Here is a 72,089-nt window from a genome sequence, read left to right on the forward strand (position 1 = left end):
TGCTGCAGGTGAGATGGATGCACCTGCGCGGCATCTGCAATCACGCCTCGTCAGTGTAAAAGGCTGAGCTGTTGTCATTACTCGTTGTTGTGGATGTGTTGGCTGGGACACTGAAGCCGTTCATGTGTGTATTCAGCAGCCGTGTGCCTTAATAAAGCATTGCTGCAAAGTACAAATGTGTCATTGGGTCTGCTGTGGTGGTTTACATCCAGATTATTCCAAACAAAGTGTAAAATAAGAGCAACATTTCATTGAAGCTGTGGCTTCATTTATCACAGTGTCACAAAGAGTTTCCTGTTTCTGTTTTCAGCCTGTCAGCTCTCACAGTGTTATATTGCACATGTGCTGTGAGTAATAATATAAATAATAATAATAGAAATGAATAAATAAAGAGATAAACAGCACCAACAGGAGCCTGTAGAGAGTTTCTGGTCTTGCAAAGACAAACATGTTTGTTCCAACAGAACATTCAGATCATAATTCAGATGTGAAAAGCTGTCAGACAGGACAGGTTATATAAACACAGTGTTTAGTTTGTGAGTGCAGGTAAAGGCAAAGAACCAGGAATGAACTGTGGGGAACCTGATTGGACGCTTTGGATTTCCTGATCTCACAGTGTTTTTGTCCTGTTTCAGTAGATTTTGATGGCTTTGGTTCCATGAAATGTTCGGGCTGATGAGTGTTTGCCTCTGCTCGCATCCTTTGTGTGCTTTGAGCTTTTAAAGGAAGAGTTTGTGACAAAGTCCAAACCTTCATGTCAGCAGACCTGCTGCCCCCAGAGGAAAAACCATCATTAATAAAGTGAAAGAGCAAAGCGAGCGTGACACAGTGAGAGTTTGATCTGCTCAGAGTGTCGTCCTCACAGCTCAGAGACACAAAGTCTCCTTCAAACAGCTGCTGGACTCAGAGGAAGACGAGCTGTGAGGCTGGAGTGAAACCTGCTGACTGAACTCGTTCACAAACATGTGGATGAATAAAAGTGCTCCACAGCACAGAAGCTCCAGCACATTCGGTCACAGCTTTCCTCACAGCTCGCTGGAGCCACAGTCCACATGTTCACCTGTGAAAATGCCTCTGAAAATAACACCGCTCCCTTTTTTCTTCTTCTTTCAGCTGCTCCTTTAGGGGGCGCCACAGCACATCATCTGCCTCCATCTCCTCCTATCCCAGCATCCTCCTCTGTCACACCAGCCCTCTGCATGTCCTCCTTCATCCATCAGCCTCTTGTAGTCCTGGTTATATGAATAGGTCGTTTATTTTGATGGTTGAATTCAAATGTTCTGTGTGTAAGAATGTAAACAAATGCCTGTAAGCTATGTGATGTGTGTCAGACGCACAGCCTGTTTATTTGCATTGGTGTAGGTCATTATTTTCTGTATGTTACTGGTATGTACAACAGCTCCAGCCAACCCTGAAGTAGTCTGAGGTTGGGGGGGTGGGAGTAAGGGGGGAGCTGGGTGCACTCCACGGGAAGAGAGAGAGGAGAGATGAGCAACCGTGTTGTGTGGACGCAGAGTTCATAGTCAGGCAACAAACTTTTATTTTCAGGTTGACGTTCAGTTAACTGAAGGGGGAAAGCTGTTGTACCCACTGTGGGGAGGAGACAGATGTCTTGCTGGCACGTCAGACGTCCCTTCTGCTGCTGTGTTGAACCTAAGTGTTAATGTGGGAATACGTGGACACGGCAACCACGAGTGCTGCTGCTGCGCCCTGCTGGGGGCCAGTTTCCCCCCAACTGTCCCCTTGAACCGCCTGGAGGTGTGAGTGCTGTTGTTAGGCGTTAGTCATTAATGTTACTTATTTTCTTTTGTGTTTTGGGAACTAATCATTACTAAAGTGAGGTTAACTTTATCATTGACCTGCTTGCGTTCGGTTTATTTCCATATAGTCTAGTTTGATGCACGTTCCATGTCACAGGCATCAAAACGTTTGTCACACTGGGAGTGAACTATGACCCTAAAGCTAAATGCACCTTTCATTGAACATGAGCTCACTGCACAACAATGACTGCAGCTACACACACACACACACACACACACACACACACACACACACACACACACAGGCTGTGTGTTGAGGTGAATAACAGACTTTTAATTTGCTTGTTAGGAATAAAAATGCTTCCCAAATATTTAATATTAATAAAAATGTAGAAACATTTGGAGCACAGATGTGTAAAGATGCTGTGATATTCAAATCAGAGTCAAAATGAGGAAAGAGGAACAGATGGTTTTCAGATCAGCACACATGAAGCCACCTGCTTAGAAACAAGCTCACATCTGAAAAAGCACCGTTCACATGTGGAGAGGATTTAAGTGATAAAATTAACAATGATCTGATTTCTCACAGTTTTAAGACTGAAGAGTATCACAAGCTGAGCTGTTTTCCTGTAAGTGAACCTCTGGCCAGGAGGGAGGAGCTGATGCTAGCCCTGGGTGCTGCTTTGTAGCCATGACTCAAAGCCGTCATAATCAGACCAGGACTGGGCAGACTGGTTGGCTGAAATACCGCAGGTGCTGTGCTGACATTCAGTTCAGCTCATGAAGCTGAGGATGGAAGCTGAGAGAAGTGTGGCGAGAACATGAGGAACAGGTCAGCATCTTTAGGGCTTCACTTCTGCTTCCAGTTTAAGTTAAAGTGGCACCAACACACACAACCGGTGGTGTTTTGTGGGGTTCTTGGATGAAAATCTCCCACACTGAGGACAAACTGAGAACTGAGAAGATGGATAAAGCCTCCAGTGACTCCTACAGTCCCATCTTAATGCCTCCAGTCCAGCTTAAATACTGTGACAATAACAAAGATTATTATGGCTGTCTTCTCCCAGAACCAAACATGGCAATCTGCTGTGAATCTTCCACGTTCAGTTCGACATTGCCTGGTTTCTGTTCCTTCTTCTGTAAGAGGCAGAAAAGAAAAATATCTCCCTCCCAAGCAATGTTCCCTCTAATTTTTCATGTGTCTGAGCGAACACACAAACTCCCTGAGCGGTCCCGTGGACCACTGTGAGCGACATCAGACGTGTGCACTGTGGTCACGCCAGCATCGAATCCATCCAAGTTACATGGTTTATTAAAATAATCAAATTACAGCATTTACATTTATGTTAGACTACTTTTAATTAACTGCTTTAGCCCACTTACAATGAAAATTTTAAAAAAAAATCTTGTTCATGACCTGTGTAGTATGTTAACACTATTGGAAGTAAAAATAACTTGAACTCCAATTTTGAAAACACAACTTTCTTTTTTTTTTTTTTTCTATAAAGCTCTGACTTGTATTATGAGTCTGTGGTCTGGGAGAGAGTCCTGTAACTCTGTCTGCAAAATACAGTATATAATGACCAATGTTGGGCAATTAATTATATAGTTACTTCTTCAAAAAAGTAACTGAGTTTTGCAAACAACAGTGTTTTGCAGCTGTTTACCTAAAAGTGCAGCCAAGGCGTTTTTTTTTTTAAATAAACATTTCAAACTATTTACAGAACAATCAGGTGTTCTGCGTCAAATTTGATGTCATACAAATTATTTGTGCCGCTCCAAAAAGTAATTTCTGTCCACTATGAGATAAAGGAGAACAGCCTGATACCTGCAGGCCTGACAACAGGAGATGTATCACTGCTGTAACACATATATTTTTTTATCATAACTCTGGTTTAACGTGGCCTATCAACACAATTTAAAAACTCCACACTTTTTCTGTCAATTGTTCCGTCTGTCCTACTCACATCTCCAATGGTTGTACACGTTGTCATTAACGTGGCTTCACTCCACATCAGCCACGCCGCTTTGCTAGCTAAAACACCGGTGTCGGCACATATTTACTTTAATTTCAATTCAGGTTAGAATTCTTTTTGTGTGCGCAACACAGATTTTCTCTGCGCAGAGACTGTGCCAACAGTGCGCAATTGCGCACGTGCGCAGCTTAGAGGGAACATTGCTCCCAAGCCTTAACCAGCACTTTAATGACGTTAGATAGTGTTTTCCAAAGTGATTTTAAGAAAATGAATGAACATGTGTAGGTTGAGTCCAAACAGTTCTCATGTTTTCTCATTTTTCCCATATCGTCATTTAGGAACGTGTTGTGTGCCCAAAAGCATAAAATGTCAACGATTTGTCACTTAACATGAAATATTACGCTTAGGAAGTGAGAACGTGCTGGTACAGGTCAACGTCCATGTGTAGGTTTTAAACACACACTTTATCAGAGTGTATTTTAAAAATGTGGATTCAATTCAGAACATTTTACAGTGACATTGTGCCTGATCATTTCTTTATGATCGAGCACGTTTATTTTGAAGTTACTCCTGAGTAAATAATGGTTATTGATTAAACTATGATTATTTATCAATATTATTACAGATTTACAGTTATTAAGCCATGCACAAAACTTTTAGGGCTGACATATGTCTTTGTGGTGTTGCGAATCTTTTAGGTGTGACCTTTATCACAGATTGTCTAACACGGCTGTCTGATGGCAGGAACACTGATGGGACATTGTTTTTCATTCTAGAACAGCAGTTGTTTAGACACATCACAAAGTATTTGCTTCTCTGAGAGAAATTTGCATGTCTTAAAACAGAGAATTTTTTAGTGGGCAGCATTTACAACAAGGCCAGGGATCCTCTAGTAAAGTCAGTCAGGCTCTTTGTATCTATATGCAGGCCAAAAAGGTGAAGCAGTGTGTGAAAAATAAGTCCAACCTTACTGCTTTCATAGGACTTACAAGGCTAAGTAGCAGAGCTGTGTATTAGATTCAACCGTCCAACCAAGTATCAACTGTCTGTGTTTGATGGTTTGCTGTTCTGGAGTATTCAGGTTTGTGTTAACACAATGCTGATCAGGGATGAAAGCCCATCAAACTGTTAAGGTTAATAAGCCATGTCCAGGCCCCTCTTCTGTGGAACCAGCTTCCAGTTTGTAGTCAGGACACAGACACTATAGAGAGGGATATTATACCTCTTATGTCAAACTGAGTGATTTATGGCCCCAATAAATTATTCATGAGCATAGGAAGTAATAAAGGAATTAATAAAAATATGATATTAATAAAATTATGATATTCATCCAAATATGGTAGTTCATAGCTCATTATTTTTCCCCCAAAAAATAAATTACTTGAATATTAAAAAAGTTTTTATATCAAATAGCATTCTTTTATTTTTAAGCCATTAAAAAAGTTTTTACTTTTTATGCTTAAAAAACGCCATCTGGTGGTGGGTTAGTGCGTGTGTGCGCGCGCCCGAGCCTGTGTGTCTGTGCGCGCTCATGCGCGCGCCTGTGTCTGGGCCCGTGCTTGTGTCTCTGGGTCCGTGCTTGTGTGTGTGTGTGAAAATGTGTTAAACCAGAGTAAAAGTGCTTAGTTAAACTTGTGCTTTTGTAACGTTCAGTATGGCGAGACATACAGGTTGCATGCCTCGTTGGAAAACTTTATTTCAATTTATTTGCATTAGTTTAATCCGAACAAGGAGATTTAGAATCAAAGTCAGAGTCGCAAAAAACTCTCGCGATCCCCCAAGCATAAGCGCACCGCGGCTCCCACCAAAAACCTCCTGAAAAACCCTCCGTCTTTCTCCAAAAAACGCACAACAACAACAAAAACCCCTAGAATAACTCGATAAAACTCTCGCGGCTCCCACCCAACCCTTAGGCAAACAAGCAGGAAACCTCGTGAAAAAACCCTCCGTATTTTTATCCAAATACGCGCAACAAAAAAAACCCTAGAATAACTTGTTAGGGACCCCTCTATTCCCAAAACCTTATATTCGAAAACAGGGAATACTCCTGAAAAAAATCGTTAGTCTTTTTTTCTCAAACCAGCCCTCTGACTAACTCCGTCTCAAATTCAGCGCACAGCCTAAATTGTGCTTCTTGCTCGCGCCGTCTCACATCCAGCGCACAGAGAAAAGCGTCTGTCCTACTCCCCGTCTCAGCTCCCGAATGCTGCTTACCTCTTTCAAACTTTGCGCCCGAGACCAACTCCGCCTCCGAGGCGTGCCTTACTTCGCCCCGCTGCCAATCACACATCAAATGGGCGGCTCCCGAGGCACCCCGGTTAGCCAATCGGCTACAGGTCCAATTTTACGATCTCAGGCAGAGGTTCAGACTAGGACGGGGCTCCCACAAGACTCCTGTCTCCAGAAATATACAAGTCCATACCAACTGCTCTGCAACCCAGTGTTTCTGGTTCTCTCACCAACATCGATTTTTTGAGATATTTTTTTATGAACCACCAAGAGAGCCATTTTACCCCCCAGTACAGAAGACTGCATTTGGATCTGAGGGCAGCAGCGGGGACAAGTGATTGTAATGAAGCAACGGACATTTCATGGCTGGTCTTAGATAATCGTGAGTTATTGTGTCTTATGGTGAAAAGTACATAGTTTTGCAAGAGGCATACAAGCACTGTGGAAAAAGTAATCGTGTGTAAGTCCTCTAAAACTGTTTTTGTGAACACTTTGCTCCCTACATTATGCTTTGAAATTGTGATACATGTAATGTGATCATCAAAGAACATGAGTTTTTAAAAACGTTTATTCTTACGCTTTTAAAGTATGTCAGATTATCATAAAACACTTATTTGTATAATGTTTTTCTTACACCGTGTGTAATTTTTATAGAAATCTTTTTTTTATTGCATCAATGTGTAATTATCTATCTTTGATAAATAAAATATTTAATCTTGTATTTGTGTACTTTGTGGTTATTAAAAAACAAGATTGTGACATATTGCACTGATAAACACAGATGGCTGAAAGAAATGTTTGATGGAAAAAGGGAAACAGGTGTTTTGCTGTTAAACTTTGAGGTTCTAAGTTTAAATAAGAAAATGCATAGAGGAAACTAGCAGCCCCGAATCTGTATGTAAAACATGGAAACTTCACAGCAGTGATACTTGTTCATACATAGTTGCACTTATTCTTTGTTATGATACTTTACTGCTCCAATGAAACAACAAGATCTCATTTTAAAGTACATTTTTTGCCATCCTGCCATCTCATTTGCCATGTTCTCTTAATATCTTAGAGCTATTTCCAGGGGCAAGAATGTTGATGTTAGATTCTGTTTTAAATCAGCTTGTGATCTTAAAGTCACTCTCATAGCACTGATTTTAGAGTAATGTGCAACAGTTGTAATCTCATTTAAATTTCCAAACTGTCCTTTTCTCCAGTCAGGGTTATGGTGAAATTTAACTTGCTCTTTTGTGTAATTGCACATGGCCCATCACAGGACCCCTTAGTAAGCTGTACAGCAGAAGTTTCAATTCACTTTCATCTATGCATCAGTCACCTGGTAGTGAGACTGTTAGTCACACAAATGGTGGACAAAAAGTAATTTTCCAATGTAGAATAAATCAAATGATTCAATTAACATTTATGGTTTTATTTATTATTATTATTACACATTTTTTCAGTCCTCTTACATATATGGCAAAGTGTGTATGGACTTTATGGGCGGGGACTGTACCTTAACTGTGAAGCTCACATTTTTAACACAATCTTTGTGTGCATTCCTTACATAATACCAGTATGGCAACGAGTTTATGACTTATCTGTTTTTCTTTTCTCAAAGAAAAGACAGAAAACTTCACAATATGTGAAGTTACAGCACAGTTTCTCCAAATGTGTGCTTCTTTTTTCAGTCAGGGGGCTTTTCAGAGCATCTACATTAGCTCAGGTAATAAAAGTACAATCAGTAAGTGTACTTTAACATTTGAGGTTCCGATCGAGTCTTGCTTAGATGATGTGAACTATTTCATGGACCTGTTTTTTTTCTTCTTTTTTTTTTACATTATGCATCAAACTTATGCAAATCAGTTGTAATTTATTTGAACAAATGAAGGGACAAGCAACTCCTGTTTACCTTCTGTGATGCATTTACTTCTTACACATTAAACTAGATGTTAGTGTTCTCAGAGGTAACATGTCTCATGTTACCATCTTGTATTTCTAAAACCCAGCCTCAGTGTTCATCCTGTAGACTCTCGGATGGAATCACCATTGATCTAGATATTCAATAATTTCATCACGACATCTTTAACGTGTTACGTTTTTGTTGTTTTTATGTTTTACATAAAAAACTTCAAATTTCTATATTTTCAAATAAAAGCACAGTGACATGGAAAGTGTGGGATTAAAGAAATTATTTTACGGTTACTGTTCATAACCATCATCTTTATCATTGCATTAATTATCATTTCATCAAAGCATTTATTGAAGCTGTTGGCATGATGTTATAATTTTTATTACAGGTGCAGTTATAACCACTTTAAATCGTTGAGTTAAATCTATAATCTTAAAAGCTTATATGCTGATGATATGGTTACAGTAAAAATAGTACCTGAGCAAAGGCCTGAATGTGTTCAGCAACATGTTGCACTAGAGTTTACTTGACAACAGGTGACAGGAGAAGAGGACAAGTCCATGGGGACCTCAAAGGCCTGAGATCATCACCTTATTTGGAAGAAGATGTCAGAAAGGGGAACTTCTGTGTCTGCATTTATCTCTTAAAATTGATCATTGTCTGTAAAAGAGGCAAATAATGTTCTTAAGATGCAAATTATGTGCTTGTAAACGCAAGAGGGGGCGTTATAATACCCTGATGTTATAAAAGCAATCTGAAGTGTATTTTTGGGCGGACATCTACAGCTGATGTTTTCCAGTGTACATCTCTCCACGCTGCGTGTGTTTCATTAAAATCAATTGTTTGACCAACCTCTTCTGAACCATCGTTGTTTTACTCCCGTCCTCAATATCGGACCCTTAACAAAAGGTATCTTTCTTTAATGATGTTGCTGCAGCGTTCTCAAATACTAATTATTCTGGGGTTTTTATGGTCAAACTATGTGATTTTCCAAATGTGTGTAGAGTAAAATGACCTTCTTCTTATGATGTTGTTGTGAATCATTCAGGATTAACAACACAAATTGATAGCAGAAACAGTCTGTCTTATAGTTCTCAGACGTTACCGCTAGTTTTACAAACACAGTCTTCTTCAGCTCTGTTTTTGTAGCTTTTATGAAACTGATTTTCCATAGTACAAGTAGCATTTAATTTTTCTTTGCTCTCCAGTATAAATGCAAGAATTTGCAGGCTTTATTGAAACTGTCACAAATGTAACACTCAATGCCAAAAACAGGGTTGATCAGTGTTTCTATGAACACTGCTTCGTATATAAATCCCAACAAAACTGGCAATTACCTTGTAGAGGAATTTCTTTCATTTATGTATTGATCACATTGTTTATTGGTAATGCTTTTAGGTCACTGTTTTAGCATGTCTGCCTCATACTCCATTCAAACAGTTAGATGGTGGGGGTCTGGTAAGGAAGTTGGGGGTAGCAGACAACTCCACAGGAAGAGTCTTTTTGTCTTTTCTCCACTGTAAGAGATAGCAAGGGAGTGTGAAACTTTCTTTGGGGGAAAGACCAAAGGTGTGAACACAGCTGTGTACTGCCTTTTGTTCCTGTAGGTATTTAACTGAGAGCCATGCTAGGCTCAGTGAGAGACTCTGCTCATCGTCTGCCCCAGCAATGGCAGCTCACCGCTTGTCTGCAGGCTTTATTAAATGCAAAACTTCCACAACAACCTCTAAACAGTGGTTTATGGCTTTTTATCATCTGCAACACCACGTAACACTTGGATGTTAGATTCTTTTACCAGTCAGTGTTGTTAGCCCCAACCCCCAGGCTCCAGGTGTCTGAGCTCTAACCCTGGCTGCCAAATGTCCCCCTGAGGCCTTTGTGCCTTTTACCACCAGACTAAGTTTGTAGTCCAATCTACTAATATTATTTTATTTTTTTATTATAGCACAAGGTTCAGTTAGGTTACTACTTTGACTTTCTCACTTTGAGCACATTTCTGAGTGATATTTTATCAAACCTTTACTCGAGTGTTTTTGACACTAGCAGCTGTACTTCTACTTAAGTAAAAATTGCCTGCACTTTTGCCACCTTAGTTGCCACTTTTCTGGAGTTTGTACAGTTTTTATATTTCAACATTTTACGTGTTATCCTTGATCACAGTTCTAAACAAATTAACTTTCTTGACATCAAAGTAACCCAAAAAAGCAACTATATGTCCAGTTCTCTTTACTCCAAACCTGGTTTAAGGCTATGCTGTTGTTGTGATATGGCCATACAAATAATATTAAGTTGAACTAATCTTAAGAAAAATATGGTTGCTTCATGGCTACCTGTTCAGAGAATTTGCAGGCTTGTATGGAAACTGTCACAATGTAACACTCACACTGTCAAAACAGGGTTGATCCATGTTTCTATGAACACTGATTCATATATCAACAGCTCTGAAAATCCTTTTTTATTTTTTTTTAAAGTAATGCAGAACAGGATCTCTGTGCCTCTAAAAAACCCAACCAAACTGGCAATCACCTCTAAACAAATGAAAGTAGTTTATGGATCTTTATCACCTGCAACACCATGTAACACCTAGATGTTAGACTCTTTTACCACTCAGTGTTGTTAGCCCCCCCCCCCCACAACTCTCAGGCTCCAGGTGTCTGAGCTCTAACCCTGGCTGCCAAATGTCCCCCTGAGGCCTTTGTGCCTTTTACCACCAGACTAAGTTTGTAGTCCTATCTACTAATATTATTTTATTTTTTATTATAGCACAAGGTTCAGTTAGGTTACTACTTTGACTTTCTCACTTTGAGCACATTTCTGACCCGATACTTTATCAAACCTTTTACTCAAGTGTTTTTGACACTAACAGCTGTACCTCTACTTAAGTAAAAAATTGCCTGCACTTTTGCCACCTCAGTTGCCACTTTTCTGGAGTTTGTACATTTTTTTACATTCACATTTTCAAGGGTTTATGTGTTATCCTTGATCACAGTTCTAAACAAGTTAACTTTCTTGACATAAAAGTTGCCCAAAAAAGACAAATATATGTCCAGTTCAGAGCGTGTCAGGCTACATTTCACTGTGTGTTATACTTGTATAACTATGCATGTGACAAATAAAGAACCTTGAACCTTGAGACCCCTGCTTTGCAGCTATAGTTGTCTTTTTTGCCAGTTTCCTACATTGCATGTCAATTTACATCCTAAAATAACCAGGCCTAGCAGAATTACACCACATTGTGCCACCTTACTTGACAATATTTTCACCAACAATATGGAAAACAACATTGTGAGCGGATTATTAATTAATGACATCAGTGATCACCTACCAGTTTTTGCAGTTTATAACACTAATTATAAGAGAAATCAGCATGAAGAACAACTGAGATACAGACGAGTAAGGACAGAAGAAACTATGAATGCACTTAAGAACGATCTATTAAATCAGGACTGGGACAACGTGTACAAAGAAACTGATATTGATATTGCATATGGCATATTTTTAAGAATATTCATGGAATTGTACGATAAAAACTGTCCAACAATAAAATACAACAGAAAGCACAAATATTCAGATAGACCATGGATCACTAAGGGTTTACAAAATGCATGTAAAAAGAAAAATACACTCTATAGGGAATTCCTAAAACAAAGAACAAAAGATGCTGAAAATAAATATAAAAAATACAAAAATAAGTTGACTAATATTATACGTGTATGTAGAAAGGAGTATTATAGTAAAACATTGAACAACAATAAACATAGTATGAAGGTGTAACCTGGACGTGTGTCCCTCTATCTATAAAGAGATGATCTATACAGCTCGCCCAAGTGCAATGTCTACAATATCTGAATCTAGGTTTGGGAAGGAGATTGGCGGTAGCAACTCTGTAAGAGCAATAAGACTTCCAACCCACATAACACGCACGACAACAGGTTTGTGAAACAAAGTTTGCTTTATATATATATTTTCTTTGGATCAGTTCCCTTTGCTCATTCTCAATATAGGGATACCTTCAAATGTAGTAACCATCTCAAATGCATTACAAAATAATTGAAACAATCAAAACAGATGTAAGACAGGAAAGAAAACACAATATTTCAACACCCCAAAGAAAAGGAAAAAGAAAAGAAAATGTGGTACCACTAGACTTTTACTGGTTGTCAACAGTTAGTTTTTATGATGTCAGTTTCATTTAGTTACCAGTTTATTTGGGTTTGAGAACAAAAAACAACCTGAGTTCCAGGCGAAGAAAAAAAAGTAGCAAAAGAAAATGATAAAGTGTCTCTCAGGTGGACTTACTTTTGTTTTGTTTTTTTCCTACCCCCCTCCTGGTACGGCAGGCATCAACGAGTCGCGTCCTGACACACAGAAGGCCTCCACAGCAGTAACAGTGTCTTAGATCTGCAATGGCAGCTCCTTGTGCAGCACACATGGAATTGTTCCTCAACAAAAAACCAGTCTGCACACAAACATGCAGAATGTTAGATGTCCACATTCCTTAAAAGTCCTTATTCCTAATGTCCTTGGTTCTTTTTAAATATTAAAATAAATTGCATCTTGTGACAGATTAAAAGTAAATACACTGGCATTACTGTGCATCACCCGCAGTTACAGCTACAGCACAGCTATTGCACGTGAACTGCGCATAACCACTTAGCTGGCCGCGCGGAACTAGCAGGCCCAAGAACGTAAAAAACACTAAACACTCATAATAAACAAAACTGTCACAACATCGCAATACTATGAAAACACATCTTAAACATCATTAAACACATTTACTACTATTCTGACTGGTTAGTTATTTTTTTAGTGCATTGAACTGCAATAGCGGTGCTAAGTGAGCTAGGCTAACTCACCAGAATAGTTCAAAAAGTTCGAAGAAACACTCCGACTCCTTCGAGGTAGGTACCCGTCTGTGGTTCACCGCTAACGGCAGCTCTCTCACAAATGTTAATGGAACCTCTTTTTCCTCTTTCAACTGGAAAACCGTGCTTCGCGGCAGCATGGAGTTTTTTCCTTGCCGTCTTTGTTCCTCTACACCACACCTTCACGCGCACCGAGCTGCAGGTGATGCCTTCAGGGCAAGCCCGGAAATTAAACTATCAGACGAGAAGTACGATGCATTCAAAGAACCCTGTACTTCTGATTGCTGTAAATCTTACCAGGGTTACAAAGGGAATATGGGATGTTTTAAACGGTATCATTAAAAATAATTCTGGACAACAAAGTTATCCTCAATATTTTATTAACAATGGCAATATTATGGAAAACAATGCTGATGTGGTCAACAGCTTTAATCATTATTTTGTAAATATTGGACCAAATCTGGCAGAACAAATTCCTGACTCACTGCCATCAGTAGACTGTAGTGAATGCCTGATTGATAGGAACCCTAACTCAATGTTCCTCACAGCAGTGGAGGAAAAAGAAATAATTGACACTGTACACAGGTGTAAATATAAAACATCTACTGATTGTAATGATATTGACATGATAATCATCAAGAAGGTCATTGAAGGAATTGTAGGACCTCTAACATATATTTGCAACTTATCATTTCAGACTGGAAAAGTTCCAAACAAAATGAAAATAGCTAAAGTTGTGCCGCTGTATAAAACTGGGGATAGACACCACTTCACAAATTACAGGCCGGTTTCTTTACTACCCCAATTCTCCAAAATCCTAGAAAACCTGTTTAATAAACGATTAGACAAATTCTTAGATAAATATAAATTACTCTCTGACAGTCAATATGGATTCAGATCAAAAAGATCAACATCTCTGGCATTAATCGAAACAATTGAGGAGATTACAAATGCTATAGACTAGAGCTGGGCGATATGACCCAAAATTCATATCTCGATATTTTTTAGCTGGATGGCGATATAAGATATATATCTCGATATTTTTTTTAAAGCCATAAAGTAAGAACAAAAAGAGAGTTTTTAGTCAAAGCTGTGTCCCAGATGTCACACAGGCACTTTTTATTAACATACAGCATAGATGTGAAAAAAACTACTCAAAAATAAATTATGAGCATTTATTAAATAATGATGCTCTATAAATAAAAGAAAACTATGTTGTTTTGTGCATAACAAAGAGCTCACAATTGTGCAGTCAAAATATAAACTAACAGACGCTGAGCATAATAACATAGACAGATTTCACAGCTGCTCTGTTCCCAACTTCTACTGCGTGACTGACAGCCTGGAGTTTGAAATCCGCTTCGTAACCATGTCTCTGGACAGGTGCCATTTATGGTCCTTATACACACACAATACGGTAATATTACGTTGAAGCACAGTACGTATCACTCCGCGAGGCTCCTCGGTAGCCGTAATGCTCCGACAATCCATCAAGCGGTGCAGCTCCGTAGCTTAGCAAAGTCGAACTAAAACATTTATTGACAGATTGCTGAGCGCTGTGTATCACATAAAATCGGTTCGCGGTCATCAAGCACAAACAGAATTCATACAAAAGGAGCGCAGTCAACTTTTGAGAAAATGAAAGGATTTCAGGCCATGCATGGCATTAGCGTGGCTAGCTCATTAGCATGGTTAGCTCGTTAACACCGTCCAGCCCCACGCACGGGGCAATGCGCAGTAACTCATTAACGGAGATTTGCCGTGTCCATCTTGTCGCTGCCTGCAGGTGAAGCGATGGGGGAGGAGGGGGAGTTGTGTTCAGTGAAGGAGAGGCGAGGTCGAGTAACATTGCGTAAAGACAAAAGTGGACAAAAGAGAGGCAAACTTGCGGCTCCGCAACTATAATTATAACGTAACATAGACTATATCGATATTGTCACATCTTATATCTCGTATAAAAATATATCGATATTTTTAAAAAACTCGATATATCGCCCAGCACTACTATAGACCAGAAACAGTATGCAGCTGGACTATTTCTGGATCTCAAGAAAGCATTCGACACAATCAATCATGACATATTAATTAATAAACTAGAACGGTACGGGATCAGGGGGGTTGTACTGCACTGGGTGAAAAATTATTTAAGTGACAGGAAACAATTTGTGAAGCTGGGTGTCCATTCCTCACCATGCTTGGACATTGCTTGTGGTGTTCCACAAGGCTCTGTACTGGGTCCAAAATTATTTATTATTTATATAAATGATATTTGTAAGGTATCTGATATATTAAAATTAGTATTATTTGCAGATGACACAAATATTTTTTGTTCTGGGGGGAATCTAAAAGAACTGCTGGATACAGTTACTTCAGAAATGTGCAAAATTAAAAAATGGTTTAACAGGAACAAACTATTGCTAAATCTAAGTAAAACTAAAATAATCTTATTTGGGAATTCCCTTAGAAATGCACAAGCGCAGATTCATATAGATGGTGTGGAAATTGAAAGAGTACTTGAACATAAGTTTCTTGGTGTGATTATAGATGATAAATTAAACTGGAAGTCTCATATAAATCATATACATAACAAAATTTCAAGAAGTGTTTCAATCTTGAGTAAAGTAAAACACATTCTGGACCACAAATCACTCCACATTCTCTATTGTTCCCTGATTGCACCGTATTTGCATTACTGTGCAGAGGTTTGGGGCAATACTTACAAATGTTCGCCATCATCAATCTTTATATTACAAAAAAGGGCCATAAGGAGAATCCATAAAACTGGTTACAGAGATCATACAAATCCACTATTCTTAAAATCAAAAATTCTAAAATTCACAGATCTGGTTCATTTTCTCACTGCACAAATTATGTATAAAGCAATAAATAACCTGCTTCCTGACAATATTCTAAAACTGTTTTCTAAAAGGGAACGGGAATACAATTTGAGGGGGGAATTAATTTTAAAACATCCTTGTATCCGCACAACATTAAAAAGTTTTTGCATCTCTGTGTGTGGAGTGAAGCTGTGGAACAGACTAAGTAAAGATATGAAGCAATGTCCGAGCATGGTGCAGTTTAAAAAGCGGTTTAAGGATATGGTTTTTACAGGGTACAGGGAGGAGGCAGAGATTTGATAGGGTGTTCTTGTCCAATATTTTCATGTGTGTGCGGGTGCACGGGTATGTTGGTATGGGTATATATATCTGTAGGTTGTGTATCCTTTGAGGTGTTACTGGGGTTATTGAAAATGTGTATATGTGTGTATGTGTATATACGTATGTATGGATAGATAGAAACATATATATAAATATATATATATATAAAAAAATTAATAAATAAATTTAAAAAAAATACACATAACATATAATGTAATTGCAAGGAGGTATTTCTGTAGTCTATTGATTACTACATAGTGGAAAGGGGGTGGGATTAAATAAGCTTATGCTTCTTCCTGCTCCTTTTTGAACATGAAAGTTATTTGTAGTTGTGGTTGCTCGTTTTCCTTTTGTTTTGCTTTGTTTATTTGTCTCTTTGAATTCTATGTTGTTGTACTTTTTCAACATGTTCAAAATAAAGATTCAATCAATCAATCAATCAATCAATTGTCTAAATGCAGTGCAGGCAAATGGCTAGAATCTAGCCTGGATTTGCATGTAGGCAATCCTTTTTTGGTGTCCGTTCCTATCAAATAAGTGGCCTGCACCCCACAAAGTACAGGTTAATAACGATGTAAGGTGGGGAAAAAAAAATTTTTCCCCAGAAATTTATGATGAAATAACCCAACACTTAAAACTACTTATGCTATACTTAAATTTACTTAATGCAATTATTTAATTCTTAGCTTAAAAAGCTTAAAAACATCCCAGATAGCAAGACGACATTGAATCTATGTTGATTTTTCATCCGAACCGTCGTATATGGTCGGGGTTGAAATGCCAATGTTGTAACAACATTGAAATACTGTGGTAAACCGACGGTCTTACTATAGAGACGTTGTAACGATGTTGATTCACCGTTGTTTTTTTGTCATTGATATTTGATCTATTTATAGTCGACCAGGTGACAACAACAACGTCGAGAAAACGTCTATTTATAGTTGACGATCATTCGGCTCCGGTCACCATCAAAAACCATCGATTTGTAGTTGAGCATTAAATTGCATTGCAACTGATCGGGTATAAAGTACCAGAGAAAGTAGATTTATTGTTCATTTGTTATCAATGACTTGGTCTAGTTCACCAGCTTTAAAAAATCGTGTCTACGTGCAATTTATGTATAGTTGACCGGGAAATTAAAGCAGCGATCACTTGGACTATTCCGCAGCACCCCTCTCACATTGGTACATCCCCCCAGGTATTCATTGTCTTCTACAGTAGAGCGGGACATTTGATTTACTCTCAGCGAAATTGACCGGAGAAGGCATCAGTTCATGCACTGCGCTGGCCTGCACCACGATTAGTATAAGGTAAGAATGAATGATTTTTTTTTCCTACTCGTTATTTCCATGTTTACATTTGAATAACAGTAAAAAACTCGTTAATGTTGTACATTAACGAGTTTTTTTTTACTGTTATTTACGTCCGAAATTGTGTCTACTTCTTGCAATCCGTCAACAAATAAACTGCACTGCGAACAAAGTATATCAAGAAAGAAAAGATTTTCGTTTCATAATTTCTTCGTTATATTCCCTTACAAAGCTAGCTTTAACGCTTCGAGGTTTCCTTTGTTCTTGGAACAAAGGCGCTTGACCCAGACTTTCGCTCTGTAGTTGCTTAGTACTACAAAAAATTCTAAATCTGTGATATATGATTGATAAACGTAAAGTTAACTGTATAAACGTGTTCAATGACTTTGTTACTTTTGATGATTGGAGAGCACTCGCTTCAATTCGCACACGAAAACTTTAGACTCAGTTTGAATGCTCACGCAGCATGCCCACGTGACTGTACGTTGCACGCGTACATGACTTTCCGTTTGTGCCTTGTATAATGAATAAGGCTACGTCCACATGTACCAGCGTATTTTTGAAACCGCTGATTTTTCTATGCGTTTGCACCTTTTGTCCACACGTAATGTATGTCTGGCCGTACGTTGTGTTTGTATTTCCAGGCACATTTCACGAAGCAGAACGCAGTCGTCAGAGATATCCACGTGAACGCTGTGATACGTCTGACCTTCAGTCCGAAGAAGAAACCCAGACCAGGCTTAAAAGAAAGCACAAGTAAAACCTTTTTATTCACAAACATATCTTTGATTGTTAAGAATTTATGATCTTGTCTTTTATACATATCTGTGGTGCATGCATACTGCAATATCACCACATAATATAGTCCAAAAAGTGGAAGTTTGTAAACTTTTTAAAAATGCAAAGCCGTGTACACTTGTGCACTTCAAAAATTCATTGTATACTGTACCTTCTTGCACGTCTCTGTTTCCTGTGTGTGTTGTTAGAAATCAAACTAACTTTAGGAAACAATATGCCAAAAGCATATTTACAATTACTTAAGACCGTTTTTAATTTCTTTTCTTTAGACCAAATCCCCTGTACACATATATGGACTCAGAGGATGAGCAGCCTACAAAAAAACGGTTTCCCCAGGCCCCTCGAGTGAAAATACCAGGTAATAAAATACTGACTAGTGTCTGTGTACATATCTGTGTCTGACACGAGGAAACTTTTCTGACAAGTTGTCTGTATTCTTAAATACTTAAAAAATTATCTTTTTCTAAACAGCCCTCATCACTCCACAGTCTGCCCCCCAGACCACTGATAGCAACCATCATAATGCCCCACCCAGCTTCCGGCACCTTTCGCCACTCCGGCACAAACCGACACAGCTTTGCGATCTCGCCAGCATGCAGAGTCTGATGTCTTCCCTATAGATGGTATGCTTTTAAAAAAGCATCACAATGTCATTGTACTCTTATCTAAAAAAAATCCCCAATTTATACTCCTGAATGTCATCTTGTTGTGATTTTTTTTTTTTTTTTTTCTGTAGATTCCAGAGACTCTGTGAGGCCACTATTACAAGGCAAGTTTGAAAATCTTGGAATTTCACAGTTTACATGGTATAACAAATATATGTGACAGGCAAAAACTAGTAAACACTTTTAGCAGTTACAAGAACTAACAAATGAATATCCAACAAAAGGGAATAGAAATACATTGTACTGCCAATACTTTGGTTTATTCTTTGTATGACTTGAAAATCAGGCTTTAGGGAAAACTAAATGACATGTTTCTATCATCAATTACATGAAGTAAACACACAAGCACTTGCATACACATTTAAGACATGAGACACGCTAATTCCATCTCATAAAATGTGTCTATAGGTGAGACGCTTTGCGTTGATTGGTGCTGCTGGACCACACTGGAGGTGCGAGTCCGCCGTGTAATGGTTTATGCCATTACAAAGGAGCTGGCCTCTGTACTCAACTGGGCAGGGGAAAAAACCAAGGACCAGACAAAGCAAAAAAGGGCATTTAAAGAGACAGCGCTGTGCAGATGCATATTTGGTAAGTTTTAACATTTATTGTAGTTTTATGAGCCTAAAGTGAACAATAAAGGGATCAATTGATGTGCTGGGTGCGTTTCACATTTCCTATGTCTGGTTTTTGCTATATTACTTTGTCTTTCTTAATAACAAGACTTTCATGTCCGGTTAATCTGGAGATGGAGTCTTTGGTTTTTGGCTTGTTTTGTCCTCGGGTTGTACACTTTGTACAGCCCGAGGACCCCATGTTTTCTTTCTTTTTTTTTAAAGGATACACGTGTATCCTTTAAAAAAAAAAACGGCACACCATGCTAAGACATATCACATTTTCAGCTTATAGCTCTTTGGGAATCAAATGCGGCAGTTTGCTGATTTCCGCCTGGTGACTTTCATGTTTATCAGCCTAGGAGTTTACATACTTTCTCCCTGCTGAAGACAATTAACAAGAGCTTATTCATGTGCTCTAATTCCCTTTTTTTTGTCTTTGTTTTTTTGTGTGTGTGTCTATTTTTGTCCTAGATGGCCTTGCGCAGCAGGTAGGGGCGAACTCTATGTCTGAGTTGGTCTTTGCTCAAGCAGTCCAGAAATGGCTCAGATATGCTCCAGATCGTACGGGTGGCGCGCAGGACGCACATCATCCATCCCCATCCCGGAGTAAATGATAAAAAGTGACGTGAAACATAGAAATGTAAATAGGAAACTTTGTCTTTTAATAAAGTATTTTGCAAATGATACATGTCTATTGACCTTTTTTGTTTTTGTTTTTTTTTTTTTTCAATAAAAAGCAACTGTGCGAAAGAGGTGGAAAATCAATACCACAGCTCAACAGTGTTTCAATATCAGAATCTGACATTGTTTCAATGTCAACAGTGTTAGAAAATATAACGTAGAATCAATGTCAGGTTTCAACATTGATTCAACATCAAAACCTGACGTTGTTTCAACGTTAAAAATGGGTGCAAGAGTGACGTTGGGTCAACGTCACACTTCAACGTTGCTTCAATGACGTCGCCTGATATTGACTCAACATTGTTTCAATGTTTCCTTGCTATCTGGGATACTATCAGTTTTGTAAAATTTAAAATGTAATTTCTCAATTTTAGTTTTAAATGAGAGCAGAATGTTAATCCCATTGAGCAGCAAATACATGTTACTAAAAGCAGTGCACGGTCAGTTGTGTAGACGGTACATGTTGTTTCTCCTCTGAGTTTAATTGTGAAAGACATTTGCTATAAAAATATTTTATTTTGAAGGATCAACAGGAAATTATCAGGGTTGCTCTGTCTAAGTTAAGAACACCAAACTTTTAGTGCATCAGCGGCTGTGTGTATTTGTTATCAGGACTTTAACCGGAGATGAAGATGTTGCTGCCACTCCTGCTCCTCGTACTCGGTAAGAGCGCTCTTTGAATGCAAACACAACGACACAGCTGTTTGTGCTTTTAGACAGCATAAAGTCTGTAACATGAGTTTACTGGATGTAAACTGACTGTATTTGACTTTATTCTTTATAACCTCCTCTGGGACTTCATGCAGGGCGCTCACAGGGTTACAGTTGAGTTCATATCTGTTTAAGATGAACTATCTGTGTGTTCCAGACGTCTGTTTCTTACTGATAGAACCACAAACCTGCCAGAGTGTAGTGACGTTTGACAAGATTAAAAAAATAGAAGAAAAAAAAACAAGCCATGACCAATCCATTTGTTTTAAGCAAGTGCCCAATGATACAGATGAAAATACGTTGTGTTGTGTACTATCTGTAGACACATGTGTGACATAGGTCAGTGTTAAATTAAAAACTATATTTGTAGCAGATTGTTCCAAGAGCAAAAATGTCTTCTATCTTTTCTTAACTGTTTTATGTTAGCAGTGCAGTGTTCCAGGTATATTTAAGTTTATGAGTGATGTGGAGAGCAAAGATACTAAAACACTTCAGATTATTTTCTGTTTGGCAGAAACCGTTTCAAATGTGTTTTATTTGAATTTATTATCTCAAATGTTTCGGCAAGATCTCTGATCATGTTTGAAACCTCTCAGCTCTAATGCAGGAGTCCAGGTTTTCTACACGCTGCGAGTCATCAGCTGGATGTTGAACATGATGACTGCAGATAACTAAAGCACCTCTCCAACAGCCAAACCCATCTGTTCTCTCATTGGATTGTTAAATTTGTGATTGACATGACATTGACCAATCAGCTGAAAGGAAAACAAATTGGATAAAAATTTGTATGTGTAGTTTAAATCCACACACAGCCAGGAAACCTGTGCGCAGAGTTTTACACATAATTTTTTGCTTTGTATCTGTAAGCAGATCTTAACAAAAAAAATTGTAACTCATGTAAATAGTTTTTACAAAAACAAATCTTTTTTACACACACACAAATTCTCATCTGTAGATGCACAAACATACAATTTTCACATATTTCGGTTTACAAGGTTACAAAACTCAGTTCACAAATACGCATTTGATTTACAAGTACAAAATATTTATGACCACAATTTGAGCCCATATGTTTCCTCCAGTTTTTGAAAGGTTGTACACATGCATCATGAGTTAAAGTATTATCAGCGAGCCCGTTCTCACTCCCGAGGCGTAACATCCCGACGTTTTTTCACGTCCCGCGGTGTTTTTGAGGAACGCGAAAGGTGACCTTCCGTGTTCTTATGGTACACGCCGGGATATGGATAAAATCCAGTGGAATGACTGTCACGGTGAGTTGTGTGGCTGTCAGTGGCTGGACCCACGTGCAGGACTCGGAGACAAAGCATGAACTTAAACGGCAGCTTTATTTGCTGGAGAATCACGCTTGGCGTTACATAAACAACAGCTTAAACTTAACTAGACCGGAGATGCTGACGGTAGACGACAATGAACACACACACAACCAATGTGGAGGACACAACAACAGGCAGGGAAAAACACAGGGCTTAAATACATACTGAGGTAATTAGGGAATGTGAAACAGGAGGAGAGCACAGCTGGGACTCATCAGACATCACAGGACAAGGGGAGACAAAACTCAACACACTGACATAGTACACAGACTTTCAAAGTAAAACAGGAAACTGAACAGAAGTAACAGAACCACAACCTAAGAACTAGAACACAAGAAATGCCAAGGAACTAGGGATACTAACAACAGAAATCAAAACACATCATGAAATCAAGGAAAACTTAATACAAACAGAAAAACACTGAGTCCACAGACTCAGGACCGTAACAATGACGCTCCCGCGGTAATAGATGTTCCAGCCCTGTATTGCAGCCCTAAACCTAACGTTATCCCTAACCCTAACCATAACCTTATTCGTAACCTTAACCAGCACTGTAATGACGTTAAATAGCGTTTTCCCAAGCGATTTTATGGAAAAGAGCAAACATGTGTAGATTGAGTCCAAACGGTTCTCATATGTCCTGAGTTTTCCGATGTCATCATTTAGGAACGTGTTGGGTGCCCGAAAACGTAATATGTTGACGATTTGTCACCTAGCGTAAAATGTTACGCTTTGGGAGTGAGAGCGTGCACAGTGAAGTGAGTTAAAATGATCTTGTCCACTGAGTTTAATTCTTCTTTAGTTGGATGATTACAAACTCACTGATCTGATCTAAATAAAAGGAAATAGTTAAGACTCTAAATGACAGAAAACAAAACTAACAGCATGTGTTACAGGCAGAGATGGGCAGTAACGCATTACTTGTAACGCGTTACTGTAATCTGATTACTTTTTTCAAGTAACGAGTAGAGTAAGGGATTACTATTGCAAGAACGGTAATTAGATTACCGTTACTTTCCCGTAGGAACGCTGCGTTACTGCGTTACTAAAACCATGATATTTTGCGAGAATGTCTCATGACAGTGACGTAAGCGAGTGCGACGTTCGTGACAACAGCTGTGTGCAGATCAGCAATGGATAATATATCGAGTGCGGGAGAGAGTATGAGCGTGCAGCGTTTAAAGCGTGGAAGTACTGACCTTACTTTGAGTTTGATTCCATAAAAAGTGACAAAAACATTAGTGTCCGTTGTGCGTGGGAAGAAAACTTCTTTTTGCAGCAAAAAAACCCCTAAACTTCCAATCAAGCAGCGGGAGTGCGCTACCACGTAATGTGAAATTCACAGAGAAACTCGCGGATTCTTCCACTGACCGCTGCGGCACACCTGCACCAGGGTAAACCTCCGCCTACCCCACTCCTGCTATACAGGTGAAAATAGAGCAACAGGACCGCTAGTCTTTGATTTTATTTATTTTCTGCTGTGTTTTACTTGCATCTATTTGAAAGAGTGAGTGTAAACAAAAAAAAAAAAAAAATTTATGTGCTGGAATGTGCAGAAAATAGGTTTAAATGTTAAACAAATTTCTTCCAGTCAGAGAATGTTGCATATAATTAAATTTTTGCTTCATGCATCAAGTTAAAAGATTAAAACTAATAAAACAAGTTTTAAAAAGAGACTTTTCCATTTGATTACATTTTGCATGATGGATTATGCAGAAAAAGTAGAATTGGGCTGAAAGATCTATCACTTTATCACCTATTCAGGTTGTAAATCGTGTTTTTAAAAAGTAACTAAGTAACTAAGTAATTAATTACTTTTGAAAATAAGTAATCAGTAAAGTAATGGGATTACTTTTTGAGGGAAGTAATCAGTAATTAGTAACTGATTACTTTTTTCAAGTAACTTGACCAACACTGTTAATCACAGTTTCAGATAAGACAGTGACACTGAGTGGATGTGAAAATTGGATTAGATTCCTTATTAATCATATTAAAATCTATAGACTTCTATAGTTAAAGTGGAAAATTGATCATTTATTCTCAGTTTTAATCTGCTGGTTGTTCATTTGTACAATAGCAGCAGTCATTATTGATATTAGAGAAGAAGCTGTTTTCTGGGTGTGTTTCATACTCCTGTGTATTGTGATCTGTATAGTTAAATATTTTTAGTTCCAGCTGATCATATTCTGCACCTGTCTGATGGATGCAGCTGTTTCTTCCAGATGTTTGTCTCAGAAGTGAGTGTGTGTTTGTTTGTTGCCTTTTTTAGAGTCCAGATCATGTTGCTCACTGATATTTTTGTAGATCCACCATATTTTTGATGACCAACACTTTAGCTTCCTCTGATGATCCGTTTAGTTTAATGAATATTTTACAGTTTCTTATGGTACAGTACATTTTTTGGGAGCTATTCCAGTGTTTTGTTTGAAAACCTTTACATATGAGACTTTTTTTTTTAATATTTAAGAAAAACATGTAACAACAATCCAAAATACATAAATGTATTACAATTGAATAGAAAGTTTTTTGTTATTCAGTTTTCTTTTTCTTTCTATTTTTTTAATTTTAGACAAAAACATAAGAAACAAACAAAGTTATGTCTTCGAAATATGACAAGTGAGTCAAACAGTACTGCACATTTTCGCTGCAGGTGTGAAGAAGAAAACCTGAAATACAAAACGATGTAAATGTATGAAAATGTTTTGACGAGGCTTAAAAACCTACTGTCAGTTTTGATGTTTTTAAAGTTTAATTCATAAATATTAGTTTTAAATGAGAGCAGAATATCTAGAAGGGTGGCATGGGGTCACAAGTGCCACCCTAAAATGATCCCTTGCCACCCCAAGTGCCACCCCAGTTTTGCATATAATAATGTTGTTTATTAAAATAATATAGCATTAACAGTTTGAGCGTAGTTACAGTCAACTGTGAATATAAATGCTAAAACTGAATATATTGCATAGCGTTCCCCCCCTCCACCATTAACAAATGGTTCAGCCCATAGCAGGACCAGCTTTTTTCTTGTTTTCAGTAGCAAGCGATGCTTATGACTCTGCCAGAGCACATTTTGAACAACACCATGGGAATTTTGGATTTTACACAGCTGGTTGGATGTTACACTCTGGAAATGTAATGAAGGTGAGTGTTATTAACCCTCTGTGGTCCATGGACATGCTGCACCTCCAAATCACATGACTGATGTAAGCTGACATAGCAACAAGCTGCAGCCACGCTGAGTCTCTGTTTCAGCCCGTATTGAAAGTTCAGACTTCAAAGTTTTTAAATTTTAATTACACGCCAGTAAATCCAGAGTTATGATAATATATATAAGCCACACTTTTTTCTAAATACTGTCATCACGTTTTTGTGTGTGTGTGTGATTTAAGCGTTTTCTAAGGACAGTGCAAACACAGTAAAGAAAGGAAAAAAAAGCCACCTCTTTCCTATCGGTGGAAAAATGTACCATGTCGACCAATTAAAAAAAAAAGTCAACACGTGGGATTTGGTTGTTTAGGAAGAGGGGAAATTTTGGGGAGTGACGGTAACAGCAATGAGACAGAACGAGCGAGTGAGAGAGAGAGAGAGAGAGAGAGAGTTTTTAGATGTGGGAGATTTGTGACGTTTAGTGTGGAGTGTTTACTTATGTGTTGTGTTGTCTTGTGTAGTTGTTCTGTTGTGTAGTCGTTGTTTTGTTTTGTGTGTCAGTGAGGGCACTGATGAATGTCACAGAGGCACATTTGCAACGTTACGGAGCCCCACAGGGGACATGGACATGTTAGAGGCTTTCAGCGTTTCCTTGTGCCCGTGGCTCCTAACGACACCCTTGAGAGTTACTTGGAGGGAGCAAGTACCGCCAATCAAAGGATTGAATACTGGTGGCGTTTTCTTCGCAGCCAGTGTCTGGAGTTCTGGTTATCCTTATTTGCAGACATCAGAGACAACGGGTACTTTGATGGTGGGTTTCTGGACAAAAACCTCCTTCAGTTTTGTTGCATGGGACTCATCCAGGTGAGTTAATAAAATATGTTTTGTTGCGTGTATGGATGCATGCGTGTGTGAGTGAGAGATAAAGGAAACCGAGGAAGTGATAGAGAGGTAATACACGAAGTATTGTGAGAGATGAGATCTGTGCCAGGTTTAGGGAATGGAGAGACTTGCAGGAAGAAAGAGACAAGACAGGGAGAAGAGGTTGACAGGAGCAGGGAGTAAATGAAAAATTGTGTAAATACTTTAATTTAGGCTTAAGCAATTGGCCGCCTTAAGGCAGAGCTCAACAACCAAGACTACAGTAACATCTATGTTGAAGATGTTGACATGGCATATGAAAATTTCTCATCTATAATATTAACTATTTACAATTTGGAATTATTTTGATTGGAATATCCAAATAACTTTCAAATACAAAATACAATGATCAGTGACATAAAACAAATTGATTATTATAAGGGGAGTAGATGAGCCAAGCAGGTAGTAATAAGACTAATAGTACTAATGTAAAATATCACAGCATAACAGTAACAGGAGTTAGTGTGTGAAACACTTGTACAGATGACATTAGGTAAAGTACATGATTACAAAAATTCACATGATTGTTTAAAAATAATAAATTGCATAAATATAAGAAACCTTCCTCTCAGTGAGTGAGTTGTCTCATCGTGATCTGCGTATATGTATATACATACATACGATCGCATTTCTTAAATGTCTGTATTCTTTTCAACAGGATGAGCTGGATGACACTGCACAGGTTTGGAATGCACACTCCATCAGGCCATCAACAAACATCAATATCCCCAGTGGTCGACCTAATGTAATGTATACATTACCTGAGCTCTACGGGACAAGAGACTTCCTTTGCCCCACTGAAGAAGAACATGTTGAAATGTGTAAAACTGAGTGTGTTTTTCGACTGACCAAACCATGTGACCCCGATGTGTATGAACTATGCAATATCCTCATGACCGAGTCCCATCTGACTCCACCAACAGACCCATATCAGGCTGTGAACTTGTACATGCATTTAAGAGAGAACATCATGGCATTAGTGTAAATTGCATACACTGCAGCAGAGAACGTTTCTCAAAATTGACCTGTGCTATATGTGAGAAAGCTAACTTCTGGATATTAAACAGACTGTAAACTGTAAGCTTTCTTGTACACAGTCATCTATGAGAATATCTTATATAGAAATATTTATTGTTGTGTTCCAGGAGGGTGAGTGAACTAAAGTATAAAGGGGAGTCTCTGCCTGTTAATGATATTCTGAGTGTTCTTTAGCACAAAAACATTGTAATCTTCTGTCAAATGTTATCAAGTTCTATGTCTATGTGTATTACTTCGAATTACTTTACCTGTCTATTTGGCTTGATACATGGATCAAAACATAAGACACAAGTCTTAATTTAATGTGTTAGGAGTTTTAATGTACAGTGTTTACTAAGATAATGGTGGTTTATGTTGAGTATTTTGTAATAATTTTTAAATGGTGAGTTGGTATTTATTTACACCATCTCTATTTGTTAATGACGGGAATGTTTAGTTGTTGATGTTGGCTAGAATACAGTTTAAAATCGAAGAGATATTCTATTATGCCTTGTTGCTTTATATATATTATAACGCCCACTGTCACACTGGCAGGCTACATGAAATGGTACTAAGGGGCATTATAATCTGAGGGGGGGCACCTTGGCATTTTTCTAAACTCAAGTTTCTCTGTCTAAAAATATAATTATTTCATGTCATTTTTGCTATTTTTTTTTTTAACTACTTATTCTGATTCCAGGCGAGCTTTAGTTTTTAATGTTGGTTAAACAAAACTGAAAAAATAAAGAACTAAATCAAGACCTTTTGAACTCTTAGAATTTCAAATAGATATAAACATTCTTTTTTGGCCACTGAATTTATCTGAAGCTTATTTTATCAGCTGAATAATAAATTCTCTGCACCCACCTATACTGTTGATGAACAGCAATTTCATTCGAATGCTATTTTTGCAAAACTCGCCACTTCTGAAAGGATGATATGTGTTGTTGAACTACCGGACAAATAAACTGAAATCTAATCAATTTCTAATTTTTTGGGGGGGAGTATGTAGTACAGACAACTAAAAAATTGCAAATGACAAAAGCATATCGACAACATCTGTGTATTGACTGCCTGTGTTCCCAGGCACTTTAATTTCAGAGAAGGGTAGACCGAAGTGCATAATCTGTCAAAAATGTAGCAATACTTCATAATTAACCATATATACTATTTAATTTGAAATCTTGGCATAAAAACTTGTTTATCCAAGAAACTGTTAAATCTGATAATCATTACTTGGTAATTTGTATTTACATAAGACAGTATAAATAATTGTGGATCATCTGTATGTCACATTATGGGCAAAGTCCTTTCAAAAAAGAACTTGTGATGGCAATATGCTTTTTAACAAAACAACTAGTAAACATTTTGGAAGCTAATCAAGGGGAATAGGACTTATTGTTACAAGATGATGTTTATAGGCTACATCAGCTTTAAGAATTTGTAAACAGGATCTTATCATTAACTTTCAATAACTTTTTTTGCAACCATAGTGACATTATTTGCTAATATTAATGGATCTTTCACCCTAAACTCAAATTTACACATTTTTCTGTTCGCTAGCTGTAGTATTCGTTAAGCCAGTTTTAGTGTGAGTTGCCCAATTTTAGAGATATTGACTGTACAAGCCTACCTTTCTCGTTTCACATGGTACTTAATGCTTAGTAGCAATGTCTTTATGTAGCTTCATGTAGTTTTTCAACAAGGAAGAGATCTCTACAGCTAATATCTCACAAAACTAGGCAACTCGCGACAAAACATTCTAGATGGATAAACAGCAGGCCAATGTGTGTCACTGCGGGGTATGCAGGTGTGTTGAGAGAACGTACCCAAAAGCAGACAATGAGAGAGAGAGAGAGGACACTGAACTTAAAACAAAAGCGAGCCTTTATTCTGGCAGATGGCAGGAGTAAAAGAAAACAATGACAATGTGTACAGCAGATTTTGATGTGATCTGTCCCTCTAACAATAAACTCAAACCTTGTTTTCAACAGAAGTTAAAGATGCAGTCATTTTCAAAGAATTTTAAACAATAAAGAGTCCTTGTGAAATCTGAGCTAACATACAACTAAGCCATCAGAAAATTAAATGTGTGACAGCTTACTATACGGCTGAATATATCAAATGCTTCAATGACAAATGAGAAAAGACAGAATTTATGAACTCAAGGATAATCATACATATAACAATTACAGCTGTAACCATTAGTACACTCATCAAGTTCAAATGATGTCCATTTCAAAGTAATTGCTGGAAAGGATATTGTCGAACTCGGTGCGAAATTCAGGATAAGAACTGTAAGTGCATGGCACTTCAAGGGTAGCTTCACAGGTGTGAGCAACAGGCCTTCTGTTGAGCCCAGTTTCAGCATTAAAACACACCAAAATTTTGTCAACACATATCACAGAAGATCCTGTGCAGAAGCGCAGGATTTTCTCAGCTTTGGTTTCATCAGCGTTTTTAACATAACGCTGAAGATGGTTAAAGGTTGTCTGTTCCCCCTGAGACAGCATCAATTTTGTTGTTTCAAACAGCTGCACTAGTCTTTTGCCTGTGGCCTTCTTTGTCTCATACAGAGACAACACACTTTCCTTGCCTGACAGTTTCAGCTGCAGACGTGCCATGGGTGTGGAGAAGCAATCCATTATATACTTTGGCTCTTGGAGAATGGCCTTATGAGCCATTGTTTCAATGGCAGGCTGCATGTTGTTCTTAGGTGGTAGGAAGTGGGAACCCATCCTTGTAAAAAGGTCAAGCAGGTCCTCTTCATCATTTTCATCCATTGTGCCTTGGAGAGCCTTCTCGACAGCAGATCTCTCAACAGGAGGGAGATAGTTGAGAAACGATGCAATCAGAATGTCTACATCAACTGAGTCCATTCCGTGGATGCAGGCTAAAATGAAAGCCTTTGACAGCCTCACTGGAAAGACACCATGGTCTAGTAAGCCTTTCATCCATATCAGTCCAACTGCTTGCCATTCAGCCTCACTAAAGTCTGGCCTCAGCCTTGGAACTCGTTCAGTTTCACCTTCACACCGTTCCAAAAATTGCTCCCAAAATACAGTGTAAACCTCCCTTGACAGCCCAGCATCATCAACAGCATTTTCATTTACAAAGTTCATCTTTAAAGTCTCATTCATAATGCTACTGTCCATAAATACAGCCAAAAGATCATCAACAACTTTTATCCTGCAAATTGATACACGTCGGGGGCTCTGTGGGTCTCCTGAATTTGATGGGGAAAGTTGGCTGCTTGAATCTAAAGGCAAACCTTGTGCGATTAAATTCAGTCCATGGTCCTGGGTACAAGACAAAACATGCACAGTCCATAAGAAATGTAAATAAATTGTACAGATTACACAATATCAATGTTCTGAAAAAGTTTGAAATTTATTTGTCTAATTTTAGTGGGCTGTACATTCCCAAACCATGTTTGCACTGACAATTTATATATAACATTAACATTTTGGCCTGATGGATCTCCTCGTATGCCTCAGAAAATTATACAAGTGTTCTTTACATGCTCATACATGTATGAGAAGACTCACTGTGCAAAAAAGGTAGAGAACACAATAGTGACACCAAAACAATGTGTTGCTGCTGTGTTATGTAAATAATTTGATTTCAAGACTAAATTTCCTGTTTAATCTTATCTTAATATTAAACACTGGAATTGTCTCTCAACTGACAATATCCTTTTAATTCAAATGGACCCACAAACTGCCATATCCTCAGAAAATAGCATGCAATTTTGCCATCTCTACATTATGTAAAGATAGGTGTTTATGGTTGCCTGAATTGATCCATCTTACCTGTGCAATCTGGGTTGCTTCCTCCTGTATTGACTGCATATGGGGTGTGGGCAAGCCATTAGCTGAAGACAATGGGAGCAGGAAACCATCCATAGGTAATCCATTTGTGTCGGCATTCTGAGAAGGAAGTATTGCATTAACTGACAACAGACACCTTAACCTTTCAAGATTATAAGACTCTTCTTCAATCTTCTACCTTGGCCTATTCTAAATCATGAATGTTCTTAAAAAGTCTGCAAAATATGTCAATAGGTCTTAAGAAAAAGATACACCTCTTTATTTTCAGCCTACATGTCTCACTTACAAGAGTAAAAAGCTATATTACAGTGGAATTCCACAGGTTTTTATCAGATCTTGATGTACGTCTTACTACTTAAAATGTTGTATTATTGCTGCAACAAAATCAAGTTTTAAACAAACAAGAGATGAATTCTGATTAATAGAAATCGAGCAAGTCGTCACAGTAGTGTAGGTTATTTCTTTTAAGATCCAAAAGAATAATATTACAGAAAATAACATACATGCTTAAATTTTGTCGAAGCAGGAATGCATGATCAGCTTTTTTAAAATCAGAACTATGCAAGTTATTGAATTTGAGTATAAATAAATTTCCATATTCTGTAACACTTACATAAACCACATCAACCACAACTTTCCATGGTCTTACCTGTGTGAGATCCTCACTGTTGACATAATTCAGGGTTATCACAACTGTGTCATCACCATCTGCTCTGACAAGATCCTCTTCAGGATTCCATAGAACCGTATCCGCTTCGTCTATGTCTGGAAAACGAAATTCCAAATCTTCTTGAAGTTTGTCCCGGGACTCTAGTTTGAAGGATTTATTAGGAACGATACTGGTCAGATCAATAATTTCAGAGCAGTGGTCAGGGAAATCATGATCACTTGAGTCATTCTGCTGCCACTGTCCCACGACAGTGTTTTTAATGTCTGTTGGGGTTGAATGCATATGACGTGATTTTCCTGGACTTTGTGTTGTCACTGCCTCACAGAGTGATTTCAGTTTTTTTGGATTGGGTTCCATCTGGAAATTGTGAATCTGTGAACCAGAAAACAAACACAAGAAACAAACGAACATAATTCAATTATTTTTTCAGCAGCCAATCATTTACTACATGTTAATGAATACAAAGCTGTAATTCTTTCACAGATGTATTAAATGTACCTTACCACACAAGTCAACAAAAAATTCCTGGAATAATTTCATCCTACAGAAGTGAAAGTAGTCGTAGATGTACATAAAGCACTTGAATAAGACAACTCTTTATTGCCGTTGCACAGACGTACAATAGTACAACGAAATTAGAAAATGTCGCACGTTACCACCAAGCACTACTAAACACAACAAAATACAGTAACTTTAAAGTGATCATTATTTTTAATAATAACTTTCTTATTTTAACAAACCTGTTTGCCAGTGTCACTGTCAGATGAATCCCCATGGTCAAGTAGATCTGGGACAAAATCATCTGTCTCACTGTCAGATCCAAGTAATGTCACCGGTGAATCTTCTTCAGTTATGCTGACAGAAAAATCCTCTACAGATGAGGACTGAACTGTTGACGGTGTTTCATCTTTCATGCAAATGTAAAATCTCAGGATCTTCAATTTGGTTTGTTCATAAAGTTTGCCAACAGTGTCATCTAAAGGAATCGGATTTCTTTTAAAATCACAGACATCAATGTCAAAGTCTTCAACTCTCCCTTTTGGCGAGTTCCCATCTGGAAAAAACAGGTCCTTTCCCATTTCCAAAATCTTAGCTACAGTTGTAGTTTTTTCCACAGTTGCATGTCTTGTTCCTCCACCATTTCTGGTTCTCACTTGACGGTATTCATTACTGCTAAAATGAAGCCATCCGATTTCTATTTTTCTGCAGGTCTTCTCTCCTGCAGTATTTCTCTGTCTTGCCATCCCTTCACCTTGCTTGTGGAACACGCCTGATGAACCACACAGCACTCCTTTGGTTTTTGATCTTACTTTCCGTGCCGCAATTTTATCTCTTAGGTTCTGCAGAAGAGTCTCTTTATCTGTGCTGTACTTAGTTTGTTGACAGAAGGACTTGACAGCTACTCTGTCACCATATGTCCTTATGTATTTTGCCATTTGTCCATCAGTCATGACGGACAGCACTGCCTTATCCACCTGCAGACATAAAACATTAGAGAAATGCTATTAATGCCACACTAGCACACATGGAATGCTAACTGTATTAGAAATAGAGTTCTTAATCCAAACAACATCCAAATTCATGGGCTGCATCCTCCTGAGGACGCTTTTGTAGACAGATTACGTCACAGCGATGCGCCGAAGGCTGTCCAAATTCGTAGACTCCTCCGAATGCAGCGGACAAATGCGTCCTCCTTTTCACCGAATTTGAAGGATGGGTCGGGTGTGTGCTTCGTGGCCCACCATATCCCAGAATTCATAGCGCGGCCCAGCCAAACTCCAGTTTCCTCTAATGGCGGCCGCTAATAAGTTTTAAAATTACTGTTATTAATCTTTCTGGGTCACAAAATAAACTTTTAACATATTTTCAGGCGAGAACGTGGGTGTGTACACTTGAAATATCTGCTTGGTTTATCAAGGTATCGCATATTTGCAAGTGCTTCGACGTTTTCGTTGACGTCTGTTACCCACCAGCTCGATAGCTAGCCGAGAGCTCGAGGGTCACTGAAGCCGCCGAGAACGGCACAACTCCCGGCACATCAGCCCCGTTTCTTTTAGAAGTTTTTAAGGAAAGTATGGATAGAGGTGCACTCCCTCCCACTTTATGTCAAGGTTTGATCACCCTCATTCCAAAACCAGGAAAGGATCCTTTGCTCTTAGACAATTGGCGACCAATCTCTTTACTGAATGATGATTATAAGATATTGGCACAAATTCTGGCTAATAGAATGAAATCTGTATTAGATAAAGTTATTGATGAGAGTCAGTCTGGTTTCATGCAGAATCGTCATATCTCAAACAACATAAGATTAATTTTAGACATAACAGATTACCCAGAACTTGTACAGGATGATAGTCTTATTCTTTTTTTAGACTTTTACAAGGCGTTCGACTCCTTAGAGTATGAGTTTATTTTTACTGCTTTAAATAAATTTGGGTTTGGTCAGTCCTTCTGTAATGCCGTTCGGACACTGTATTCCAATAGTAACAGCTCCATAAAGCTTGCCTCTGGTACTTCCCCAAGATTCTCTCTAAAGCGTGGAGTGAGGCAGGGTTGCCCCCTATCCGTATATTTATTCCTTCTTTCTGTGCAACTCCTTAATTCACACATTAAACTCAGTTCTTTAAAAGGCCTGGTCATTGCTAACAGAGAAATACTCATAAGTCAGCTGGCAGACGATACAGCTCTCTTCCTCAGAGACGCCTCGCAAGTTTCAGTGGCCATTAACAATATACAGCCATTCTCTAAAGCTTCCGGGCTTTCACTTAACCTGCATAAATGTGAACTTCTACCAGTTAAAAGTTGTTTAGCAACTTCAATTCATGGAATACCTGTAAGAAACTCTGTAAGATACCTTGGAATTCAAATGATAAAAAATGAGCAATCCAGATGTTCCACAAACTTCGCTCCTATTATAGATAAATCCCAAAAAATCTTTAATCATTGGCTACAGCGAGACCTGTCGTTGAAGGGAAGAGTTCTGCTATCGAAGGCTGAAGGCATCTCCCGTCTAACCTATGCTGCCCAGTCACTACATGTTGATAATACAACCTGTAAGTCAATTAACAAATAATTATACAATTTTTTATGGAAAAATAAATCAGTAGCTTTAAATTCATATGATAAAGGAGGTATAAATTTTATTGATTTCGGTGCTCTTAACAACACCTTTAACCCTAGAACACTATCGCTATAAATAGTAACACAATCACTAGTGCCGGGTGATTTTTACCCGATATAATATAACCACTAAAAAGTAATCAAATATATCAAAATATGACAACACATGACAAATTAGAGTGGTCTTCTTTTACTTTCAACTGTGCCATGTCTAACAAAATGAAAAAAACCCCTCCTAAAACAAAATAATGACTCTGGAAAGCTGGTCTTTGGTCCACCCATTCCTGGGAAATTTGAGACTTCCCTGGTGAAGGCACAGGCTCCTCGACACGCAAACAGCTGCAGGAGAGAGAAATCATGTAAATGTATTTTCCCGGGTGTAAATCACCCGGCGATAGTGTTCTAGGGTTAAAGTAAACTGGATTAAAAAGTATTTAAAAAATCCCACCTCTATCTGGAACTTTATCATCATGTCTTCTCTAATTTAGGCGGCCTTAACTTCCTACTGCTCTGCAATTATAGTATTCCAAAAATACCACTGAAACTTTCTCACTTTCATCAACAAATTCTTTTGGCATGGGCACTGATTTACAAACACAATTTCTCTCCACAAAACTGTTTTATTTGGAATAACTGCAATATCATTTATAAAAATAAAATGCTTTTTTTAAATAACTGGTTTAATAATGGAATAATCTTGGTTAGTCAGTTATATAAAGAAGATGGACTCCTATATAATTACTCTGAATTCCTCAGGAGATACAATGTACCGATAACGCCTAAAGAATTCTCAATAGTGTTCGATGCCATCCCATCTGATCTGTCCATGTTACTCAGAAGCCCCCACAGTGCTCCACTACAGATCACTCCCCCGGATGTATTACATTCTTCCCTTGGCAATGTTTGCTTTTCCTCTCATAAGTCTATAAATACCAGAATAAGATCTCTCTTTCAGGATGCAATGGTCTCTGTTCCATCAGTCATATTTTATTGGGCCAATTTTGTAACAGATATTGAATGGAAAAAAGTGTGGACTTTACCACAAAGGTTTTTCTTAACGAACAAAATTAAAGAGATTTCCTTTAAGTTGATTCATAGGTTTTACCCCACCAAACAATATTTGTCCAAATTTGTGGCTGAAATAAATGTAAATTGTACCTTCTGTCAAGAGCAACCTGAAACAGTTTCTCATTTGTTTTGGTCATGTAAATTTACATGTAAATTCTGGAAGGACTTCCACAAATTTATTACTGACTCTGTTCTCCCTAATTTTCAACTATACTATAAGGATGTTATCTTTGGCTATTATAATTTTAAAGACAAGGACAATGATGCTTTCTTCTTTATAAATTTGGTTTTATTTTTGGCAAAATTTCACATACACAAACGCAAAGTCCTCGGCAGAAAGCCTGAACTTCTTGTATTAAAAATGGAGCTTGCACAATATATAAGGACAATCTCCTCATCAAAAAACACTAAGGCTCTCAAGACTGTTAACATCTGTAACCGTTTGAAACTGCTAACTTGATTTTGGCTCTTGCAAACTTTTGTTTATTTGTGTTCCCCTTAATTTACTTTACTTTTTGTACTCACTTTTGTTTCACTGTTCCTGTCACTTTCTTTGTTCCTCATTGTAATACCACATTGTTATACTTTATGTGATTCCTGTTTTACTTGACTGTATGTGTAAAATGTGATAAATAAAGTTTAAAAAAAAAAACTCCCGGCACATCATTTTCAGATCACTGCGGACTTTTGCTACTCAGGTTAAACGTAATATATAAAACACTTAGACAACCTAAAAATGTTATTGTTTGGCATTTTTCAGCGTTTTATTTGATCGTGAGTAAACGGTTTGGCTGAGATTAAAGTTATTAGATTAAATTAGATAAAATAAAACTTTATTAATCCCCCGGGTGGGTTCCTCCTTGGTTTTTACACCGCTGAATAAACGTCAAACAGAAAACTGATTAAACAGAAGCGTGAGATGGTCGAGAATTTACGCCAGTGTCCTGTTATATTTTAGATAGCAAGGAGCAGACGGCCGAGTTTCTTAAACTCCACCGAGACAGCGGTGACGCTAATCAAAAGGCTAGACCGTCCAACTTCCGGCCTACCCGACCTTCTGAGGACCTGGCCCACGTAGACCACGAAGCCCGGGTCCTCAGGAGGATGCAGCCAATGAATTTGGACACGATTTGAAATTTCAAAACATATGTGCACTTCACGAGTTATGTTTAATGAACCTGAACATATTTACAAGAGTTAACATTAAAGGCATGCATATACGACCTCGGTTTTTCAACAAGTTACTCGCCTTTTGAACCGCGGTGTTTAATACTTTGTTGTTTATACGTACTTTGTCTTGTTGCATGTGCATGATGTCGTCGTGTGGGACCTCTCTTGACCGCAAGAAATGTTCTAAATCCTCCTCCATGTCCGCACCCTTCAACTGAACTGCTATCAAAAAGGAGCGGGATCTTTTGCGAGATCCCGAGTTTGTTTTGCGAGATCCCGAGTTTGTTTTGCGAGATCCCGCAAAACTTTTGCGAGATCCCGAGTTAGTTTTGCGAGATCTCGCAAAAGTCCGTCTTAATTTTTTTTTCTCCCATGTCCCCTGCGGGGCTCCATACAACGTAAACACTGTCACTAAGTAGAAAACCAGCGGAGTGATACACCTCCTGCTGTCAGGCCTGCAGGTTTATCCCTGTGCTGTTCTCCTCTGTCTTTTTGTGGACAAACCTTTTTTTTTACTGGCACACATAATTTGTGGGGCATCTTATTGCAACACCTGATTGTTCTGTCATTTTAGTTTTAGTAATATTTTTAAATGGTTGTAGAAAATGAAAAAAACGGCAGGTGTATTGGCTGCATTTTTAGATAAATAGTTGTATATGTTTACAAAATGTGCAATTTATATTTGCATTTCAAGTTATAAAAATTTACTCAACATGTCTGTTTTGGGTTTTTTTACAGTAAAAAATACTACTAGGATTTTAGGTTCTTTGTGTGATTTCAGATCAGTAACACTAATGCAGTATGTCAGTGAAAAAACAACTAAATTCAGTTGAGCTGAAAAGAATGATACCAAACAAGGCAAAGGAAAAAATAAAATGAACTAATTTGAGGGTGAAATACAAACATAAACTCAAAAGGAGTCAAAAATGGCCGGTTGTATTTCAGACCTCAGTGGGTTAATCCAACAAATCATGAAAAATTAGGTTTAAATTTTTGTTCATGACAGTGCAGATTTCTGACATTTTGTGTAATTTAAGCTGTAACAATGTGATTGTTTTCTAACAAAAAACAGTGAAACTTAAGTTAGACTTGTGTTTGTAAATGAACCGCCCCATGTTGTGTAGCTTTCTGGATTTTATACTTATTGGGCTACAATACAGTACATAACATCAAAACTCACATGTTTTATGTAACTAAAGTGTGTAATTATGTGGGCTACAGACAATAATTAAGTTATAGACTATATTTATATGAAAAACGTGTATACTTACTGCATTTGAATCATTTTAACCATATGTAACCACCTGCATATGTGTTTGGGAAAAAAAGCTACTGAGTTTAATTGTGAAAGACATTTGCTATAAAAATATTTTATTTCAAAGGATCAACAGGAAATTATCAGGGTTGCTCTGTCTAAGTTAAGAACACCAAACTTTTAGTGCGTCAGCAGCTGTGTGTATTTGTTATCAGGACTTTAACCGGAGATGAAGATGTTGCTGCCACTCCTGCTCCTCGTACTCGGTAAGAGCGCTCTTTGAATGCAAACACAACGACACAGCTGTTTGTGCTTTTAGACAACATAAAGTCTGTAACATGAGTTTACTGAATGTAAACTGACTGTACTTGACTTTATTCCTTATAAACCCCTCTGGGACTTCATGCAGGGCGGTCACAGGGTTACAGCTGAGTTCATATCTGTTTAAGATGAACTATCTGTGTGTTCCAGACGTCTCTGTTTCTTACTGATAAAACCACAAACCTGCCAGAGTGTAGTGAAGTTTGACAAGATTAAAAAAATAGAAGAAGAAAAAACAAGCCATGACCAATCCATTTGTTTTAAGCAAGTGCCCAATGATACAGATGAAAATACGTTGTGTTGTCTGTTGTGTGTACCCTACTCTCAGAAAAATTATGGTTCTTAAATGGTTCTTCAGATGTCTTTATGGTTCTTTAAAGAACCATCGTACATCAAAGAACCTTTTTATTTCGTGGATGGTTCTTTAGCTATTACAAATGGTTCTTTAAAGAACAAAAGGTATGGGCAGAAATCTGTGCCATCAGAAAGTGAATTTGAATAAGTTAAATTTGAATTTGAATTGCTTGGATTGAATCTGAATTGTAACTTGAATAAATGCTTTTAAAAACTGAATATGAATTAGCCTTATTTGAAATTCAGTTTATTGGTTTGAAAATGATCATCACTAAATTGAAATTGAATTTTATTTTTGAAAATGAATTCATTTGCTTTGAAACTGTATTTTATCCTTTAAAAATTCAGCTCTCGAATAATTTCAGATTCACTTCTCACCATTCAATTTCAGTTCCAAAATTCAGTTTTTTGGGACTTACATCCGGTTCCGGTTCAAGCGCAGATTAATAGAACTACGTTTTGCTAGCGGACTGAAAGTGTCACTGACGGGAATCTACAGCATCTTGAGCTGAATTAAGACTTCAGAAGTCATTCGTCATGTCGAATGACCAGCGGATAAACTCTCAGGTTGGTAATAAATGTATTACATGTATAAGAACAAGCGTCATGTTAACAAATGATAGCTGTACAGTAACTTTTATGCTTATTGTAGCTGTTAGCTAAAAACGCTAATTTAGCCTAGTTTGCCCTGGATTCAGCTTTGACAAATATGATCGACTGTTTCTAGTAGAATTCCAAAGTTGTCATCTTGGACCCTCTCAGAGCCCTGTATGCTTGCAGAGACCCCTACAGTAAGGAAACATGCAAAACGCTGTCCAAACCTTTGTATTTGAGCTTTATTTATGTCTTACACAGCATCCCAACTCTTTAGCTAACTTAATAACTTTAGCTAAAGTGAATGATTCTGAAGTGAACTTTTCCACAGTTCTTGTTGTGTTATTGGACGGAAATCTATGGAAGTATGTCAGCATCATCATCCTATGAATGTGTCATCACTCTGTCTGAAGTCTTTTATGTTTGTAGATCAGTTTGCTGAAGTCCTGTTAAATAAATTGAAAACAGTTAAATAACCGAGGAGAGTCTGGATGTTGATCTGAAGGATAAATGTCAATAAAATGATCTTTATCAGTGAAATTACACATGTTGTGTTGCAGAATACAACAGGTGAGGCAGGTGGATGATCATGGAGGATTCACAACGAGGTCTGATATTAGGTAAGTTATGAGTCACACTGTTGTTATTTTTATGAATTTATTTTGCTTGTTGGCTAGGGCTGGGCCATATCATACCTTCATACCATTCACGGTAATACAGGTATAATGTTAGGCAATGATAAGAAAATGAAATATCGCGATAGAATATGTGTAAAACGCGCATGCGCAGTGCCTTTGTTTTCATACGCACATGGCGGAAAAAGCCAGCGCTCAAAAATCTGTTAAAAATGTTTTAGTACGACTTAGGTAAGCTACGCTTGATGGATTGTCGGCGCATTACGGCTACCGTAGTCAGGAGCCTCGCGGAGTAATAGGTACTGTGCTTTAACATAATATTACCGTATTGTGTGTGTATAACCTCTTTTTTAGTTTTGTGGATATTATACATGGTTATGCTGAGGATATGTCGGCCCGTTTCCACTGGAAATGCCTTTTGGTTAAACTGTCAGCAAGGAATTTGCATTTGCACTGTTACATTTTTATATAACTTTAATGCACATAAAAAACAGCTGCTTGTTTAAGTGAAAATACATTGATGGGGTTTTTTGCACTAATAAAATTGTGGAGTTGTAAAGTATTTTGTCTAGTGTCAATTATATCGTCAGTTATATCGTTATCGCAAATTTTCAAATATATATCGTGATAAATATTTTTGGCCATATCGCCCTGTCCTGTTGTTGGTTCACTAGTCCCAGGAAATAAGTGTCCTGTCCTCCTTGTTGTAAATGAGCCACATTCAGGGTTTTCCTGCTGAAACAGATCTTTGTGAGCTGATTGGTCTGCTCATGGCTAAAGGATGATTTATGCTGGAGGAAATTAAACACCACTTAAAAACGTTTAGTTAAAAAAAAAAATATTACAGTTTTCCTTTGATTGGAGAGCAAAACCTCCTGAGTGCTGCCAGATGGTTTTGTATGCAGGAGAAACTCAGACACACAAACACAATAAACACAGAAGTCAGACAACATTCAGTCAGCCTGTTTTATATGAATCTAACATGTGTGACAAACACACACGAGTGTTGCTGAGTCAGCTCAGACATGTCCTGACTCATCACTGATGTTTATGAGGAAATCTGAGAATGACTGAAAGTGATGCAGAACCTCTGAGAACCTCATATTTAACTTCTTTTAAATAAAGTCGTCGTGCTGATTACTCTGACTCAGACCACTAACAGCTGCAGCTGCAAACTGGAGGTTTTAGAAAGTACAAAGTTCAATCAGACTCAACATTTACACCAAACTAAACAAAAACAAACAAACAAACAACCTTTATTTGTCACATACACAATTATACAGAGTACAACATGTAGTGAAATTCTTGTGTCCGAGCTGCGGACAGGCTGCAGACACAGCCGCGCCATTCCAGGGTTGGTTTTTAGCATGGGGGGTCTAGCCAGGACCCTTACTTGAAACCGGGTGGGAATCGAACTTGTGACTCCCGAACCACTACACTATCCAGCTGCAACATCCTCCAATAAAACTTTAAGTTGGTCCTGATAAGTTGGTGTTTGTGTCCATTTCTAAGACTCTCTGATGTCATCTTGTTATTATGTAAGCAGGCAAATCCAACCACGTCAGCCTGCAGCAGGTGGAGGACGTCCAAGAAGCTGTGCTGCTGTAAGGAACATGATCCTGCTGCTCCAGGAAACAGGTTTAATGGTGCCAGAGCTTCTATCAGAGGCTTCAGACAGAAGCTGAAGCAGTTTGTTTGCATGATCACAGAGTTAGACGGTGTCTGTGGGCTGGGTGGATGTTCTCCTCTCACTGTGATGGAGGTAAAGAAGCTTTCTTCAGTAACATAATGACACAGTTTAAACGTTTATAAGGATTCATAATTACTCTTGTTTTGTGTTGACTTTGGGGATAAAACCAGTTAATAAGAATATAATAAAATAATAATAAAAGCACTAAAGTGACATTTTAGTCTCTTTGTTTGTCCTTAAAAAGCACCGAAAATATTATAACATTATTATATTATTATTATTTGCTGTGGGTGTGGCTATTTTAAAGGGCTACAGGGTTTCATCCATGTTTAATAAGAACTCGGTCATGTTTGCAGAAAACAAGTTGATTTCTGTTCTGTGTGAATGTTTGAACTCGTGCTGTGGGACGCTGGAAGTTCTTCTGATTTGTGGATGTTTTCATCTCAAAATGCTGCAGTTATAAAACTGATCACAGGTCCACCTGAAGACAGCTTGGACATGAATACAGTGATGATAACAGCTTGGTTATTATAATCTTATAAATGCATAAATATATCAGTGTGTATTTTGTGTCACAAAGGGTCTCAGTGATGTGTTAAATACAGAAATCCTGTTTTGAGATAAAACTTTTAGAAGCTGCAGGCGTGCACGACGGTGTGAACGCTGTAAAATAAGAGCGATGCTAAAATATATTTGGAGAACTGTTGACAGACTAAATCCTAAAAATCCAACAATATCTGTGTTTCTTCATTATATGAAACAAACATGAATTCTTGCCTTACTGGTTTAATTAGTTTGTTCAGTAGAGTTTAAATAAAGATCTAAAACTGAACGTCTTGAAAGATTAAAAGTTTTATTTAAAAAACATTTTTTTGCTGCAGTTTATGAGATTTTATTTTTTTAATAATTGTTCAGTTAATATTTGATGTCCTGATGAGCTGTAAGATGATGTCATTATTTCTGCCATTACTGGATAAAAATTAATCACATTTAGAGAAAATCTCAGCTCTGAGACAGAGATTAGACATGTTTGTAATCTGGTGTAATCTGAGTATCACTGATAGACGACTCTGTGACAGCTGCAGCAGACATGTTTAACGAGTCACTGTTCATACTGTTCATGGTTCAGTCACAGTAACTGTCCCAACTCTGTGATTAATGTCAAGTTTTATTATTAAAAGATTATAATTATTGTCAGGGTCCTGGGTCATTTTGACCCAGCATTCTTAGTTTTCTTGTATTTTTGTATTTTGTTAGTTCATTATTTATTCTATGGTTGTTCAGTTTAGTTTATTGGATGCCCGCTTGTGTCTCTGCCCTCTGTCTGTGTATTTAGGTCAGTGTCTCCCTCAGTGCTCTGTCGCGTTCTCCCTCATAGTTGTGTGCGCCTCCCTGTGTTTCCTTGTGAGTAGCTTTAGTATTTCCCAGTTTAGTTTTTGTGTCGCCCTGTCTGTAAATAAAGCTGCATTTTGAGTTTGAGTCTCCGCCTCCGTGAGTCTGCATATTGGGTCCGTTTCCTGCCCACCAGCACACAGACCATGACAGTTATAATAAACATGTGAGCTCTGATGAATCTGTCTACAGATGTGAGATATTTCAGACATTTTTAAATAAAGAACACAGAGTTTATCAGGTCACAATAAGCCACATGAATCACAAACAGATCAGGAATAAATAAGCTGGGAAACAACCAGATCAGTTCTGGTGTGCAGTGTTTGTGGCTCCATTTCACAGCTTTAAGAACACTTTCAGGACTTTTACTGTCAGAGCCTCAGTGTTTTTAACCTTTATTGAACACAAACAGTTTACAGAAAAGTATAAATATGACAGATGAAGTCACAGTGCAGACAGCATGAACAACACATGCAATGCTCGAGTGTTTACAGAATTACACAGACTCTGTTTTTGTTCTCAGAGACTGAGCTTCAAGTTATTTATAAAACGACTGAAACAAGATTAAAATGTGTTAAACTTTGGTTTTAGGTGGTGAAACTGTCAGCTGTGGATGTGACATTCACCATAAATGAAAAATAAATCACCATCGTCCTTGGAAAGATGGTACAAAGAGACAATAAAACCTGTTTTATGAACAAAGTTCATCACATCAGTCCAGCAGAGAAGCGTCACTGTTTCAGAACGAGCAAAGTCAGCTGCAGTTTGTATGTAAGAACATCTTCACAGCTGTGGATCATTTAAAGTCACCTCTGAAGGTTCAGGGTAAAAACTGTGACTGTTTCCAGTTAATGTTCAGAGTTATTGATCCAAAAGGAAACGAGGCACAGTCGAGCTTCTGAGAACGATGTTTCTGATCAGTTGGTTTGATAAAAAGTCTCTTATTTTTATTTTTGTTCTTCCAGATGTGATTTTCATGGGATAAGAATTATGTAAATATTATGTCTGTACATAAGTGGGCAGCTTAATAACATCTGTTTGTGAACATAATCATTTATACTGAAGTTCCACCTTAATAACAAGATCATCCTCTGACTGAATGAAAGAGAAGAAGTGTAACATTCACAACAACATCTGAATGCTACACATTTCATATTTAAAATAACTCGACAATAACAGCAGTCTGTACCTGGAGAGGATGACGTGTATCTGATCACAGTCAAATCAAACGTCACATTAAACCTTTGAACTTAAACTTAACCTAATGTAAGCTGTGACAGACGTGGAGGTGTAGACCTCTGATGATCAGGAAACATCTTACTGTAAACCTCCAACGTTTTAACTGCAGTGAGAGTAGAAATGATGTTTCAGGGAAACTTAGGATCAGAAGTAAAAACACTAAAGATATAAATATAATCCAGGCTGCTTCAGAAGGTGGATTTACTTTGTTCTAGTTTAATGCTGCAGTGATGATCCATGGATGCTTTTATGTAGTTGTTCTCATCATTAACACAGCTCCATCTACAAACCACTGATATATTTTACAAATGAGGAAATGTAGTGAGCTGAAAATGCTGTGATTTTCCGAAAAATGCATCCCAGAAACACACAATGTAAACAATGGCATAGACATGAAGCGATGATGATGGTCCTGATGTTTCTGAACAAGAAAAAGGAAGAAGCAGAGATTCTTGGTTTTTCCATTTCTCAGGAAAAGGCAGCAACACTGAGAATTTCCTGTTTCCGTCTCATTGTATATTCAGTGGGCACCACGGTGGTGCAGTGGTTAGCACTGTTGCCTCACAGCAACAAGGTTTGACTCCACCATCAGGCCTTTCTGTGTGGAGCATGTTCTCCACATGTTTGTGTGGGTTCTCTCCAGATACTCTGCTTTCCTCCCACAGTCCAAAGACATGCAGTCAGTGTGGCTGAGCTATTGGATCATTCTAATATGTCCATAGGTGTGAATGGTTGTCTCTGTGTTTTTCCCTGAGACTGCTGACCTGTCCATGGTCTACTCTACGATAGCTGAGGTAGACTCCAGCCCCCCGTGACTCTGAACTGGATAAGTGGAAGAGAATAGATGGATATTCAGTGCACATTTTGAGCTATGAGTTTGTTGCCAAATGCAGTGATCTGATTGGCCAGATCTGTTTATTTGCAAGCAAAAAATGTGGACTCTAAACTCGGAGTGAACTGATGCAGAGTTCAGGTTTAGACTCACACACAACTGATTCGTGTTTCTGTTTCTGTTCCTCAGTTTCCCAGCATGCCTCGGCTCTGGAGGTGTATGAGGGGGTGGAGTCTGTCCTGCTGCTCTGCAAGGACACTTCTGTGCCTCGTGACCCCACTCTGGTGTGGACACGCCACGACCTCGGTCTTCCAGTCGTCCACCAGCGTAGCCTCACAGGAGATGAACTGACAGACCAAAACCAGCGTTACAGGAGAAGAACGTCCATGAAGACGGACTCTCTGCAGACCGGAGACTTCAGCCTCACTCTGAGGAACCCCATCATCTCTGACAGCGGCACCTACACCTGCACCATCACTGCATTTGGAAATGAACGGACACTGACAGCAGTAGAGCTGCAGGTCAAAGGTCAGCAACACACCCAACACACCAAGAAAGACTGTTGACTGTTTAACCTTTGTTGTAGCTGTTTACACAGATGTTCAGTCTTCATAGAGGACAAACCTCCACTCTGCTGTTTATCTACAGAGCTGAGTTCAGCCTCACTGTTCATAAATGTCCTCACACATTCATAAGAACTAAAGCAGGAGGTCCAAACAGCTTCAGGTGTGACCAGCACAGAAAGGTCTGACTTACAGAGAGACTCCAAAGACAGCAACAGGAAACAGACGATTATCAGACGTTAGAGACTTTAAACCAACATCCAAACTCCCTCTGTTAACATTAGGTTCTGATGCTGTGGCCATCAAAATTGATCATAATGGCTCTCTATTCTACTCTACTTTATTCTCTTCCATTCTATTCTATTCTATTCTGTTCTATTCTATTATTTTCTATCTTATTCTATTCTATTCTGTTCTATTCTATTATTTTCTATCTTATTCTATTATATTCTGTTCTATTTGGGGTTTTTTCTATTATGATCTTTAGTGTTGAATTGTGTTCTGTTGTATTATGTTGTGTTCTATTTTCTTCTATTCTTTTCTTGCCATTTTGTTCGATTGTTGTAGTTTAATCTTTTCTGTTCTATTCTGTTGTGTTCTGCTCTCTTCTTTTCTCCTCTATTCTGTTCTTTAAATGTAAATTTTAGTTTTCAGTTGTGAAATCAGATATTAGATCTGTATATGAAGGAAAATTGTTGGGGTTTTTTTTCATTTTGTGAAGTATCCAGTAAATAAACTGAGGTACCTCATCAAGAAATGACTCTGCAGGATAAACAGGTTAGCTCACCTTTCTGTGATTAGTTTACAGTAAAGAACAGTGTGTGACTGCTGCACAGCAGCTGTGCTGTTCAGGGTCAGAGTTCACTTACATCAAGTGTAGCAGAGATGACACTTAGATTCATTTACTGTAATTAACCTTTATACCAACTTCCAACCATCTAGTATATAGACATCATCAATAAAGTTTTTTTTTTGTACTTTTTGTACTAATCCAGACCTTCCCAAAGTGTGGGGCCCGCCCCGCAGGGGGGCGCAGAGCCATTGCGGGGGGGGGGGGGGGGGTATGAGAAGGGGACGTGGGGGGGGGGGACAAAACGCTTGGACACTGCAAATCTTCCCTTTGGCCTCACCTGCACAAGTGCCAAGGTAGGTCTCCCCTGCATAATTGGTTTTCCCTGTGTCGGGAGCAGCGCTGGGCTCTCCAAATCACGGACAAACAGTATCCCACAGTTGTTTATGTGTTTAAACCCATTTTGCACAGAGAGGCATTTTTTGAAAAATGTATTGATAGCAATGTTGAATATTATTACACAGGAAAAAAAACAACTACATGTAAAATAATCACACGTGACGCCTCTGCCTTTGTAAATAGAGGGACAGTAACTGTGTGTGTATATGTAAGCATGTAAAACCTGAAGATAGTCAGATTAACAGTATTGTGTCTCTATCTGCCATTCTGCAATTCATCTCATGTAAACAATAACGTGGCGCACAGCGTGACGTGAAAAAAGGCACATACCTTTGACGTTGCGTGATGAACTCTGTAATCCTCGTCCACACGGAAACAGAAAAAAAGGAGTTTTAAAAAATCTCCGTTTTCGGTGATTCGAAACGCCGTTTACGTGTGGACGAAACAGCTGCGTTTTCAAAAATACCCGTGTAGGTGCGGCTGTAGCATAAAAGAGTTAGTAGTTTATTTTCTTACTACCTGTAATTTATTGCAGATTACTTATATTTGCTTAAATGTTTACTAAAATGTTTGAGGTGTGAAATAAACTGCAATGGAGCAAAATATGGGTGTGTGTGGTTGGCGGATGTGTTTGTGCGTGTGCGAAGGGGGTGGGGCACGAACATTTTTCTTGTACAACAAAGGGGGGCCCAGCAAAAAAAGTTTGAGAACCACTGATCAAAGAGCTACTTTGAGTACATCTCAGAGCCTGTACTGTAGAAGTTAAATCAGTACTTCAAGTTTTACTGGAGTATTTATAACACACGTATCTGTACTTTGACTTAAGTACAGACTGTCTGTACTTTTGCCGTCTCTGCACACAGCTGATTCATGTTTGTGTCTCTGCGTCCTCACAGTGTCCCACCAAGTCTTCACCCTGGAGGTGTACGAGGGGGCGGAGTCAGTCCTGCTGCCCTGTCACATCCCATTTGTATCTGGACCCACCACAGTGATGTGGAGCCGCTACGACCTCAATCCTCCAACCGTCCACCAGCGTCAGCAGGAAGAGGACGAGCTGACAGATCAAAACCAGCGTTACAGAGACCGAACATCCATGAAGACTGACGCTCTGCAGACTGGAGACTTCAGCCTCACTCTGAGGAAACCCCACATCTTTGACAGCAGCAACTACACCTGCACCATCAGAGTGACGGGAGAAGAACCCAGACTGACAGATGTTCACCTGCAGGTCAAAGGTCAGTTTGTCTGAACATTGAAGGTGATGTCTTTATTTGACAGGGAAGTCATGGTGCTCAGAAACTGCCTGATGGAGATGATTTGAAGGTCAGACTCATTCATGGAGCAGAGGATTGTTTGTCTTTTCCAGAGTGTCAGTCAGTCATTGGAGCAGCAGAGCAGGAACTGTTTGTTAAAACAGGAAAACATTTAATGAAAGTAAAAGTAGAGTTTAAACTTTATTAAAACACAATTGTTTTTTTAGTTTTTTTAATTTGAACAGTCTGTAGTTTTATGTTTGCAGCATTACAGGATCTCAAATTAAAATTTATTGTACATACGCATAACACATGTTATAGTGTGACTAATAAGGATTTGACCACTTTCTGCTAAAATGAGCCCTGAGCCTTTAGATGTTGAGACGACTTTGATAGTTTCCTGGAACATGAGTTATTCAGACTGATGGTGTCTTCACTGCTCTTTCAGTTTGGGTGGAGGTACGTTCTGACTGATTTAGAAGCAATCCATCCTGCTGACTTCATTCTTTAACCTGTGAAACACTCAGCAGACCTGTTACAGACCGACTCTTTTTGGATCAGAATAATCGTGTCCATGTAAACCTCGTTCTGTTCTTGGTCTCACAGAGCCGTACACTTTCCCAGCCGAGGCCTGGGTGATCCTGGCTGTCCTGGCCGTCGCTGCCATTGTGGGTCTTGGAGTATATTTATGGAAACTCTTCTACAGAGGTAAAAAAAAACCCCAACAACTTTATTATTTTAAAAAAATAACTAAAAATGATGAAGACTATACTAGTGTTCACCTTTATACAAAGGGACTTTCTAGCTGCTGTGTATGCTCACAACAACTTTCCTCAAGCATTCAATTTAGTTTTATTTATACGGCGCCAAATCACAACAACAGTTACCTCACGACACTTTATATTGTGAGGCAAAGACCCAACAATAACATCTAATCTTTAGTTAAGCAGATAAACATCATGCTCCACATTAGTAAATATATTTACATTTAGGATTTGATGGCTGCAACATAAGTTTGGGCGAAATAAAAAACTTTTCCAACCGACAATCGTCAGTCCAACAACCGATGATAGGCGATATATTCGCGCATGTGCAGACTCTTTGATGGGTGGAGCAGTGTAATCATGCGCGGACTGATTTGCACATTTAAAACACAGAAGTCCAAACATGGACGAACTAATTGCCAAATTGCACACTGGAGGAGAAGCTGCAGATAGAAATGGACTGTTACCTCAGCGAGGAGGTCGTAGACGGAGAAGAAGATCCACTGGCTCTGTGGAAAATGCCTGAAAAACATTTCCCATTGATGTCACACATGGCACAGAAATATCTGTGTATACCAGCCACAAGCACAGCTTCAGACACGTCTTCAGCACCGATGGTAATATTGTTAACCGCCTGCACACACGGCTACAACCTGATAAAGTAAACATGCTCGTTTTCCTGTCAATGAATTTATGAGTTTTGTTTGGAGGGAATATTTTACCTTCTTTTCTTGTGTGTTTCAGTATTAATAAAGCTACTTTTTGGATTATTCATTTATATATTTATTTATTTGAGATGTTCCAAATTGCACAAAACACTTAACTTTACGTCTGAGATTTTTTTTATGATTGCTGGAAAAGACATTTTGGTTTTTAACTTATTTGTTGTTTGGTCGAGTGTGTGAGACATAAACACTGAACGGCCTGTAAACACGGTTATAGTGGAAAAAGAAGCCAGTTTCTCTTTGTTTCCACCATTGTGGATTTTTTTATTTAAATAAAATGTTTTTGTTTTTTCTGAACATAGACTCCTGCTGTTCTTTCTTCTGTTATGAGTATTAATAAATGAATCGCTGCTGCATTTTGCGCACTCTGAACAGGGGCGGATCTAGAGAAATTTTTTTAGGGTGGCATGAGGGTGGCAAAGAAATCAAATGGGGTGGCAAAATCAAAGCCTTTTTTTCCCAAACACATATGCAGGGGGTTACATATGGTTAAAATGATTCAAATGCAGTAAGTATACACGTTTTTCATATAAATATAGTCTATAACTTAATTATTGTCTGTAGCCCACATAATTACACACTTTAGTTACATAAAACAGTTTTGATTTTATGTACTGTACAGCCTGTATAATAAATAAATATGTAGCCCAATAAGTATAAAACCCAGAAAGGTACACAACATGGAGCAGTTCATTTATAAACACAAGTCTAAGTTTCACACTGTTTTTTGTTAGAAATCAATCACAAAATGTCAGAAATCTGCACTGTCATGAACAAAAATTTAAACCTAATTTTTCATGATTTGTTGGATTAACCCACTGAGGTCTGAAATACAACCGGCCATTTTTGACTCCTTTTGAGTTTACGTTTGTATTTCATCCTCAAATTGTTTCATTTTATTTTTTCCCCTTGCCTTGTTTGGGATCATTCTTTCCAGCTCAACTGAATTTAGTTGTTTTTTCACTGACATACTGCATTAGTATTACTGATCTGAAATCACACAAAGAACTTAAAATCCTAGTAGTATTTTTTTACTCTAAAAAAAACCACAGACATCAAGGATGTCTGTGGTTTTTTTAGAGTAAAAAAAATACAATTCAAGGATGTTTCCAGGAGCAGACTCAAGATGTGATCGATGTGGCCAGAATCCTGCCTCATTGTCACATATGTTTTGGACATGTCCTAATATTGCCATTTACTGGTCTAAAATATTTAAAACTTTGTCTGATATTTTTAAAAAACAGCTCCCCCCAGACCCAGTAATGGCACTTTTTGGTGTAGCTACAGTCAAATACTTAAATAATAAACAAGTTTGTGTTTTGAGTTTTATAACATTGCTTGCAAGACGCCTTATACTTCTAAACTGGAAAAATAAAGCCCCCCCAGCTCACTCTGCTTTGTTAAGCGACACAATGTATCATTTACAGTTGGAGAAAATTAAATTTTCATTGAGAGAAAACGTTAAACAGTTTTACCTAATTTGGCAACCCTTTATAGAATACTTTAATAAGTAAAACTGGGAGGGATGGCCTCCTCCCATATCGGCTCCAAGATTATATACATTGGTTTGGGCAGGTGTATTGTTCTTTTTTTTTGTTGTTGTTGTTTTTTTTTTTTGGGGGGGGGGGGTGTTTGTTTGTTTTTGTTTTGTTTTGTTTTTTGGGGTTTTTTTTTTCTACTCTCCCCTCCTTTGTATATACTTATTTAGGCATCTAAATGTATATGTACAGACATAGATATATGATCGTTTATATAATGGTAGGAGGAAGGAGGGGAAGGGGAAGGAGGGGGAAGGGGAAGGAGGGGGAAGGAGAGAAAAGAAGAAAAAAAAATTTGTCACTGTAAATGAGATATATACTTTGTTGCCTGAAATGTACAGAGTGCCAATGTAGATAAACATGTACAGTGTCAATAAAAAAAAAACTAAAAAAAAAACCACAGACATGTTGAGTAAATTTTTATAACTTGAAATGCAAATATAAATTCTACATTTTGTAAATTACAACTATTTATCTAAAAATGCAGCCAATACACCTGCCGTTTTTTTCATTTTGTACAACCATTTAAAAATATTACTAAAACTAAAGTGAGAGAACAGTCAGGTGTTGCAATAAGAGGCCCCACAAATGATGTGTGCCAGTAAAAAAAAAGTTTGTCCATCAAAAGACAGAGGAGAACTGCACAGGAATAAACCTGCAGGCCTGACAACAGCAGGTGTATCACTCCGCTGGTTTTCTACTTAGTGACAGTGTTTACGTTGCAAATGTGCCTTTGTGACATTCATTAGTGCCCTCACTGACACACAAAACAAAACGACTACACAACAGAACAACTACACAAGACAACACAACACACTAACTGTACACTCCACACTAAACATCACAAATCTCCCACATCTAAAAACTCTCTCGCTCGCTCTCTCTCTCTCTCTCTCTCTCACTCGCTCGCTCTGTCTCGCTGCCGTTACCGTCACTCTAAAAACTCTCCCCTCTCCCTAAACAACCAAATCCCACGTGTTGACTTTTTTAAAAATTGGTTGACATGGTGCATTTTTCCACCGATACGAAAGCGGTGGCTTCTTTTCCTTTCTTTACTGTTTTCGCGCTGTCCTTAGAAAACGCTTAAAATACACACACACACATAAAAAACGTGACGACAGTATTTAGAAAAAAGCATGGATTATATATATATTATCATAACTCTGGATTTACTGGCCTGTAATTAAAATTTAAAAACTTTGAAGTCCGAACTTTCAATGTGGGCTGAAATAGAGACTCGGCGTGGCTGCAGCTTGTTAGTCGTGATTTGGAGGTGCAGCGTGTCCGTGGACCACAGAGGTTTAATAACACTCACCTTCCTTCCATTTCCAGAGTGTAACATCCAACCACCTGTGTAAAATCCGAAATTCCCATGGTGTTGTTCAAAATGTGCTCTGGCACAATCATAAGCATCGCTTGCTACTGATAACAAGAAAAAAGCTGGTCCTGCTATGGGCTGAACCATTTGTTAATGGTGGAGGGGGGGAACACTATGCAATATATTCAGTTTTAGCATTTATATTCACTGTTGACTGTAACTACGCTCAAACTGTTAATGCTATCTTATTTTAATAAACAACACTGTCATATGCAAAACTGGGGTGGCACTTGGGGTGGCAAGGGATCATTTTAGGGTGGCAGTTGCCACCCCATGCCACCCTTCTAGATCCGCCCCTGACTCTGAAGAGGGTGAAGTTAAAACAACGCTGTTATTTTCCTGTTGACTGCTTCTGTTAGCTTCAACCAACATTATTAGCAAACTTACTCATGGCAAATAAATAGATAAATCGCCCTTGTAAAAACGATCAACAATAGGCTCAGCCTCACTTCTCCTCACATTCTGATCTAAGGAGGTTGTAGTCTTTCCAGTTGGAAATGCTCTGCACTCTTTGCTGATATAAATCCAAGGAGCTTGGAAAGAAAAGGGGCTGGACTTACTTCACCTCTCATCTGAGAAGCTTCTTCAGTTCTGAGACCAAATGGTGCAGTCCTGGATTTGAAGCCCTAGTGGGAGTGTCCCTTATGAGTGTCATTGATCCATTATTGGTCATTGTGAGAAACCATTGTCCGATCCTGCCTCACCCTGTCATGTGACTTATTGACCTCAATAGGTCACATGATAGGATGAGGCAAGGTCTAACAATGGTTTGACCCAAAACCTATGCTGATAATGACCCCCACCCTTTTTCATGCCTTGGCTCATGTGATGAGTCACATGATCAATAGTGGGTCACCCTCTTAAGGGACACCTCCCACTAGGGTTTAAATATCTGGGACTCTCCACCTCTGTAGAACTGAAGAAGCTTCTTAGATGAGAGGTGAAGAAGTCCAGTTGCTTTCTTTTCAAGCTCCTTTGATTTCCATGACCTGGATGACTGAGAACCTCCACAGACTTACTGAAATAAAACTCCTCTTCATTGTGAGCCATACATTTTCAATAGGAGATGGATCTGGACTGACAGCGAGATGTCTGTGGCGTCATAATGTTGTAGCCCATGCGGAACGGGATCTTTCATTATCCTGCTGAATAATAATCTGTCCGGGGAAGGATGATGTGTCTGTCTACAATCCTCAGGGTCAGAGTCAGCGGTTCTTTCATATGAGTGCAGCTTAGCCATGTCATGGACACTGACGCATCCCCAGACTATAACAGGTTTTGCACTTTTCACAGATAACAGTCTGGAAGATTTTCATCTTTGGTACAGAGAGCAGTTTTTTTCCCCCCAAAAAACAAGGTGAAATGTGGACTCATCTGATCACAGCACACGGTTCCACAGTCCTGCAGTCCATCTGAGTTGAGTCAAGGTATGGCTTGACTCAACTCAGCGCAACACCGTTTGAAGGTGCATTTCTTGAGGGAGCAACAGACTGTCTTAAGTGACATTGATAATGAGAAGTAATCCTGAGCCTGCTGTTTGCGACACTATGGTTTCTTAGGCAGTGCTGCCTGAGGGCTTCAAGATCACACAGTGGTTTCTGACTTCATCCTTTGTGCACTAAGACGTCTCTGAATTCTCTGGATCTTTTCACAATATGATATTCTGTACATGCAGAATGACCCAAGTTCTCTGCAGTCTTGCATTGAGAAATGTTACTTTTGGACTCAGTAACAATCCATCCATCCGTCCTCTTACACTTATCTGATTTTAGGGTTGTGGGTGGGGCTGGAGCCTATCAAAAGGACTTAATAACAATCCAGTCATCCATTTTCTAATGCTGATCTGGGGCCACGTCGTGGGGGCAGCAGCCTAATAGAGAAGCCCAGACCTCTCTCTCGGCCACCTCCAGCTTGTCTGGGGAAACACTAAGGCGCTCACAGCCCAGCTGAGAGATATTATCTCTCCAGCATGCCCTGGGTCTACCTCCGGGCCTCCTCCCGCTGGCACATGCCCAGAACACCTCACCGAGGTGCCCAGGGGGCATACTTGTCACGTTCCAGAACCACCTCAACTGGCTCCTTTCGATGTGGAGGAGCAGCGGTCCTACTCCGAGCCCCCACGGATGACTAAATTCCTCACTACGAAGTAATTGTCCCGGATTGGGCACTCTACCTTTTTCCGGCTGAGGACCATGGCCTCATATTTGGAGGTGCTGATTCTGATTCCTGCTGCTTCACACTCAGTTGGGAAATGCTCCAATGTGAGCTGCAGACCGCCACCTGATGATCAAGGAGTTGTTTAACTGCCTCAGTGACCTCAATCCCTGGTGATAGACGAGTCATCCCCCTCGGCCCCAGACTCAATATCCCCAGTCTCTCTTGGAATGCCGGATGTATTTCATGGACCGGGGCCTCTGCCAGGCGCTCCCAGTGAACCTTCAGTATACGTTTAGGAGCGCCAGGTCTGTCCAACATCCTTTCCCACCACCTGATCAGTTGACAGCTCAGCCCCTCTCTTCACCTGAGTGTCCAGAACATTTGGCTGCAGATCTGATGATACTAATACAAAATCGATCATCAAGCTGCCCAGAATCTCCTGGTGCCACGTGCACTTATGGACGGCCTTATGTTCTAATATGGTGTTTGTTATGGATGAACTGTGGTTTGGACAGAAGTCCGGTAACAGAACACCGCTCGGGTTCAGATCAGACAGACTGTTTCCAGTAATCACCCCCCTCCAGGTCTCACTGTTGTTCCCCACATGAGCGTTTAAGTCTCCCAGTAGGATGACATAGTCCCCAGTTGGAGCACCCTCAGGTAACCCGCCCTTTGTCTGGTCCTTCACCCAGGACCAATTTACCAGGAGACCCCGACACCTTAGCCCCTGGGATCGCTTGGACACACAAACCCCGCCACCACGTTAAGGTAGCGATTGACAGAGGGGTTAATAACAATCCTTCTGTGAGTACAGGTACACAACCCATCCTTTCCTTACTTTGATGGATGCTACTTTTATAGCTCACCTGCCACTGGTGAGTCTGGTTGATGTAGAGTCTTCCAGTCTGCTGTTATTTGACCTTTCTGTACAGTTTTGAGTCACATCTGAACTGCCTTGTAGCTTTTACAGATTTTTGTAGCCATCATATTCTAAATTTGTGCATATTTATTAAATACAATAAATTGTATTTATTTATTTATTGTTCAATAAAGTTATTTGAACAATTCAAATCTTTTCTTTATGCATTTATCAGTTAAAGGTTCACATAAATTAACAGAACACAGAGTTTTGGTTTTATTGGATGATGCAAAATTTCTCACCTTTTCCAGAGGAGGTGTAACTGCTCCTGAAGGTTATTCTTTAGATGTTTGGAGTAGAATAAAGAGCCAGGCTCCAACTGATGTTTGAGCATGATATACACGCCAGCCTGCTCTTTCTGGCTCGAGTCCTCAGTCTCTGGCAGAATATGCACTTAATTGAACATCCACCAAAAGCATGCGCACCACAAGGCACAACTGTCAAGTCCACCATTAGGTGGAAACAACACAACATGAAACCAGATTAAACACCCAATTTTGAACATTGCAATCACATAATAATTACATGTCAATGCGACAGCTGCAGGAGGGGTTTGTACCTGATAAATAAAATCTATCACAAAAGTAAAACTGAAATAATACTCAGGCTTTTACATTTACCATTTACATTAAATCAAAGTTTTAATTCTTCAGTATCAGTCTGACATTTTTAGTTTGTGTTTATCATTTATGTATGCTGCTCTGCACAACTAAAAAAGAGACAAAGATTTTTATTTTACTTCCTCTTTTCATTCAAATGTTAATTCTGTTGAATATTTTAGTCAAAGAAAATGTTCTTGGTGCTGCTGCTGTCTGTACAGCTCATGTTGTGCTTTGTTGTCCTCTCAGTCCCCCAGGTGGAGGTGGATTCAGGGGTGGACTCTGTTCAGCTGCCCTGCAAAACCACACTTCACCTGCCTGAAGACGCTAAAGTGGAGTGGAAGGACAGTAATTTTGAAAAGGTCCACGTGTATAAGAACGGCTCTGACCAGCCTGAAGAACAGCACCAGGTTTACAGAGACCGAACGAAGATGAATGAAGACCTGCTGAAAACTGGAGACCTCAGTCTGACCCTGAAACACCCCACAGAGAGAGAAGCAGGCAAATACACCTGCACCATCTACAGCAGGGAGAGAAAAATCCTGCTGAAGAAACGGGTGGAGCTCCAGTTCAGAGGTCAGTGGAAACAGTTCAGTTTTATTTGTATAGCACCAAATCACAACAACGGTTGTCGCTTCATATTGTGAGGCAAAGACCCTAAAATAATACAGACAGCAGAAAACCCCAACAATCACATGACCCCTATGAGCACGTGCTAAAAAAACAAAACAGTGTACGGATGATTCTCTGAATTTGCTGCTCTTTATTTTTCAAACACATCTCTAATTCAGCTTTTCTTCCAGTCTCTTGTGCTGCTGTAACAAGTGAATGTCCCCAGTGTGTGATTCATAAACTCTGTGTGTAATGTCCAAGTCTATTAACTAGAAACTTCAACCCTGTTGTTACATTTATTATTGTGTAGTTGAATTTTGAGAGTTTCTTGGATGTGAAATGTCTGAAATATTCTTTGGTGCCATTCTATATTCTGTGTTTTCAGACTAGACCTGTGGCAAAATCAACAGGGGAGGGGTTAAGTGTTAAGATGTATGTAACCTACTGTGCCAGTGTCCTGGGGGGAGGCATGGCTACATGGAGCTGGGAAAGGGGTTGTAGAAGTTTTGTAGTGTGGAAAGGACAGGAAGGCTTAAGTGATAAGTAATGCAGTTTGTAGTACACACAGATTGTTGGTCTGATCATCATCTGCCTCAGCTGTGGGCAAAAGATGACAACCAGTAAAATTCTAATAGATAATTAAATAAAAGTGAAGGGATAAAACAAACAGTCCAAAGTGTCCAAACATTTTAAGTCATCTTTTACAGTCTGACCATACGACACACCTGCACAGAGAGACAGAATCACAGCAGTGTTTGCAGTGTGGGCTGTGAGTGAACCACAGTATGAGTGAAATCAAATACACCTGCCTTCGATTATCCCTGTCCAATCACAGCCACTCGCTCACAGCAGCTGTGACCACTCCCAGTAGTGGTCATTTCCCACAGCAGACACAGAGGTGAGTTAATAAAGGCAATTGTAGTTCACCAGTGTTACAGAGTTTTGATTAACTGATCATCAACAATAAGCACCTTATAATAGCAGACGTTTTGGCAGTTTGCTGCTGTGCAGCATTCATGTGTGTTAACACAATGCCACAGTGTTCCCAGGAGTGGACGTCTCAGCAAATTAACCTCAAGGTCAGACGGTGAGGTGCTCAGAGAAAAAGCATAAAACCAACAGAAACACCTCATAACTGCACTGATGGAGGGCTGATGATGTGGCTTGTTTTGTGAGTCGATCATGAACTCCTGTGAACCATGAACTTTGTGATATCATGTTGAACTTAAATCAAAGTGTAACTTCAAAATTTGCAGAAGTTGTTGTATCCGTGTGTGGCAGGCAGAGGTTGGACCATGACCCCCTAACAAACAAACAACTTAACCAAACAAAAACACAGTTAAACCTGACCCGGGCAAGTGGAAGTGGGCCTGTAAGGAGGACTCTCAAGAACCCAAAACAAGGAACTAGCAGTTTAGGAGGCCAACAATGTGGCCAGTGGTGGAGATGAAACGGTTTAGGGCGTCGACCGGGAGGCCGAGCAAAACAATCCTGAGGAAGTGCAGGTTGATGTGGAAAATTTACAGTCTCTGAATTAGCTCTTTGACCAGCACACCTAATAGTCTTGAGATGGGTGGTGTCATTAACACAGGGGGTGGGCTCAGGAATAGAAAAATGCAACAACACACTGAGACTTGAAAACATCCGCCTCAAAAGACACCACATCGTTGCTTAGCTGCACAGAAACCCACTCATTACTGCGCTTAAACTTTGGAGCAGTAAACACAGTTTCAGTCCTGCTAACTCAGGAACTGAACACACGTCTTTACTATTCCCAGGCTCAAAAACAGAAATCACAGCATTTGCTCTCTTGGGCGAATGCACAGACTTACAATAATCATCTTCAGAAAACGAGGCCGGTGGCCACTTGACTCAGGTTTACAGATGGGAAAAACACACTCAGATTACCAGCAGACATGTGGCACTCAGGCATTTTATTTACAGACTCAGGGCCTTGAATGACAGTTAGAAAGGTCTCTTTACTCTCAGCAGTGGAATTGAGCTAAACTTAACAAGGCAGGGGAAGGAAAACGAAACATACTGAACCCAGGACGAGAGAAAACAGGAAACACACTGAGACACAGACTAAGACACACAGGCTTGACACTGGGACTGAGGGAGAAACAGGCATGGGAACAAGACAGACAGAGGAGACAGAAAAGGGACATGGAGACAGGAGATAAACGAACATGGAGACAGGAGTGACAAATGTGGAACAGAGGAGGCATGGAAACAGAACCTAAAGACCAGAAACTACAGATATAACACAAGCAGAAGAACAGCTAAAAGAACCAGAACTAGGAAATAGACATTAAACCTTAGAATATAAATTAACCCACCACCCAAAATGTAAACACTGGCTCACAGACCATGGACCATAGAAGAAGTAATTTGTACTGACAGAACGTATTGAACATTTTGGAAAGGCACTGTGAGGCTGCTGCTGCTTCTTTTTTATGCCGGTTGGCAAACAGCTTCTAGGTGCACTGCTGCCACCTTGTAGACTGGAGTAAGGATCAGACTCTACCGTACCACCATTAGATTCTTTTTGAAATACCCGTTTCTTTCAAAAATGTAAAAATATAAAATATTTTTAAAATTTAAATACCAGCAAATTCCAGCCAGAGACTGAGAAACCAATGTAAAATCAGCTGCTGATACCTTATCCCCTCATAAAATCCACCTGTGTACCTGATCCAGTATTTAAACTCCTTATCCTCAATTATTCCTGCTACTAATCCCATTACTGTCATCCTGATTCCTCCATAAAGTGCTATGTGAGTTAAAGTCCCCACAACAAACTATCCTTCCTCCCCAATGATCTAGGAATAGGGATGGGTACCGGTGTCCGGTGCTATGATGGCACCGGTTCTGACATAAACGGTAGTAACCAGACCGAAAAGCAGCGCACATTTCGGTGCTTTATTTCAGTGCTTTTTTTTTCCTGAGCCAATTCTAGCCAATCATTTTACGTTTCCAAGGATAGTAGGCGGGCCCAGGTACGTACGTTCTTTTAGAGCAGAGCTACAGAATAAAAATGCCCAAGGCGAAGCGATCAAAAGTCTGGCTGTACTTCACAGCAAAAGATGCAAACTCAGCAGCCTGCAACAAGTGCTTTAAGCTGATACTGTCAAAGGAGGTAACACCTCAAATCTGATGAAACACCTGGCGATGCATAGCGTTTTTTTTTAAAGCCGAGAAATGCGCCGTGTTTGATAGCTTGCTGCGAGCCCTCACACCGTGCACATCTACTGCGGGTGTGGTGCCTGTTATCGGACCTGGAGTTAGCAACATCCCCCAAAAACCCGAAGAGTAGAGTCCTGGCCCCTAGCCCTGTCAGCATAGCAGAAATGATGACGGATGATGATGGCAGCAGCAGCCGTTCTTCTCTGTGTGAGTAGCTTCATGTTGTTTGTGTGTAATTAACGTTGAGTAGGCTAACCACGTTATTACATTAATGCATGTAAGGTGAACTAGCAAACACCGTCGTAGTTACATGCGGCTGTCTTCTTGTTTGATGGCAGATACTCCCTTCACCCTGGCCAAAAAGGCTAAAATGACCAAAGAAAAAGTGGAAAACAGTTAAACATGAGAGGTTTTTGGACAAAGTTTGTGTTTTTTCCATTGTTTAAGCACTGCTTCCAGCCAAGAGTGATACCTGTGGAATTACAGGGATTATTTTACATAACCATCATCTTATCATTGCATTAATTATCATTTCATCAAAGTGTTTATTGAAGCTGCTGGCATTATGTTATAATTTATATTATAGGGGTTATCATAATCAAATATTAACATGTTTATTACAGGTGCAGTTATAACTACTTTAAAATGATTGAGTTAAATATATATATATCATAACTCATATGCTGAGTATATTGTTACAGTAAAATAGTAGCTGAGCAAAGGCCTGAATGTATTCAGCTTCTTGTGGTATTTGAGTTTGCTTAGTTACAGGTGACAGAAGGATGTCCAGTCCATGGTGACCTCAAAGGCCTTAGGTCATCACCATATTCGGAAGAGTATGCCACAAGGAGGAACCTCTATGTTGCATTTAATTCTTAAAATACATGAATGTTCTGGACATGCAAATTATGTGTTTGTAAGCGCAAGAAGGGGCGTTACAATACCCTGATGTTATAAAAGCAATCTAGAGTGTATTTTGGGTAGAGATGTACAACTGTTTGGCAGTTTACACCTCTCCACGCTGCGTGCATTCATTAAAATCAATTGTTTGATTGACCTCTTCTGGACCATCATTGTTTTACTCTCATCCTCAATTTCGGACCCGTAACATTTGGTGCATTGGCCGAGGGTTGAGGGAGAAAAGTTGGAGGTTGAGACTGAGAGGGTCCAAGGTGCTCAAACAGGCAGACACGAGTCAGTGGTCGAAGTGAGTGGACATAAGCCGGCTTATTCAAAGGTAAGGCACTACCTGTTGAATTATTTCCAAACAGTGCTGAATTGGTTCTGACAAAATTGAAAGTCTACTCACTGAAAATTACTGGTAAAGGTCTGTTTTGATTTTGGTGAAAATCTCATGAGAATTGAAGTTGAAGTAATGATAATGTAAGGTTAAGTGACAGTACTGATTAAAGGAAAAGCAGTTGGACTGCTACGAGGATTTAAATGCAGTTGGACTGCTAAGGAAAGAGAATTTAAAGTAGTTGGACTACTGAATTTAGGATTATAGGTAATTTGGAAACTGTGTATGGTGATACAGTCATAATTGAATATAAAGCTGGGCTTGGACATCAATAAAGTCGGTTTGGTGGTTGCATAGGATGTCTTTAAAAACATAATTAAATTTATGTAGAACGGAACTGTGGGATGTTCTTGGAAGTGCATTTCTCGGAGGTGACGCTCCCAATTTCCTGAGGACGCTCAGGATTTTCCGTTGGACGGGATAGTCCGATTGGCGATCGTGGAGAACTTGGGAACCTCCAAAATAGCTAGTGGTTGGACCACTTTACCGTTTGGAACGGTTTATGCACTTATTTGGGTAGTAAAGGTTGGACCTTGGGCGTTGGACGCTTTTAAATTGACTTAGGAACTTTAGCAATTAGACCAGACACAGGTTGGACCTGATACTGGGTCATTGATTATCAAAAACTTGGAGTTTGTCCCTTGGAGGGTTAATTCAAATTTTGTCTAAATTCTGTAGGTTGTGCAATCTAAGGCCTTGTAAATATTTGATCTATGAGACGTCTCTGTATTATAATTTGACTGTTTGTATATAGATTGTGTCTGCCACGGGCACTGCAGCAGGCTGGTTATTTTGAGAGTGTGTCTGTGTCTATGTAAATGAGATGCCTGTGACTTATTTAGAGTGACATTTCCTGTTTACGAATGAGTGGCTAATGACTGACTGCAGAGCCAGGGTTTATGACGACTTCAATCCGTGTTTTAAGGGAAGAAATGCAGTTTATGTTTATTATATTTGTGTGACTGTTGTTGATTATGATAAGTATTTCATGATAACTGTAGAATATGAGTATGGGGTTTGCTTGACACGTGTCTGTACTAGGTAAAACTGTGTAAGACTGATAGGAAGTTTATAGGGACTGCTAGACATTGCTGATGCATGTACTTAAGACGCTGGTTTTGTTTATTACAATATGTAAGTAAAGTTTTATTTCTTGCCATGACTGTATGACTTTTTGAGGGGTTTTGAGATAGGATACATAAACTGTTGATACTTAAGACCGTTACCTGGGTTCTGAGAACTGAAATTGAATTTGAGATAATTTAATTAATAAATATGTCTGTAAGCGATGTGTGTTTTGGGGTGTCGAAGTAAGATGTTTTAGGATTTTAGATGGGTTTTGTTTCAGTTTGAGATAATATATACAGCTACATTTTCTGTGTGTGTGTTGTTGAGTGACAACATGCGCAGTTTAAATTGGGCGCTGTTCCTTCCTCTTTTAGTTTCAAAACACAAAGGCTGTTAGATTAAAAATTACTTTGTGAGGAACGGTTTGACTTTTGACTAGGGAAATAATATGCTTACTTTTGGGTCTATGAAGATATTTGACCTTCAGTGATGTTATGAGAGGTTTCAGTTTTCTTTTTCTTTTTTCTTTTGACTTGCTCTTTCTGATCATGGAAGGCATGTCCAAGATACTCGTATGAAAGCGTATTTCGAGTGATTTTAATTGTGTGAATGCTGTCAGTATTTGATTTGAGTAACTGTGTGATTTGTCTGAGTAAGTGAAAAGGGGGAGTTTGAAAGAAAAGGCAGTGTGTGAGACGATTACTGAATGACTAAAGAGGTTAGAACCTGTAAACGTGTGTAAAAACAAAGGAGTTAGATTAGTTTGAAGAACAGGAAATATGGCTCTGTGTACCGGGGCTGCAGCGACAGGAAATAGTGAACAGGAACTTTGCATGCCCATATATGGGAACTGAGTGTGTACAGAAAGAACACAGAGAGACAGACGAGGCCCATGGAGCAAATGAAGCCTTTAAGAAAAATGAATATATTACTAATTGTATGCTTTAGTGTGTCAATACAGGTGGACTCTCTCAACATTGCAACCTTGAGTTCAGCAGCAGAAAAGTAGATTAAAAGAATTGGGAGAATAAGCCAGTTTTTGGCTCGAAATTGTGCGGCTGGATCTCTCACTTTGTCCCTGAAGCGGAGAAGAAGTTCAAAGGACAGTCAATCGCCTGATGAAGACCGATAGAACATCGTGGACGTGAAGAAGTAACGGAAGCTAAAAGACAGTGCAGGCGAAAGCAGTAACACTGACAACGACTGATGAGTCCAGCAGCATGGAAGAAAGCACGTGATGCAACATGCATGCTGGTGAAGAACAGCGTGATATGTCTGCTTGAAGGCACTGACTGTCATATTTGCCAAGCTTGGAGCAATCTTGGAAGAAAAGATAGAAAAGATGAATGGAGAAGAAAACAGAGCAAATGAAAATAAGACTGAAGGAAGAGGAAATACTGAAAGATCAAAACAGAGGAGAAACAGACTGTGTTTGCTGGGGCTCTGAAGCCCGAACAGGACACTGTGAATGAAAAAGGACCAGTGAGAGATGAAGCTGGACGAGTTTGACTGCGAGAAGATAGGAGATGATTGGATTGAAATTGAACCCTGAACTCGGGATAGTTTAGGGATGTCCACCATATCACAACAAAGAGGTAAACAATACAAAAGGTAAAGATAATCAAAATAACTGACAATTATATTAATGAATAGAAAACACACATATACCAATTGTTACATGTGAGATTATTTTTGAAACGAATCAGAAGTGAGATAGTTTGAATCTAAAGCTCAGTGAAAAATGCATGAAGTAAAACTGATTATAATTTAAGAGGAAATGAAGAAACAGCTTACACGTAGAGTACATTAACATGAATATATAGAAATGCAACGAAGAACTCAATGAATTAATTCAATGAAGAAGCAGCTTACATTCAATTAACATAACGCAAGGAAGAACACGCTTACATACATGACATAATTGGTATTTTTGACTAGAAAAAGAGAAATGGGTCGTTTAGGCGTCCGTGATAATAATGAAAATGTTTTAGTTTGTTATTTTTAGGGGCAAGCAGACCTGGACCAATTCTCCAGATCCAGGAGTCGGATGAAACTACAGGTTAACATGAATGGATATGTTAAGGCAAGTTTCTGGTTGAATTGTTTACAGTGTCCAGGAACCTGACAGCAAGCCCTAACTGGTGGTGGAAGACCAGCAGGGCTGTGATTTAAGGTGGGGAAGTAAAATTTGGGTTAGTGATTGGGGGACGGAGAAAACTGACTCTTTAACTGGAGAATGGGAAAGTGTCTGTGAGACTGTGAAGCCATATATGCAAAATAGCACACACAAACATACGCAATAAAGATCGGCTTGCTACTTGTATGAGTGATAGAATGGTGTGAATGTTTAATAAAGTGATTAAACTAGTCTAAAAGGGTGACTTAGCAGTGCTTTTGCACTGAGTGATCAAAACAAGTGATTAGTATAGAAAGAAAATGAAAATAATTGAATAGTGGCATGAGGTTTAAAAAAGTATTTCTTTTGCCAAGTTAAATTGTTGAGATATGGCTGAGTATGGAAAAAGTTTGAGAGCTTGTGTGAATGTGGACAGAGGAGCTTGCTGTGTGTGTGTGATTGAGGCCTTAAAGGAGGGGTAGATTGTTCAGAGGTGCAAATTTGATTAGGAGGTGTATAAATTAGTGTTGACACATTGTTGTAAGATCTTAGGCTGAATCTGAGTATGGTAAAGTGCCTAAAGGGGGATATTGTTGTGTACGAAACGGTGCAGCTTTTGGCGAGGTTTTCAGTGTGTCGAACGGGTGAAATTTCAGATTGTTGAAGATTTTTGAGGTTGTTGTTTTATTTTTAATAGAGGGAGTTTTGATAAACATGGACATGTCTAAAAGGGCCCATAGTTTCTATAACAGTGCACTTAGAAAAAACCTGTCAGGTGATTTTGTTTTGTGTTTTGATGAGCTAATAATCAGCTCTTTTTTTTTCTCATTTTTGTTCTAAGCAGGCCTGCAAAAGAGTGGATAACAGCGCTGAAAATTCTCGGTGACCTTCTCCAGATTACAATAGGCAGAGGAGAAGGCTAACTCTCTGTCTAAAAGGATTGCCGCGAGCCAATCCAGTCCAAAAGCAGAAAGAACTATTTTCTTAAAAACAAAGTAAAACAAATAAATGAGTTGATGTTGCTGAGAGTGAAGACTGAATATTTGCGAGATAGTCTCCACTGTCAGCAATACCTGATGGTAATGCGTGTGAGTGAATGTGTGTAAATGGATGGTGACTGGACGGACCAGGCAGACCATAGGTTGGACCGACTGGACACTGACAAAAGACTGGACTAAGGTTGGACACATGACTGATAATTGTTCTGTTTTAACTTTTCTGTTATAACACAGGTTGGATCATAAGTGGAAAACTGAGTATAAAAGGTGATGTTCTGGTTAACACACAGGTTTTGTTTCCAGGACGTTTCAAGGATGCAGGCTGTGGATGGAGCCAAGAAAGGATTTGACATGATGATTAATTTGATTTCATTCCTTAAATACAGGTTTGAAGGGCCGGAGCATGTATGCCTAATATGATAGGACTAACCTTTTTCTTTTAATTTCCTAAGCTTGAGTGAAGGATTTTGAGTTTGTAACACATGAGATGTGTCACAAAAAGGGGGGTGTTAATATATGCGATTAGCTACATGAAATGTGCTCTTTTAGGGGTACTAAGCAAATGTCTACGTGACCTTTACCTAATAACCTTTGTGATGATAAACTTGTTTACCGACTTGCTCTCTTGTAGAACATACAGACTTAGAAAAGGGGAACTTCAGCTTTGAGTTCTGAGAATAACTCTGTTAAGTTGACAGGAAACACGTCGAGACAGCAATATAGGGCAAATATGTTTGAGCTTGTAATTAAATGTGGGACTTGAAAAGAGGAAGCAAATTTGGTACAGGACGTACTTGAGATGATCAGACGAGAGAAGGAGAAGGTCAGGAATAGTTTAAACCAGATTGAGAAAGTAAATGGGGTAAAAGGGGGTGTAGCTTCAGGGCAGTTCACAGCCTGGCGTAAACGCAAGGTGCTGTCACACAGCTTAAGTTATTTGGTTGATTTATTTTATGACAAAATAATAATAAATAAAGAACAATACAGATCCAAATCTGAACCAAAGAACAAAATAGTGAAATGTGGATTATTGGGTTTTTCTCTGTATATATGAAGTATTTGTAATGTGTATCTGCTAATGAAGGCTTGTAGAGGCCAGTTTATACTCACAAACGAGTGCTCAGCCAGACTGAAAAACAGGAAGCTTTAGTGCACAAGGCATATTAATAAATATAGACACAAAAAGAGGAACTCCCCATATAAACAACGTTCAAAAATGTGTGAAGTGTAAAGTACCGAAATAACACTATATAAGTCACAGTTGATGATTCTAATGTTAGAGAGCTCTTGCAATTGGCGTCTGAGCTGTGCAGAGGTCTCTCTTAAGACAGGTACTTATGTAGGTTAGCATGAGGTTGAGTTAATTTTATACACAATGCATAACTGTGCTTGTTTAGAGTTGATGTTCCGTCCAAACAGGTTTTAAGCTTCACTGGTGAGAGTGTCCAGGTGATACATGTTGAGGGAAGATGAGAACATAGCAGGTGAATTGCACGCACGCTTACAAACACACATGATTTAAATATAGGCCAGGCCAAAGGCCTGGACTTGATGCAGCTTTCAACTTTACAGCTCCTAACTTGTAGGAATGGCGTGGAGTGTAATGAATGAATGCAAAACATGCTTACAGACACAAACATGACAGGGGTTTATTTTACAGGGTAAAGGTGGACCACAGGTTGCTTTGTTTCTGCTTAGCAACTACTGAGGTAAAAGGTGTTAAAGATAAATATGCAATAAGTGAACAGGAAATGTGTGAGGGTGAGCCGGGTGAAACAAAATGTTGTAGATAATGGAAACTTGTCTAACGGGCATTAACAGTAACCTTGGCATGTTATGTATATGCTTGAGGCCAAAAGAGGCGTAAATCCAGATAGAAAACTTTGAAGTGTGCTTTTTAGCGGAGAGTCAGCCTGACATGGGGATGGTGTGCATTTTACTTGGGTTGTGTTTAATAAGACTAAAAGCGTTGCTCACACACATAAAGAGTATTGAGATTAAATAAAGTTAATATAATGGATAGAGCCCAGAACAGGATAATACATAAGTAAAATCAAATGTAATGTTTGATTTCACTTTTATTGGGAAACAATCAGGCTAGAAATGTGAGTAACCTATGTTTAAACTGTGAAAACACTCTCCACATACATTAAAACTGTGCAACTCTGAGTGGGCCATGCAATCAAGCAACTGTTACATATCTGTATTAAACTAGCCAATATAGACTCACCACCACATGATGTTGCCCTGCAGCGGGGGCAGAAAATCATTTGCAAACCAGGGATCTTATGTTGATTATCATATTCTTACTTATGTACACACACACACACAGAAGGGAAAAATTTCAAAACAAAACAAAAAACAACTTCGCTTATCCTGTCAAGCACAGGAGCAAAATAAAAATCTCTTTGGGCTCTGTTAAAATTTCTTTAGTAAAAGTGTAAAAGGCCAAACCTAGGAAGTTCGGCAAACAGGAAAGTTCCTCGAGTATCAGGAGTTAATAGTCAGGAAACATTTCTCACATTAACGCCTTATATCTGACAAATCATTGACTCATAGATGCAGATAGACATACAAGTGCACATACATCCAGATGTGCATTTAGACATTAAAAGTGTAGAGACATGTACACACAGATTGGCAAACCGGTACAGAGTCTAACTGAAGAGCTTAACAAAGCAGACGTGGCAGTAGGGTTTGTGATTTTGCCTGATATGATATTGTGAACTAACTTTGAATAATGACAGGAACCTGAGATGAACACAGTAGGTTAGTAAGGTGTAGCAGAGAAAGGCTGTTTGTTTTCTATCCCTTACAGGAGAAGATTTCCACTAGAGAGGGACCCAGAAAAGGAGCAGAGACCACTTAAGCATGAAGTGTTTTCAAGTGGGAGCTGGTGTTTTATTGCTGGACCACCTAGAGGACATGAGGTTGTTGTCGGATTTGCTGAGTCAGGGGGCGGCAAGAGAGGGTCAGAGCGAAGGTAGTGGACCTGGGAATGGTGTAGTGACGTCTTTGGAAGACGTCAAAAGGGGGAATTGTGGAATTACAGGGATTATTTTACATAACCATCATCTTATCATTGCATTAATTATCATTTCATCAAAGTGTTTATTGAAGCTGCTGGCATTATGTTATAATTTATATTATAGGGGTTATCATAATCAAATATTAACATGTTTATTACAGGTGCAGTTATAACTACTTTAAAATGATTGAGTTAAATATATATATATCATAACTCATATGCTGAGTATATTGTTACAGTAAAATAGTAGCTGAGCAAAGGCCTGAATGTATTCAGCTTCTTGTGGTATTTGAGTTTGCTTAGTTACAGGTGACAGAAGGATGTCCAGTCCATGGTGACCTCAAAGGCCTTAGGTCATCACCATATTCGGAAGAGTATGCCACAAGGAGGAACCTCTATGTTGCATTTAATTCTTAAAATACATGAATGTTCTGGACATGCAAATTATGTGTTTGTAAGCGCAAGAAGGGGCGTTACAATACCCTGATGTTATAAAAGCAATCTAGGGTGTATTTTGGGTAGAGATGTACAACTGTTTGGCAGTTTACACCTCTCCACGCTGCGTGCATTCATTAAAATCAATTGTTTGATTGACCTCTTCTGGACCATCATTGTTTTACTCTCATCCTCAATTTCGGACCCGTAACATACCATATATGCCCTATAGCTGCAGAAAAGGCTAACATTGTTATCTTTTTACAAAAAAACAGCTAAACATGAGAGGCTTTTGGACCAATTTTGTGTTCTCCATTCTTTAAGCACCGGTTTGAGCACCGTTTAAGCACCGGCACCGTTTCAAAAGTACCGGTTTGGCACCGGTATCGGATAAAACCTAAACGATACCCATCCCTATCTAGGATCGATTGTTAGTGTATCTACAGTAGAATCACCATGACAACCATTTTAAAGTCTCTCTGTGCTGGTTTTCATCTCACATCCTCCTCATTAAATGCCGGTTTGAAGCACGTAGCGAGGCTCCAAATGCTCCACCAGACCGCCGACAGGTCTCGCACGCCACAGCCGCTCTATCGTGTCGTGAGCTGGGTTACGCCATGTCGCAAGTTTTGTGACGTCTTTTTGTGATAGTTAATGGATCAGATTACATTTTTTATTTCTCTTCGATATCCGATCCAGTAATTTAGGTCAGTATCGGACCGATACGTAATATCGGATCGGTCCATCCCTAGTTACAACATACAAACTTATATAGTGTTACGGGTCCGAAATTGAGGACGAGAGTAAAACAATGATGGTCCAGAAGAGGTCGATCAAACAATTGATTTTAATGAATACACGCAGCGTGGGGAGATGTAAACTGCAACACATCAGTTGTAAATCCCCGTCCAAAAATACACTTCAGATTGCTTTTATAACATCAGGGTATTATGACGCCCCCTCTTGCGTTTACAAGCACATTATTTGCATCTTAAGAACATTCTTTGCCTCTTCTACAGACAATGATCTATTTTAAGAGATAAATGCAGACACAGATGTTCCCCTTTCTGGCATCCTCTTCCAAATATGATCTCAGGCCTTTGAGGTCCCCATGGACTTGTCCTCCTTCTGTCACCTGTTGCTAGGCAAACTCAAATGCAACAAGAAGCTGAATACATTCAGGCCTTTGCTCAGCTACTATTTTACTGTAACAATATACTCAGCATATAAGCTTTTAAGATTATAGATTTAACTCAACAATTTAAAGTGGTTGTAACTGCACCTGTAATAAACATGTTAATATGTGATTATGATAACACCTATAATACAAATTATAACAAATTATAACATAATGCCAGCAACTTCAATAAATGCTTGGATGAAATGATAATTAATGCAATGATAAAGATGATGGTTATGTAAAATAATCCCTGTAATTCCACAATATCCTATCATAACTTTATCAGGGAGCACTTCATCTTTAAATTCCAGTAAAACAAATGTACTGTGCACCTTCTCTCCATTGCTGATAGCCTGCAGTCAACTTAAGCCTGTAACGTCTCCTCCTCTAATTACTTTCTTCACTTCTTCCAGATTTTCTCCCACAGGAATCCCAGAAATCCCTCCTCTTGCTCCACTTTTCTCTTGTTAGGGTTCAGATATATTGAGGAGGAATCCAAAATAATGACCACTGATCCGGCCGTGTGCAATTAGACGGCATTTTAATGAATTACACATGCAAAGTCCGAACACTGTGCAGATTTCAGCGTCGAACTGTCTTACAATAGTCAGAACAAAGACTTTATAGGTTGGCAGTCTTCCTGTTGCCAGGCAGACTCAAACAAAGCATACGTCACTCCAAAACCACAAACGTTCAGTTAACTTTGAACACAGTTTTAAAAAAGAACATTGTCTTCGGCTCGGTGCTTCCCCTCAGCTCGTCTTCGCTGTCGCTTATCTCTGGGACATCTGGTGTACTTCCTGGAACAGACTAACACGTACGCACCCCCACTTTGCAGTCATAGCAAAACATGATTAAACTCTTACCTACTCAAAGGAGTCTATCTAATATGTGTGTATGTATGTGTCAGCTTCTGCTGCCCTCTGTTTCACCTCTCAGCTCCCCAGCCAGACCTTGTAACCTTTCCACTAGACAGAAGGCCAGCACAACTGAAACTATATGTGTGTATGTGTGTAATAATCTTGACTGATATATAAAATATATAAAACAAATGTTTCAATCTAATACAACTACTTAAAGCTTAATCAAAGCTTAATCAAAGATAAATGCATAAAAGACACCCTACTCTTAACTTGCACTTAGACTCTGGTTTCAGTTTCACTTTTGCAAAGCCTGCAACTTCAAAAACATGTAACTTCCTGTCTCATTTTGGCACAGAGTGTATTTCCTGTCCCTGCAGCTCAGTTTCTCACACACTGAAGACTTCAGTGTAAGAATATAAAAACATTCAAAAGCCTTTCAAATTATAGATTCAACTCAACAGTTTAAAGTGGTTCTTCTTGGACCTGTAATAAAGACTAATATAATACCAATATATTTGAACATCTGAATGCATCTGCATGCAACATCACTATTAATAATGAAATGGTAATGATGATTATACTAATAGCAGCAAATAATAGCAGTAAAATATTCCTCCTCTTGACACTCTCCAACAGTCTTCCTTTCCAGTACTTCTCTTTTGCACGATACTTGTAGTTTCAGAGCTTTTTTCTTTTGTTCTGCATTTTTACAAATAATGAGCAAACTCCCATCTCACAAAACTTTGGCTAATGCCATGTCCCCGAGCACTTTTCAGTGGCTGTTTCTCACAATTATAATTTAACCATTCTGTAAGTCCACCAAACTGGTTGAAAAACAAAATAATGAAGGTGTTTCAACAGTCCAGACCTTCAACTGATGAAATGCTGTGGTGGAGCTTCAGCTGTGCATAAATCAGTGCCCATGCTTTTATTTTTCCATTTATTTTCTCTAAGATTGTGATTTC

The 72,089-nt window shown here is 38.9% G+C and overlaps 2 protein-coding genes and 2 long non-coding RNA genes across 4 annotated transcripts in view; 2 read left to right on the forward strand and 2 right to left on the reverse strand.

Annotated features, from left to right (window-relative positions):
* LOC112846853 (uncharacterized) overlaps positions 1-3,010 on the forward strand; it is an 8,996-nt gene extending 5,986 nt beyond the window's left edge. Inside the window, exon 3 of the long non-coding RNA XR_003220032.1 lies at positions 1,114-3,010. This is a non-coding gene — a long non-coding RNA (uncharacterized LOC112846853). The remainder of the gene's footprint in view (positions 1-1,113) is intronic.
* An 8,222-nt stretch (positions 3,011-11,232) lies between these two features.
* On the reverse strand, positions 11,233-13,028 carry LOC106097437 (uncharacterized). The gene is made up of 2 exons (XR_001223684.3): positions 12,719-13,028; positions 11,233-12,321 (listed from the first exon to the last, which is right to left on the reverse strand). It is a non-coding gene; the product is annotated as an uncharacterized LOC106097437 (long non-coding RNA).
* A 12,638-nt stretch (positions 13,029-25,666) lies between these two features.
* Positions 25,667-28,066, forward strand: LOC106097439 (uncharacterized). The gene is made up of 2 exons (XM_019356112.2): positions 25,667-26,009; positions 26,725-28,066. The coding sequence occupies exons 1-2, from the start codon at positions 25,722-25,724 to the stop codon at positions 27,049-27,051; spliced, it is 615 nt and encodes a 204-aa protein (XP_019211657.1). The 5' UTR covers positions 25,667-25,721; the 3' UTR covers positions 27,052-28,066.
* On the reverse strand, positions 26,794-37,329 carry LOC102083044 (uncharacterized). The gene is made up of 6 exons (XM_019351158.2): positions 37,247-37,329; positions 37,063-37,183; positions 32,324-33,058; positions 31,563-31,955; positions 30,896-31,012; positions 26,794-30,382 (listed from the first exon to the last, which is right to left on the reverse strand). Exons 2-6 carry the CDS (start codon positions 37,138-37,140, stop codon positions 29,306-29,308), a joined length of 2,400 nt encoding a protein of 799 aa, XP_019206703.2. The 5' UTR covers positions 37,141-37,183; positions 37,247-37,329; the 3' UTR covers positions 26,794-29,305.
* Positions 37,330-72,089: the final 34,760 nt, after the last annotated feature.

Source organism: Oreochromis niloticus, linkage group LG5, assembly GCF_001858045.2.
Source record: "Oreochromis niloticus isolate F11D_XX linkage group LG5, O_niloticus_UMD_NMBU, whole genome shotgun sequence".
Lineage (NCBI taxonomy): Eukaryota > Metazoa > Chordata > Actinopteri > Cichliformes > Cichlidae > Oreochromis > Oreochromis niloticus.

Coding starts and splice junctions, on each gene's coding strand:
- LOC106097439 (XM_019356112.2), top strand. CDS start 25,722: ATGTCACAGAGGCACATTTGCAACGTTACGGAGCCCCACAGGGGACAT. Junction 26,010..26,724: donor GTTGCATGGGACTCATCCAG/GTGAGTTAATAA, acceptor TCTTTTCAACAG/GATGAGCTGGATGACACTGC.
- LOC102083044 (XM_019351158.2), bottom strand. CDS start 37,140: ATGGAGGAGGATTTAGAACATTTCTTGCGGTCAAGAGAGGTCCCACAC. Junction 33,059..37,062: donor TGCACATGCAACAAGACAAA/GTACGTATAAAC, acceptor TTATGTCTGCAG/GTGGATAAGGCAGTGCTGTC. Junction 31,013..31,562: donor ACAGTGAGGATCTCACACAG/GTAAGACCATGG, acceptor CTTCCTTCTCAG/AATGCCGACACAAATGGATT.